This window comes from Solanum verrucosum, unplaced genomic scaffold, assembly GCF_900185275.1.
Source record: "Solanum verrucosum unplaced genomic scaffold, falcon-dt-bn FXZP01000174.1, whole genome shotgun sequence".
Taxonomy (NCBI): domain Eukaryota; kingdom Viridiplantae; phylum Streptophyta; class Magnoliopsida; order Solanales; family Solanaceae; genus Solanum; species Solanum verrucosum.
The window spans coordinates 1,377,777-1,449,865 of NW_026020241.1; the positions used below are offsets into that span (position 1 = coordinate 1,377,777).

The 72,089-nt window shown below is 36.8% G+C and overlaps 2 protein-coding genes across 2 annotated transcripts; both read right to left on the reverse strand.

The window, feature by feature from the left end:
- Positions 1–10,720: 10,720 nt before the first annotated feature.
- LOC125832869 (splicing factor U2af small subunit A-like) lies at positions 10,721–12,921 on the reverse strand. The gene is made up of 4 exons (XM_049512055.1): positions 12,879–12,921; positions 11,517–11,670; positions 11,181–11,208; positions 10,721–11,095 (listed from the first exon to the last, which is right to left on the reverse strand). Exons 1-4 carry the CDS (start codon positions 12,919–12,921, stop codon positions 10,721–10,723), a joined length of 600 nt encoding a protein of 199 aa, XP_049368012.1.
- A 6,210-nt stretch (positions 12,922–19,131) lies between these two features.
- LOC125832870 (zinc-finger homeodomain protein 10-like) lies at positions 19,132–20,250 on the reverse strand. Its single transcript, XM_049512056.1, has one exon. It carries the CDS (start codon positions 20,248–20,250, stop codon positions 19,315–19,317), a length of 936 nt encoding a protein of 311 aa, XP_049368013.1. The 3' UTR covers positions 19,132–19,314.
- Positions 20,251–72,089: the final 51,839 nt, after the last annotated feature.

A 72,089-nucleotide genomic window follows, 5' to 3' on the forward strand; every position in this document is an offset into this window, starting at 1 on the left:
CCACAAAACTTAGAGTTAGCAGACATATTCACCAAATCCTTGACTAGAGTCAAGCACTCTACAATTCTAAGCAAGTTGTCTGTAATTACATTACCTCCAACATGGGGGGGGTGATAAAATTAGTTAAGTCTTAGTTAGAAGTTTGTTAACACCATTGAAATAGTTAGTTATAATTAGTTGCACTTCATCAAGGACTGTTGAAATGTTAGGGATAAGCTTCAACAAAGACCGATTGTACTTCTTCATATTTCAACAAAACTCAGAGTTAGCAAACATATTCACCAAAGCCTTGACTAGAGTCAAGTACTCTACAATTCTAAGCAAGTTGTCTGTAATTACATTACCTCCAACTTGAGGGGGGGGGGGTTGATAAAATTAGTCAAGTCTTACACTACAAGAAAAAGCCTTATTTAAGACCAACATTTAAGGACGAGTGAATTATCACGTCTCTAAAAGTATATCTATTAGGACGAGATTATATTTCGGTCCTTATTTGTACATTTTATTGAGAAGGTATTAAATCTAGTCCTTAAAAATTTAATTCACTAGTCCCAAATTATATTGAGGTCCTTGAGCGGGAAAAAAGTTCGCCAATTTTTATACTAAAATATTTTAAAAATGAAATTTTCAGCTTTAACAAAATTTTAAGCGCTAAAATAAAAGTATCCTGAAGGTAAATGAAAAGACCATCGTCTTTTTCCTCATAATACAACAGCTCGTCCTAATGCCCTAGTTTGAGCTCTAGATCACCATTGCATCTGATCATCAAGGTCATCACTTTGCCCTCTTCACGTTTTTTGCTTAATCTTGACGTTTCTTGATGTTCCTCTGCCCTAATCGCGTCTATTTGCTTGTATAGTTGCTGCTATTCTCAAAACAGAATTCCACCCCAGCTTTGCTCGAAAAAGAATTATAGGTTGGTTTCTCTTCCGATTGAGTTGTTATGTTTCTTCTATATCTTTTGTTGATGTCGTTTTTTCATTGTTATATTCAAGCTACTCTTTTTTTTCTTCCTGCATAATCTTATCTTGATGTTCCTCTGCCCTAATCGCGTCTATTTGCTTGTATAGTTGCTGCTATTCTCAAAACAGAATTCCACCCCAGCTTTTGCTCGAAAAAGAATTTTAGGTTGGTTCCTCTTCCGATCGAGTTGTTGTGTTTCTTCTATATCTTTTGCTGATGTCGTTTTTTCATTGTTATATTCAAGCTGCACTCTTTTTTTCTTCCTGCATAATCTTATCTTGATGTTCCTCTGCCTAATCCCATCTTTTTTCTTGTATTGTTGCTGCTCTGCTCAAGACAGAATTCCACCCCAACTTTGCTCGAAACGAAGTTTCAGGTTGGTTCCTCTTCCATTCGAGTTGTTGTGTTTCTTTGATATGTTTTACTGATGTCATTTTTTCATTGTTGTATTCAATTTGCACTCTTTGTTCTTCCTGCATAATCTTGACGTTCCTCTCCTAACCGCGTCTTTTTGCTTGAATCGTTGCTGCTCTGCTCAAAACAGACTTGCACCCCAGCTTTGCTCGAAACAGAATTCCAGGTTGGTTCCTCTTCCAATCGAGTTGTTGTGTTTCTTCTATATGTTTTATTGAGGTCGCTTTTTTTATTATTGTATTCAAGCTACTCTATTTGTTCTTCCTCTTTTTTAACTCCTGTAATTGAAAAATAGAGTCAATATAATGGACAATCAAGTTCCATAGATAAAACTCCACAACAGTGACTCCTATTTCACCTGTCGTATATGCATATAACATATATATCACGAATAGCCTATCAGGATTCAGTTCGTAGACAGAAATGTATGCCAAATGCAATAATTAAGGGATCCCCATATATGTATAGTCTAACTTAATTTACATCTAAAATATGGTGCTAAATATATTTTGCTGCAGAATAACCAAGTGTGCTACAGATACAAATTGATACAAGTGTGAAGCTTACACTCCACCATAGTCAGTTCAAGCTTTAAATATCACTGAAACAAAACTAATTGAATACATGTGCTTAACCTCGTTTCATAGGTCGCTGAACATAAGATTTATTGGGATCTTCTGTTTTCAACTTTGGAGGCTGAATTTCTCATTTCTTAACCTGCAATATAAGGTAATAACAATCTTACCTTCTTTCGTCCCTTCATGAAATCTCTCCAACTGGACACCTTATAATAAACAGAAGAAAAGTTTCAAAACTCAATATAGTAAGTCTAGATTTTGAACATGTTGGTTGTCTTAACTGTACAATTTCATATTATCATGAAGATTAGGTTCAATACGATTATCATGTTTGTCACTAAGGATTGTGGTAGGATGGGTATAATTCCTAAACCTTTAACCAGAAGCTTTACTTTGAGACTTGAAAATGGAAAACAATCTGGTAGAGAGCGCATCTCTTTTTTAACGAGTCTTACACAACAGTTGTCCGAATTTGTCGGTGCCCCAAAACAGATTCCAAACATGGAGTGGAAAACCAAAAAAAAAGATTATTATGTTCATAAGAACCCAAACACCTGTGTTACTAGTTGTATCATTTGGTATAGAAAAAAAAGACACTAAAGATTCAAAAAACATTCTTCATTGTAAAAGTACAATTACATAATAGGTGACATAAACCACTCAAGTTCATAGGCGATTGTCAACAACTTTATGTTCCTGAAATCATGAGAGTCATTTGCTCGGCTCCTGTAGCATTATGTCTTAGGTTCTTAGCTAAGAGATGAGATATCCATGACCCAGCACAGGGCCAGAACCATTATGTGTAGTTGTATTTCTGATAAATGGAGTATGATAGGATTTTATATTAATCCTTTCATGCTATGCACAACTGCATGACTGATATATATATATATATATATATATATATATATATATATATATATATATGAATTTAAATTTAATTCTCAAACTTAAACAAACATTCACCTCTATTATGATTTAGTGATGGAAAATGTGGTGTCTTGGAGTTTAAACTTATAACCAATGTAGCATATAGTTGGAATTGCAAGTTTGCTTTATTCTTTCTTTATGTATTAGTTTGAGGATGCGATTAAGTAATTCTTAACATTAGGATAAGTTAGTTATGAGCCAAGACTTTTTAATCACAAGCGACTACCAACAAGAATTTTTTAATCACAAACGACTATTTTGTGTAAGTACAAAGCTATAGAAGATTACATGTTTTAAGATAAGTAATCTTTTATGTTTCTTAGTTCAATCTGATTATTTTTTTGTTAAAAAATGCATTTCAATCATTTTTGAAAATCCAAAAAGTCACATGTGAGTTGAGTGAGATGTACAATAAGCTTCTCTATCAAATAATTAGATACTCCATTTTATCTTATCTTGAGATGAGTTAAATGGAACACCATGAATAATTCTTTTAGACAAGTAGTGTACGTTTTAACAAGTTGTGTATCAATCATAACACACATTTCTATTTTGTGCATCTAATTATACAAGTTGTATGTATCTTAGTATTTTTTTTTATCCTTTATCTTTTTTAATCTAACTTTTATGTACTTTTCAAGGTTATGGCTCCTAGTAAGCAATGGATGCAACTAGTTGACCATCGTCTAGATGAAACCTATTTAGTAGGCGAGCAAAAGTTTTTAGATTATGCTTTTCAAAAAACAGGAGAAGAATATGAAATACGATGTCCATGTGTCAAATGTTACAATACAACTTTAGGAACTCGTAAAACAGTTGAGACACATTTACAAGTATATGGAATAATTAAGAATTATACTTTTTCGTATCACCATGGAGAACGTTTGGGTGAGCCATTGTCAGAATCTGAATTTGAATATGAAGATGGTGATGAAGTAAACGAATGTGAGAGTGAGGATGAAGTAGAAGAATTGTTGAGAGATCTATATCCTAATCTTGATGGAGGAACTACACATACTGATGGTGATGATGTACTTGAGGAGGAACCAAATGTTGAAGCAAAAGATTTTATAGCCTATTGAAGAATTTCGAGCAGCCACTATATCAAAATTCCAAAGCTTCAAAGCTTTCCTCTTTGATTAAATTGCTTCACATCAAAAGTATGGGTCGTTGGAGTAATGCGTCATTTACAATGTTATTGAAATGTTGAAAGAGGAGTTGTTGCCGGATGGCGTCGATTTGCCAAACTCATATTATGAGGCAAAAAAGATAATTAAAGAACTCGGCCTTTCTTACAACAATATTGATGCTTGTACTAATGATTGCATGTTATACTGGAAGGAGGATAGCCAACTCGATTCTTGCAAAGTTTGTGGGGCGTCTAGATGGAAGATAGCAACACATAGCGGGGAAACAAGGAATAAAAAAGGAAAAAAAATAGCATCAAAGAGCTTACGCTATTTTCCTTTAAAGCCTAAACTTCAGAGGTTGTTTATGTCTACAAAGACATCTACTTTTATGACATGGCATAAGGATAAAAGAGTTGATGATGGAATAATGAGGCACCCAGCTGATTCTATGGCATGGAAGTCATTTGATGAACTTCATCCTTCATTTGCTGCCGAGCCTCGAAATGTTCGACTTGGACTTGCTAGTGATGGATTTCAGCCATTTCGAAATTCAAAAACCTCACATAGCATTTGGCCTGTGGTACTTATTCTTATAATTTACCACCTTGGTTGTGCATGAAACAAGAAAATTTTATTTTGTCAATGATTATTCTTGGTCCAAATGGCCCAGGAGATGCAATTGATACATATCTTCAGCCTTTAATAGAGGAATTGAAGGAATTGTGGGAAGTTGGCATTGAGACATATGATGCATCAACTAGAAAGAATTTTAAGTTGCACGCTTCTTTGTTGTGGACCATTAATGACTTTCCAGCATATGGAAATTTATCTGGATAGAGTACAAAAGGAAAATTGGCATGTCCATGTTGCAATAAAGACACTTCATCAACTCGACTAGCTAATGGTAAGAAGCAGTGTTATATGGGTCATCGATGTTACCTTCCTCATAATCACAAATGGAGGAATGAGAAGAAGTCATTTGATGGTACAAATGAGAGAAGACCCCTGCCACAAATGCGTTCTGGTATTGAGATACTTAATCAAGTGCAGGATCTTGAAGGGATACAATTATCAAAGGATCCAAAGAACAGGAAGAAGATATCACATGAAAATCGAAAGGATAATTGGAACAAAAAAAGTATCTTTTTTGAACTTCCATATTGGAAGAGTCTGTTGTTGCGACATAATTTGGATGTTATGCATATTGAAAAAAATATATGTGATAATATTATGGGGACAATCATGAATGTCAAAGGAAAGACCAAGGACACAATTAAAACTCGGTTAGATTTGCAAGAAATGGACATTAGGCCAGAATTGTACCCTATCCAAAATGGGGAGAAAATTGAAATTCCAACTGCATGCTACACATTGTCTCCCGAAAAGAAGCACAAGTTATGCCTTTTCCTAAAGAATCTAAAGGTTCCTAATGGATTTTCATCTAATATTTCTCAATGTGTGAACCTGAAAGATCACAAGATATCTGGGTTGAAAAGTCATGATTGTCATGTTCTTCTTCAACATCTACTCTCTCTTGCACTTCGTGGTATGTTGTCCAAAGAAGTGTGTGAACCTCTTATTGAGTTATTTTATTTTTTAGTGTTCTTGGATCAAAGGAGTTAAGAATTGATAACTTGGAACATATTGAAGCTCAAATTCCCATTACACTTTGCAAGTTAGAAAAGGTCTTCCCTCCTTCATTTTTTGATGTCATGGTTCACTTACCTATTCATTTAGCTACTGAAGCTAAGATTGCTGGACCGATTCATTATCGATGGATGTATCCTGTGGAACGATGGTTATATTTTCTAAAATATTTCATTGGTAATAGGGCATGTCCTGAAGGTTGTATTGCAGAGGGCTACATTGCAAATGAATGTATGACCTTATGCTCAAGGTATCTATGTAGAATTGACACAAAATTTAATCGGCCCGAAAGAAATTATGATGGGGGTTTAAAGCAATCTAATGGAGGTTTATCACTATTTTGTCAACCTGGAAAAACTCTGGGAGCTAAAACTCCATTTGAGCTTGAAGCAGATGAATTAGAGCAAGCACACATATACATACCGAAGAATTGTGATGAAGTCTTACCATATCTCGAGTATGGAGAGTTCTTTCATATCTTCTCATTATTATTTCCATACGATTATTTCTTTTTATATGATATTTATGGTTCACTTCAATTTTGTAGAGAGTTTGCACAAACTCATGAGAATGACATGATTTCTTTTATTCTTACATTGTCGTAAATGTCTTCTTATTATTTATTTATTTTTGGCTCTTTTTTGCAGGTTCAAGATGAAACCATTGAAAACTGAAAATGAGGGTGACTCATCTATGAAGAGTACTATCAGATATACATTTGTTGCGCCTGGTGCTATTGGAAAGGGCCGAGGACGAGGGCTTAAATCTTTGGTTGAGAGAAGAAATTTGCCAACTAAGAGTTATGTTTCTCAATCTAGTGATCTGGTTTATCACTACATCCAAGAAATTGAAACAAGTAAGAGTTTTGTTTCTCAATCCAGTGATCTGGTTTTTTTTTTTTTTAATATAATGCTTTGTTTTTTTCTGTCCTGAAAATTTAATCTTCTCTTTGACCCGCTGTTATTTCTTACATCTTCTCGCTCTCAAAAAGAATATTCTAACGTATTGATAATATGATTTGTTTTTTCCATGTTGTGTAGGGAAGGGCCGAGGACAAGGACTTACAAACTCTACTTTGTTTACTAGTCAAGGAACGACAACGATACCTAAGAACTCCATTGATCTTGAGAAAGAGAACAAACAAACTAACCCCTTAGCTCATGCATCGACTAATCTAGGTAGGAAAAACACCCAAGAGGTGTAGACAAGTAAGATTTTTGAGAATCTGCAATGTTTTCAAATAAAAGTTCAAGTTTGTCTATAAGTCGTTTGAACTATTTTCAGTTCCTTACTTTCTAGATGTAGCACATAGTAGCTCACCAAAGAGCAACCACCATTTCCGTCTTAAACTTCTTATAGTTAAATAAGAGGATGAAACATGCTTGGTATGCTGAAACATGTATTCATATTTTTACACCTCCAGCTTATGTGCACAATAAAATTAGTAGTAACACTATCTTACTTTTATAACTCTCAAAGATTATTTCCTATTTCATGGCTGAATCCATTTTTTCCCTCTTCTTTGTATTACTTTTTCAATTTCTCTATTACACTATGTTTTTTTTCTGTTTAACAATCTAATCTTCTCTGCAAGTACTTGTCAAAAAAATTTCAGCTTCTTCCTCTGAAACACTATTCTAAATTATTGGTAAATCTCTTCTTTTTCTCAAATTTGTTATTCAATATTGAAATGACTAGGTGCCACCGTTGTATAAACCTAAGTGCTAAAGTAGGTTGTTACGATATTGTGTTTTGTTGCTTAAAATGAGAAGCGAAATGAATCATACTTTTATCACTTTTCTACCCTCAAGTGAGTCGATAGTGAAAACATAGCCCTTGTTATTTTTTTTGTATAATGCTCTATTTTTTCTGTCTCAAAATCTTATCTTCTCTTTGAGCCGTTGTTATTTCTTACAGTTTCTCACTCTCAAAAAGAATACTCTAAAATATTGATAATATGATTTGTTTTCTCCATGTTGTGTAGGGAAGGGCCGAGGACAAGGACTTACAAACTCTACTTTGTTTACTAGTCAAGGAATGACAACATTACCTAAGAACTCCATTGATCTTGAGAAGAGAACAAGCAAACTAACCCCTCAGCTCATGCATCGACTAATCTAGGTAAGCTATATATATACCCAAGAAGTCTAGACAAGATTTTTGGAAATCTGCTATGTTTTCAAACAAAAGTTCAAGTTTATATGTAATACCTTTGAACTATTTTCAGTTTCGTACTTTCCAGATGTAGCACATCGTAGCTCCCCAAAGAGCAACCATTTTTTCTCTTCTTTGTATTACTTTTTCAATTTCTGTATTACACTATGTTTTTTCTGTTTAACAATCTAATCTTCTCTGCAAGTACTTGTTAATTTTTTTCAGCTTCTTCCTCTCTGAAGCACTAGGCTAAAGTATTGCTAATATGATTTGATTTCTCCAGGTTTGATAGGGAAGGGGCGAGAACAAGGATTTAAAAGCTCTAATTTTTCTACTAGTCAAGGAATGGGAATGAAACATAACAACTACATGACTTCTGAATCTGAGGTGGAAAATATTAACAAGAGTGCTCTTTATGCTAATCAACATATCAAAACTCCTTCTAAAAGCACAAGAGCAAATTTGACCATGTCGTCTAGTCAAGAAATGCAAAGAATGGATTAAATGATTCTTGAGAAAGAGGATATGCAAACTAATATTTCATTGCCTCCATCTATTGATCAAGTTAAGGAACACTCTCAAACAACTTAAAAAGGTACGTTATTTTCAATCCATATCTTATTAATTTCTAAAGTTGAATTTGATTTCTATAGTTTTTATTAAATTATGCATCGTAGGTTCATCTTATCCTACAAAGGTAAGAAGAGTTCGAGGGAGCAACATCTGCAAAGAAGTTGCTTCACTAGAAAATAGAGAAAAGCTTAAAATAACATTTTACAATAATCGAACTGTTGGAACAAATAGCAAATTGTTTTCAAGGCATTTGGGAAAAATTGTTCGTGATCGTAATATATGTCCATTGGGAGTAACCTCGTGGAGTGATATTAAGCAAGAAAAGTTAAGTCACATGTGGGCAGCTGTTGAGGTAACAAATTTAAACTCCATTCAAATATTTCATTAACATAAATGTGGTCCAACAAATGTGTTCTTGTTCTACTGCAACAAGGATCTGTTGTAATGATTCTCTCTTTGTTGACGTTGATTTGTAGAACATGATCCAGAACTACAGATGGTACAATGTTATTAAAAGCGAGCGCTTCGTTGCTTAAAGCGAGAAAAATTTGTATCACTTTTTTTGTAGTGAAGCGAAGCTATGGTAAAAAAGTGAGCTCTTCAGTCCTAGAAGTGAGAAGCAAGACTTCAGTAAGAGCGAGAAAAAGCTCTGTTTTGCAATTTCCCCTATTTTGTGTTTTTCTATTTTGCAATATATTCTTCTTTGGTTTTTTTTTCAGTTTTGCCATTTCTTTCTATGGTTTGTATTGTTTTCTCTGTTATGCTCTGCTTTGTCCTTCTTGATTCTTCTCCCTTGGTAATAACTCAACTCATGTCCCAATTTTTGTAGCACAAATTTGAGGCTGTTGACATGAATGATCATCGTGATCATATCTTGGGATGGATGAATGAGTTATGGAACAAATGGAGAGGATACTTACATGCAAAATATGTGAAGGATAAGCCCATTCAACAATCTCTTAAGAATATCCCAAGGGAAGTAGACAAAAAAGAATGGGAATGGTTAGTAAAAGAACATTTTACTTCTGAAAGTTTTCAGGTATGTATACTGCTTAAGTTTATTACTAGGAAACACCCTTGAAGCTTGTTCAGGCATGAGATGCCTTATGTTTTAACAATTTTGTTATAATTATTCTAATTAAGTTTAACGTTTTACAAATATAGGAAAGAAGCATCAGGAATGCAAAAAACCGATCTAAGTTGAAGATGCTCCATCATATTGGTAGCAAACCTATTCGAGAGATTATTTATCAAAAGGTATTGTTAAAAAACTATTTTCCCTGATGGAGTATTTACGAGGTTTGTGTTATTTGACGTGTTTGAATTTGATGTAAAGGGTGGGAAAGATGGCAATCCACCAGATTTGGCGACTATTTTCTTTGAGACTCGTAAGAAAGATAACAAGCTTGTTGAACCTGAAGCAATTGAAAAACATGTACGTTTGGTAAATTGAATAAGTTAATAGCCAAAAATTGTTGTGTTTTGATAGAAAATGTCCTTTTATATATTTTGTAGGCTCAACTTGAGGAAATAGTTCAAGAAGATCCATTCCTATCTAGTATAGAGATTGTTGAAAAATGTTGTGGACCACAAACTCGTAGCCATGTATTTGGATTTGGGGGTGGAGTAAAGGCGAAAGATTTGAAAGGTGGGACTTCTTCAAAGGCTGAAATATTGTCCGCGCTACGTTCAACTTAAGATGATAACAAATTCTTGAATGAAGAAAACAAATCCTTGAATGAGGAAAACAAATCCTTGAATGAGGAAAACAAATCCTTGAATGATCGGTTGTCTACCTTAGAAAGATGCAATGAAAGAAATATTGAAAATGAAAGAACTCTTTGCTGCTCAACAATCAGATGTCCCACCTACAATATCACCTCTTCCAACTGAATGATTATTGTTTTTCTACTGACTAAGTAAGTAACAATATACCCGACTTTATTTTATTATATGAAGAATTTTAATTCTTGAGATGATAGATCTGCCTCAATAGTCTCTGCGATGTCCTCATCCTTTGCTATCTCTTGGTTAAATGTTCTTTTTCTAGACTGTACAACCAATTTGCCCATCCCTCTAGTTTACATTGCCATTCTTATCGGACTAGCTTCTTCTTCATTGGTCTCTGTAGTGGTGGCTGTAGATATTTACCATCAGATAGGTTATGTAGATAATTACCATCAGATTAAGACATTCATCAGTATGACTCTGACTTTGGCTCCACAACCAGCACGATATTTTCATGTATTATCCATATGCACTTCATTGTCATTGCTAGTTATAATACTCATCTTTGTTTGGAGCAAATTCATTTTCATTGCTTTCATTTTTTTAATTAATGTCTGCATTATCCATGTTATCAAGTTCTTCCTGTTCATTTTCCCGATTCCATTGCTCTATTCTTGCACGGCTCTCTTCACTGTCATCCCTAACTGGAATTCGGTCTCTCCTGCCACCGGGACTCCTATTTCTACCCCTCCTGTGGTCAGGGATTGTACTTCTGTTCATCCTGCTACGAATCTCATAATAATGATCCCTTTCATCATACTTTCTACTATGACTCTTGTGAGAGCAGTCTTTATAGCTGCGATGCCTCAAAGGGCTTTGGCTCATGCTTCTGCTATGCCTTCTCCTAAACCTTCCAAAGAACTTATGTCGCAATTCCCTGCTGATCTTTTTAAGGTGCATAAAGTTGGAATATCCACGCTAAAATTCCTTGTGGTTTCTTATCAACAACCACTATAGCCGAGCTTGTTTGAGATTCAAACATCTTTTTTGCTGCGTCTAAAACAGTATCGTTTGGCTCAACTGTTACAGTTCTGGAAACACCATAAAAAATTGTTGGTGACTTGCAGAAAATCTATTTTCTGTTATATTCTTTAGGAGATTAAAAGTGAAGATATTACCTACTTTGGATTTTCAGAAATGATTGTAGAGAAAAAAGGTTAACAAATGTCACTTGCAATGACCATCAATGAGTCACATGAACTGGGAAAAGTCATCAGTAACACTAGACAAAATGTTCGAATGCCAACCAGAAACAAATGCTCTGCGGCCAGCTTTTTTCAACTCCCTCAACGGCGCGCAACTACAAATGCCTTTCCTTTCTCTGCTGCCCTTTCAAGGCGAATCAGGTCTTTGATACATATTTAAGAGGACAATAGTAGGACTAATAGTGGGTTTCATGTGGAGCCTCGAACATCGATCGCCATGATATATATTTGTGAATGTTTCGTCAGTTAGTTCCAGATGATATTTATTCCACACAAGAGATTTCTGCCCTATTTTTTGTTCATTGCAGATGTTATATATTTAGTTGTAAATCTTTAAAATAGATATTAGATTCTCAGTTAAAGCATCTCAAAGTTTTTCTAATGGATTTTTTTCTTATTTTCTTGCAGCTTTTGTTGATGTTTCTAGATAACACTCGATGAAGATTGGAATTTTTATTTCTTTGCCTAGTTTTAGTTCATTGTTATGTGCAAGATACAAGTTTAGAAGAAGATGAATGAGATCAATATTAGTTTGCTACAAATTTAATGCAAAACTTGATGTTAGTCTAACTTGAAAGTTAGCTATGTTTTTTTGTTAAACAAATATTGAAACCAATGATCATGGATGTCAACTAGTTTATTGTAATGAATTGCTTTCTTTACATATGTCGTATTGTCTCTGTCTCTTCTCTATATATATCATCTTTTTGTAGAGAAATTTTTAGTAGCCATTAGATTTGTTGATGAAATGTATTAGTGCTCAATCTAGGACAATAATTATTTCTGGTCTCTAAAGGCCAATCTTTGTCCACGCTTGCTGCTTGTTTCTAATGCTATTCTAGGACGGGGTTGTTGATAGTCGCCAAAGGTATTCTAGGACGAGGTTGGTGAGTCGCTATATGTATTTCTATGACCAGATAGTTCTCGTCTTTAAAGCAATTCTAAGGACAGGTCTTTAATGGTCGCTAGGGATTACTAGGACCAGATCTATATCGTCTCTAAATATTATTACGACTAGTTTTTGGTGGTCGTTATAGTTTTTTACCGACCTGAAAAACTTATTTCCCAAGATATTTTTGGTCTATTTGAGACCAGAATTAACGTCCCTAAAGGTATTTCGTGACCAGATAAGATCCCCGTCCCAAAAACATTTAACGACTGGTTTCTTTGTCCCGTCCTTGTTGAGCGATAGCGAAGGAAGCTTTTAGGACGGGTGGCGATCAAATTTTTCAGGTCTCAAATGCTCGTTTGGGACTAGATTTCGACTTTCAGGGACCAGATTTCCCTTACTTAGAGACTGTTTTTCTTGTTGTGTTAGTTAGAAATTTGTTAACATTGTTGAAATAGTTAGTTATAATTAGTTGGTTATTTTCATGTTTTATCCACGCATATATATATATATATATATACATAACTGCTCTATTCATTATTCATTCAATGAGAAAAAAATAATACACACTCTTCACATGATCCTCCATTCTAGAAGGATCCATTACGTTTTCTATTCTTCTTTCTTCTCTCACTGAGCTTAGCCTCCATTAATGGAGGGAGTTCACTTGTTTCAACACCTGATTAAAAAAAAAAAAGTATTCTAAAAATAGAGAAAGGTTAGGGGGTAAGCTCTTGCTTGCTGTAACTTACACTTTCAACAACTTCTTTAACAATTCACGTCTCCCAGTTCTTTTAAAGTAAATGTTTTGATACTTGCCTAGTAAGTTATTAATATGATATAATTGAGATATTCTTTATAATCAAAAGTAATAATTTTTTAATATATATATATATATATATATATATTGTGTGTGTGAAAATTTCATATATGAAATTTATTAGACTAATATTTTCAAGTTATAGCAGTAGAATAAAACTTTCAAGTTGTAACAATAAAAAATTTCAAGTTGTAACATTTTATTAAATAAATAAAGATTTTTTAATTAATTGTAAAAATCTGTTTTGAAAAAAATAAAAAGGATAAAAAATCAATTTTGAAAAAAATTAAAAAGATAAAAAAGGAAATAAATCGATTTTGAAAAACAAAGAAGATAAAAATGGAAATAGGTGTATTAATAAAATTTGAATTGATTGATGATAATTATTAATTAGCATAAATTTAGGAGATTCAAACTAATTAGGAATATCTAGTTTCCTTAATTCACTCTAATCTGTTAAAATTAATTAAAAAGTCTGATATTATCCATTTTCTTCTACGTTACTCTCTCTTCATTTTTTTCCAAAATTGTTGTCATTGAAGAGTAAATCAAGTTTTTTTTTGTTTGAAAAATCTTGATTTTGTTGTGATGGACGACTGCTTATCTCTATTAATTAAACATGGTGGTAGATGAAATCCTTCAGGTTGAATAAATGTTGGTATGAATAATTGGATGTCAACTATATACAGTTTGGATACCAATTATATGGTGTTCATTTTGATCTCCAATTAAATATCAAAACTAAATTGTTTATGTATCCAATTGTTATGTAGTTTGTATATAACTGATATCCAGAAATTTATATCCAATTGATATGCAATTTGTATATAACTAGTATCCTGAAATTATGAGAGTTAATCTGTAATTCATATGTAGTTGATAACTGACTTGAAGAAAACAATGCATATTATATATCATTCAATACTTAAAATTGTATAAAAAAACAAATATATATCGTTCAAAAGTTAAAAGAGATGAAATACTAAAGAGTCTAAGCTGCAATCAACTATCTCAAATTTGATCTTTGTAGTCTTGGTGTAGGATAATTGCTGGTATCTGGAGCATGTTCTTTTGCTATGGGGGATCCATCAAATTTGCTAGCAACAGTCCCAATTACTTCACTCTCACTGATCGCGCCATCATCGTTCTTTGTTTTTCCGCATTGCCATCAACCTAGTTGGAGAAATTGAAAAAGAAACCTTCTTATTATAAAAAATAGGTATTATAAGAAAATACCAATTTCATACCAACATTAGTCATAATTTATACAAAAACAAATGGGTGATTTAACAAACTACAATCAATTCACATAATTGGACCACTGATATCATACATTTTTTGATAAAAATAATACACAACTTAAGTCAGCTTTCATGCCAATTATAAATCAATTTCATACCAATGTTAAAACACATTTCATACCATATTTATAAATCGTATATTAAGTTAGCTTTCATCCTAATATTATTCATGTTTCATGCCAGATTAGTAGACATAATGAGAATAATTTGAAAAAAAATTAGATTTCCTCTAAACTGTGTACCAACTTCATACCAGATTTAAACAAGTTTCACACCAAATATAAGTAATACATCATATCATTTTTATACCAAATTTTATACCAATTCATTCCAAAATTAGACAAAATTCATACCATATTCATAAATCGTATATTAAGTCAGCTTTCATACCAATAATATGCATAATATAACAATTTTAACAAAAAAAATCTACTAAATTAATTTAACCATATCCCATGTAGTAAAAAACTCAATTAACTTTTGGAGGACTAATACAAGAAACAAATCATGTAAATCTTTTCCTTTTGAAAAATGTACAAACAAAATCATGTAAATCATATATAAACAAGAATTTGTACAAACACCATACATCACATGCATATATATATATATATATATATATATATATATATATATATATGTTATAAAATACAAATTGAAAGATCAAGATCATACCTTTTTGGTCTAATCCAGATCAGTTACACCTGTGATCACAAACGACATATAATTCCTTTCTGTCAACTATTAACTCCTCATAAAAAAATGTTCCTTTTTTTAAAAATAAAAAATAAAAAATTAGATTTGAATAAAACTGATAAAATCCATCAGCCTCTCCCTTTTAACATCCTTTTCCAACTTCATATCTTTAACAATTTTGGGGCAAAAATAGATAAACCCTAAACCCTTTCACCTTCACCTTCACAAATTAAATTTCTGATAAAATCGTCAGTCCTAAGAAAACCCTAGAAATTCTACAACCAAATTAGAAAAACAGAACCTTTTCACATGAAAAGCCTCAAAGCACTCAACTCCAAAACAAGTCTTCCTGTAAACACAACAAAAACACAAAAAACCCTTTAAACCCCATTGAAAGTGTATGTCTCACAAGTTGAGATCTGCCCTTTTGTTTTGATTGTATGGAGAATATATTTTTCCTAATCAGTTTTTAGATGTTGAAAAATTGGCTTCAATGGAGTACGGCTGAAAGAGATGAAAGATGAATTTTTGTTTTTTTTAACGTGGAATTGTCGTGGGGTGAGGGATTTAGGTGGGGTGTGGAGGTGTGCCTTGTAACTGTAAAAAAGGAACAGTAATCAATATAAATCCCTATAATTGTGTAAGAGATAATTATGGAGTATTCTTTATTTAAATAATTTAATAATAATATAAAATTATAAAAAATTACTTATTTAATAAAGTAAAATTTAATTAATTTATAAATAATTAATGATATGTTATAACCCGTAATTAAACTGTTATAAGTAAGAATTTTTTAAAAGTAGATTTAAAACCTGTAATATTGACTCTTAAATGTGTATATGAGGTGATTTTTCATATATATATATATATATATATATATATATATATATAAATTGAAATCGAAAAAATCATAATTATAAATTTATTATATATTAGTATAAAGTATCGATTATATCAAATTAATTTAATATGATAATAATTTAATAATTCTTAAAACTACAATTATCGAGTCAAAATATTCAATATGTTCATCCCTGCTTTCTTTCTTGTAGGGAAAAAAGAAGAAGAAAAGATATATATATATATATATATATATATATTTATCCTAACCATATCAAGAATATGATCCACTTGGCATGGTGGGAAAAAAGTGAAAATAGACCTTCAAAATGGGCGAAAAAGGATTGGCACAATACTTTCTCCGTTCATATTAGTTGATATTTTTTCTTTTTATTAGTATATTAATAAATCTTAAATAAGAAGATAATTTTATTAATTTATTTTTAAAAAAATTATTCGAAAATTTTATAAACAAATGTGAACATTTAAAAAAAGATTTGATTGCAAGAGTAATATAAAAAACTTAATTAATACTTTCTTGAATTAGTAAGATGGACAATTAATATAAGAGGCTAATTATTTCTAAAAAAATGATCAACTAATATAAAACGAAGAGATTAATATTTAAAGAAAGTTAAAATGAACCATTTATTTATAAACATTAGTAAGATTGATTGAGAAAGAATAAAGTAGAGTATTATGTGTAGGTAGTGCATATTGTATCAAAATAGTATGGTAAATAATAGTTGTTCACTATACTATTTTGAGATGTTTAGTCATATTTGTTCATTTTATGAAATTAATAGATAATTTTATATTTAATTTCTAATTTACCATTATCATTAATTATAGTCATTTCTTTATTGTATTTTTAAAGACATCGAATTTATTAGATTTAAAGGATGATATAGTAAAAATACTTTTATATTTATAATTTGTAAAAAAATGTACAAAGTGAATAGTGAATAAGTATTACTTCTTCCATCCTATTTTATGTGAGGTAGTTTGACTCAACACGGAGTTTAAGAAAAAAATGAAGACTTTTAAAACTTGTGGTCTAAAATGAATAATAAAAAATTGTGTGACTATAAATCATTTCATTAAAGATAAAATGAACATTATAAAGTTAAATTGTTACTTTATATAGAAATGTATCATTCTTTTTTAAACTGATTAAGGAAGAAAATAGACCAAACACATATGCAGACCCTTAAACTTGTCCCTAAATTTCATTTTGGCACTCCAACTCAACTTGTTCCATTTTAACCCTTCAACTCCAATTTTTATGTTCCATTTTGGCACTTCTTTCCAAAGAATCAACAAAGTGGGATGTGTGTACTTCACATGCCATTATTGTGTTAAAAAATAATGGATGAACAACATTTTTAAAAAAAATAATATTTTTTTAGAGTTTCTGTACATTATTGTGTGAAAAAATAATCGGTGAAAGTGTGTTGATTTTTTTTAAAAAACAATTAGTTAATTGAAATAACATCACATATATTTTTTTTCATATCTAGTCTACTTAGACTAACTCAAATATCAACTTTCTAATTTTTCATTCAACTAAATACGAGTAAAAAAAACTCATGTTCATTGCTAATTAATAACACTACAAAAAAATGTTGAAACTCGATATACTTCGTTGGGTTGTGATTGATTTTTTTAAGAAAGAAAATCGACGCACTTTCGTCGGTTATTTTTCACGCAAAAATATAGGAAAACTCTTAAAAAGAAATTGTTACTTTTTTTTATAAAAATAATAATGATAATCCGTCAGTTTTAATTTTTTACAATAATTAACAGATGATCGTCGATTTTAAAAATGCAAAATTGCAGTTGAATAACATATATAGAAATAAAGAAATCATAAAATTAGTATTTTGTGTTAAATGGTACATAAAAGAAATAGAGTTGAAGGGTAATCTTTTATAATTTTTTAAAAAATACTTTTTTTTTTTGTCTTTTACTCTCTTAGAGAATGTGTGATGCACACTCTCTGCCATATCACTTAGAAGTGCCAAAATGGAACATAAAAAATGGAGTTGAAGGGTTAAAATGGAACAAGGTTGAATTGGAGTGTCAAAATGAAATTTAGGGACAAGTTTAAGGGTCTGCATATGTGTTTGGCTAAGAAAATAAGTCATATAAATTGAACAATGACAATATTGTCCTTTTTTGATAAGAAGTACCGTCTCTGTCCCTATTTACTTGTCAACTTTTTCTTTTTTAGTTGTCCCTAATTACTTATTTATTTTGACAAAATCAAGAAAAACAATTTTTTTTACTTAATATACCCTTAATTAATTACTTTCAAAAAGATAGAATTTCTTGAAAATCTTAATTTTTAATTCATCAACTTCATAATTAATAGGGGTAAAAATGATAAACTCACTATATTAATCAATAATTATTTTCTTAAAAGGTGCACTAATTTAAAAATGAACAAGTAATTAGGAAAAAAGAAAACATATATGCAAGAGCACCCAATGCATGTTACGCCACTTTATGCTGCTTCATCTCAGACAGAATTAAAGCTTCCTTCTCTTTTACTCTGACCGTCTGACGTATAGCCACAAAAACAAGATATTGAATATTGCCTACATGCAAAATTAAGGTATAATTCTACATTTATGATTTAACAGTTGCAAATCGACGAATTAACGGAATATTACCAATATTGAGTGATTGTTTGGTAACACAATAAAAAATAAATTATAGGATATTATATAAATTTTTCATATGCAAAATTAAGGTATAATTCTACATTTATGATTTAACAGTTGCAAATTGAGCAATTAACGGAATATCACAAATATTGAGTGATTGTTTGGTAACACAATAAAAAATAAATTATAGGATATTATATAAGTTATTTATATGTAAAATTAATATGATATTTGATTGACAATTTAAACACTTATCTAAGTAATATATGTACTCCACAAATATTAAGAAAATTTATATATTATTATATACAAAATAAAAAGTGTAATACGTAACTAACATCTCGGGTAAAATAATGTGTATTCACCCATAACTAATTCAAACATTATTAGTTATATATGCATAACTTTGATCACGACCCCTAAATTGTCAAAATACCATTGACCAAACACCCAATATTAACCAAAACTTGTGAAGTAACCAACCCAAAGAAGAAAAGAGAAAAAAAATGAAAGGAATATAAGAAAGTGAACAAAAGTAATTGCCTAATTAATTAAGAACAATCAGTCCATATAGTTATTCTCATCAAACGAAAGAAAGAGGCGACAAATTGATTCAACCTCAATCAGAGATTTGACAAATTAATTAATACTGCTGCATTTAGAAAAAGATAATACTACTTACCAACCTCTAACATTTTTTTTCGAAGTTCAAGTTCAAGAAGAAGACCCATCAGTAGCAACAACACTAACAATATTGTTGTGATTTACGCCATGGCTGTGAGTCTCTTCTTTGTTATTGTCATTTGTACTACTAATACCAAAATTGATACCATTTATGTCGTTGTTGGAGACAGATTGATCTTTTCTTCCAAAACTGTTCTTGTTATTGTGCATCCATACTTTTAAAACCCCTTTCTCTACACTAATTTCATGGCAGAGTTTGTTGATAATCTCTTCGTCTTGCTTCTGCATTCTCCATCCAACTCTTTCAGAAAATTCAAGCATTTTTTCCTTCTGATTTTGTGTGAATTTCGTTCTGAATCGCTTTCTCCCATTTGGGTTTGACACAGGAGTACTCGAATTGGTATTTATTGGCAGGTGGTTGTTGTTGTTTTCAACGGGTCGACCCGACAAACCGGAACTCAGTGCAAGAAGCATGTGAGGTGCAGATGGGTAGTAAGCGGATGAGATCGGTGGTGGAGATGGGGAATTAGGGCAGCTGTGGTCCCCACTTCCACGATTCGGCAGCGGAGGCGGAGGGTGGTGTCGGTGATGAGATTGGTACTCCAGAGCTGCGGCGGTGTTGGGAGGTGGAAATAGCTCCTCTGGCTCACGGCGGTGAAAATTCCGGTGACAGCCACATGCGGCGCATTTTAGGGAGGTGGGGTTAGTAGCAGTGGCGGTAGGGGATGGCATAAATTCTCCGCAGCCATCTACGGCGTGGGCGCCCATAGTGGCAGCATGATTTTTTAGACATTCTTTGTAAACTACAACGACAGGCAGAGGCAGAGGCAGAGGCAGAGGATGATGATTCTGGCGTTTGAGTATACCATTAGTTATGGAGAAAGGTTTATTGTGTTGGATAATTCGAGCTGTTTCAGCTTCTGGGGTTTTCTTGTAAATAGTACTGTTGTTATTGCTCAACTCCATACTTGACAAACATATACTTTGTTTAAGATTTGATTATTAGATTTAGGCTCATTTTTTGACAAAATAAGAAGCAGAGAAAAAGAAAGAGATGGTTTGTTTGTAATTTGGGTTGAGGATGATGATGGACTGTAGATAAGAAATACTATGGTGGTTTCTTTCTTTGTTAACTTATTAACTTTCTTCTAATCTATGGTTAACCTGCAGCTGCTGCTGACCCCACACCCACTTGCTGGTGAACAAGTTTCTTAACAGCTCTTTAATATCACAAAAATAATAATAATAATAAAATATCTCTATTTTCTTAAACTTCATAATTGTTGTGGTAATTCATTTGTCTCCTTTGCAATTTATCTGAAATTAATTAAGCAAAGAATTGTCTTTTCTTAATGGAAATCCTTCTCCTTTATTACTAATTAATAAGTTGAGAATGTAGGGTGCATTTTGTAATATGAGCCATTTACTTGAATCAATTAATATAATCATTCTACTGAAGTAGACTTATTTGAAGCAAACTCAAGTACTCACATTCTGTTGGTGAAGGAAGACTCGAGAGTCGGCAGGAAACGACATAAGACATAATTGAATGTGTATAATTTTCTTCAAAATCAATGCTTTCAGCAAACATGTCGATGTTATTATCATAACCTGACCCATTGAAAGGTAGTACTTCATTTCAACACTTGATTTTATTACCACATCTTCAATTTACTCATAAACAAATTTAGCAGATCAAACCAACCCACTGAAGTCGCATTATCAATAATCCGCCACTTGTCTAATTACTGTAATAAAACATAAACAATATACTACAAATAATATAGACAAAAAGATAACAAGAGTATAATATTGTGAACATCTTATTCAAAAGTTACTATGCTAAATGTCCAAATTAATAGATATATTCTTATCCACAATAATTCATAGAAGCTAGGGATATGTATACATGAATGTAAGTAGTTCATGTATTAACTAAATGGACAATTCACTCATTCAATGAATTTATAACACTCCCCATTGGGTGTCCATAGATAATGTGTCTCGTTAAAACCTTATTAGAAAAAATCCAATGAAAAAAACCTAGTTATGGAAAAAAAGTACACATATCTCATAATACGCCTTGAATGTTGTCTCATTAAAACCTTACCAGCAAAACTCAATTGGAACAAAATCATGTTAAGAAAAAGTGCACAACAAGTATTTCACTCCCCCGAATGAAAACTTCACTTCATATCTTGAACACAACGCATTCATATTTTACATCTCAACTTTTCAAATATTGATGTTGGCAATGCCTTAATGAATAACTCTGCCAGATTATCACTTGAACATATCTTTTGAACGTCTATCTCACCTTTTATTGAAAATCATGCGTAAATTATTTTTTTTGGTGACATATGCTTTGTCCAATCTCCTTTGATTGTATCCTCTTTTCTGTTGAGCTATACCTGCATCATTATTTCGTACACGATGGCTGGAATATCCCTTTGCAAGAAAAATTACATATTTCTTCATATGATGGGTCATTAATCCCAAGCACACACACTCTTAACTTGCTTAATGGATGAATACTATTTCTGCATGATTTGAAAAAAAATGTCTACTAGTGTTTTATTCATTGAATGTCAAGATATTTTTGGGCCTCCACATGTACACAAATAGCTCATTTCAGATCGAGCTTCATGTGGATCGAATAAATATGGGACTTTCAATTTTGTTGAAACTCGTCTCTTCTTATCAAAGAAAATCACACATCTTCAATGTGTTGAGTCAATATTTTTTATTAACTTTTTGGCATAACTTGAATGATAATTCCCTCACATAACTTTCGTTATATAGATCAAATAATTTTCTAGCATTTGCATAACCAACAATCTGTAAGTGCATCAACTGCACTAATACATGATGTTTTCTAATAATTTTCATGAGATTGAAATTGACCTTTCTTTGCAATTTCACAATCATTGGAGTACTCAATGGAATAACTTTAAGACCTCTTAAATTCTTTAAGGATTTCATATAACCTTCATCATCTAGATAGACATGACAATCATTCATTACACATATTCAAGTATTTCATCTATTGTCAGACTGAAACAAACCTCATAATCCACCACAGGAGAATATATCTCTATTTAATAATGTCAGGACTTTTGTAAAAGTTCTTTATGCCGTGAGGCACAAACCGTACTCTATAACTTGTGATTATAATATCGCACAATAATTTATTTGTACTCCACTGACATTATATTTTGATCTATGGACTGTAAATTTAAAAACATCACTTTTCTAAGTGAAACATAATATATTTGAATTAGGCATTTTATTTGGCCCATCATTTATCTGTGCACACTACATGCCAGATTTAAATTCAAGATCCTCGTCACCATCTATAACATTGAGCGCTACTTCATATCAAAGATACCGTCGACGTTCATTTGGCTTAATTTCAATACGTCATAACTTATCAAGATCAATTCATTTTTCATCATTTTAGGCACCTGAACCTTTGTCAAGATTTTATGAAGCATTATGTCATCGTTTTCCTTTAGATCACTTGCCTCATTATCACGTCTATCTTGATAATTTGCTCCTCTTTGATAAGTGGTAGATATGCATTCACTTGAGGTCTATTTAGCTCAATATTCCGATGAAATGTTGATAATTTGAAGCTATGAAGGTAAATGGACAAGGAAATGATTGATGTTTGAAAGAATGAGAAAAAATGCAAAAAGAAATGCAAACCATACATTGTTGATCGCTCAACAAGAAAGGCGAATCGTCTAATAATCCTGAACTCACCCAAAGTGATAGTGCATAACATTTGTGTCTATCGAATCAGGTCGGTGAGCTTTAACAGATAAGACAATGCGCGGAATGAGAAGAGCGACCTTGATGATCATCACCGAAAGTGAAAATGCAAGGAGAAAAATTGAATGCTTGAACGACGAATAAAGGTGGTACTCGGTGATGCAACAAATGTGAAAGATTGACTCACACGAGTTCGCCGACTGAGGTTCAAATATTTGAAGCCTAAAGCATGAAAAGATGACCTGAAGCACAAAAGGTGATACATTGAACGAGCTCGACAAGCATGACAATGTCGCTGAATGAGATGCACATTGGGTTTTTGGGTAAAATTTTGAGAAACTATAAATAGCCCAAAGGAGAGAGAAAGAATGAGAGTTACAGATCTAACAATTCTAGAGTTGAGAGTTCTGAATTATAGAGAGAGAAAACACTTGAACTTCGTGAATAACACTTTCTAATCTTGCTTCTATCTATTGTTGCTAATGAGAAGCCTACCCCCACTCCTATCACCTGTCTCCCTTGACCCATGCCATGATATATTATATAGGCAGCCTTCTCGGGCGGTGGATGTTAGAGCCACACAGGTTAAGACGGATATGCCTGTGATCATTGATAGGGTTATTGAGAGAGCCTTGGATCCATTGAGAGATAGGGTGAGTAGGTGTGAGAGGCTGGTCTAGGGCCATGGTGTGAGGTTGGACAACCTTACTGCGAGACTTGATCCCCAAGAGAAGGCCAATGGTAGTTCTGATGAACTAGACACCATGAGAGAGAAGCTTGCTACCTTGCAAATGGAGGTGACCCAGTTGTAGTCCACATATATATAAATATATATATATATATATATATATATATATATATATATATTGGGGTGAGGTTCCCCTACCAGATGCACCTACCTCCATGCCACCCTAGATGCCCAGTAGTGATCCCTTTCCCAGTGTGCAACCTAAGATAGTTGCAAGTGTTGACATTTATGTTGTTGATGATGTTGAGAGGGTCGAGGATGATTTAACAGACGAGGAGGAGTTGAGGAGCGAGAAGCATAGTATTGTGCAGACTCTGACTGAGATGCAGAGAACGAATAGGTCATTTTTCAGACTGCCCTGGAGAGATCCCTTTGTGAGACTTCAAAGGTTGGTCCTAGTGGAGCCTCTTCAGAATCCACCATCCCTCCGAGTGTTGAGATGGGCACTAATGCTCCAGATGAGTCTTCACTACTGCCTTCGATAATTCTATTGCCGGGCATTGCTACCCCGAATGATGTTTCCCTTTTGGAGATTCCGAATGAGAGTGCTCCACAGACAAATCCTGTCAAGGGAACCTTTCTATCTCAGCCTCCCGTACTTTTATTATCATTGAATTGAGGGCACTACTTATTTTTTTGGTGGGGTGAGGGTCTTTGAGCCAATATTCCCCCTTTTGATTGTATATTGTTACTTTTAGTTTTGGATGATTGTATTACTTTACTTTTTGTCACGACCCAAATTCATAAGTCATGATGGCACCTATGTTCCCCACCGACAAGTAAGCCAACCCAATAATTTTACCAATTTAACTAAGTATTGATGTAAAAAGGTAAAAAATGAGTAAAATATCTCCAACACTAAGTCCTTCATAAATACGAAATGCGGAAAGCTAAAATACCACCCAAGAATTTGTTTCATAAGTATAAGAGCTTCTAAATATGGTGCAAGTATGAAACTAAAATGACAAATTTAAACATAAGGGATATCTTGTCTCAATACTAAAACAACATAATAAATAAAGATAGAGGGAGGTGTGGGCCACGAAACAACCAAGCAGCTCACCACAACTCCAAGATACTCCAAGCTTGGACTCAAAAAGATCCACGAGATGTGCTCATACTCGGAATCGAATTTGTACCACAAAGAGTACAACAAGTGTAGTATGAGTACAAAACCATGTGTACCCAGTATATCTCAAAGACCGACAACAAAAAATTAGTGACAAAAGTTTATATAAGAAAATCAATCCTTTACTTATACAAGTTTATGTTATACTTACTAGTCAAGTTTCATCAAATAGAGGTAATCAAATATCACGTACTGTCCAACCACCAATAAAACACATGATCAACAAGAATGAAGGATGTAATGAGATGCAATACATTGTGACACCATGAAATGATATGCCTCAGATACCAAATACTCTTTCAACGGTATGTACATAATACTCCTCGGGATTACATCGAGAGTTCATGACCCATGGGGGACTCGCGAGATCCATATACCGATATGGAGAATCTCCACGTGTTTGTACGGACTATCTCAATGCACTATCATAAAAATCAAATAATTTCTACACGGATGATCTCCACGTTCCCAACTTATAATCTTAATATCTCACCATCCCCAACACGGATGATCTCCACGTGCCCAACTTATACTCAATCTCATGCCAATGCATGTGCACAATGTGATTTTAATAAAAGGGGATGATGATTGATTTCTGGAATTTCGACTCATTTAGGGTTTGATAATCATAGTTTTACTGTCCTTATTGCCTATCTTATGCTCTAAACTGATGCTTATGTGTTTATTTGTAGCTAGGAAAACAAAAGAGCAAGGCAAAGACATTACCAGGCAAAAAAGAGTAGAAAAATTGAACCAGTTGAAGAAAAGCAAGGCTGAGGATCGCCAAGGCCACTCAGCGACTCGCCCAGTAGTCCTTCAGCTCGCCTAAAGTTATAGCATGCCAATCCTTGGACAAAGGCAACTCGGCAATGGAATGTACTTTTCGATCACACACTGATTGGATTGACGAAGGAGTCTCAGTCCGCCTAACTTTACAGAACAATTAGTAAAGATGTAAGCAAAAACGGCAATGAGAAAGGACAATTGGTGCATCGCCAATCAAGTCGGCGAGCCCGACCTTGATCACCTAAAATCACAGCAAGAAAAGGTGAAGTTGGGTGTTGATTCAGAAAAGAGAAATCGTGATTTTGACATTGTTAGACTCTTGGTTTTGACCCAAACACTGTTTTTCTAAGTTTTTGAGTAGAATTTGAAGTTGGGTGTTGATTCCAAGTTGATTTCAAGCATTGTAAAGACGAGAATTTTGCTACTCATCTTATGAAGTATATAGTTGGTAATATTTTTCTAGTTTTTACAATGCGTGGCTGAAACCCCTATTTTTGAGGCTGTGATTATGTGATTAATTATCTCAATTAGCTTATGGGTGTTAGTAATTACTGATTTAATTGCTATTTTGATGTGGGTTCGATTGATAATTGAGTCTTAACTCATGAATTGTAGCTACAAATGTAGTTCTAGCCTAGTATTCTATGCTTGCTTGTGAAAGAGATTTTAGAATTAAGGTTATCAATTAACGATTATAGTGATTGGGTTATTTTGGATTCAGCTCGAGAGAGTGAGTGTTAATTCGATCCTACCTATTGATGAGTCTAAGATTTTGACTTATTTAGGGCTTTATTTATATAGATTTAGTGTCCTCAAATTCTTATTTTCTGCCAATAATTGATGTATAACCCTTGACTTCTAGGTATATGGATTGAGGAACAAAGCAAGGACTAATTTGCAAACGGAACAAAATAGGCTGAAAGAATGAAGAAAGGCAAGCCTGGTGATCGCCAAGTTCACTTGGTGAGTCGCCGAATGGCTACTTGATCGCCATTTCCAGTGTGTCAAGCCCTGAAGGAAAGAACCAAGTTGGCGAGAGAAAGGAGTAGTCGACGGATCGCCGAGTGGTTCCGCGATGTAGGGTTAGATCACCCAAAGTTACAGACCTTGAGGATGTTGAATGCCAAGGAAGAATGGTGATGAAAGTGACCAAAGGGCGGCTCGTCGAGTGGTTCAACGATCCCAACTCACTTCACCGAGTGACTCTTCACAGCACATTTTTGGCGACTATAAATACATTTTTGAAAATTTAGTTTAGTATCTTAGCTCATATATTTTTTGTATCTTATTAAGTTTTGAGCTTTGGAGACAATTTTCTCTAGTTTTTCCGAAGATTTGAAGAATTGAAGTTTTTCACTTTTGAGAAATTGGAAGTGGCTCTATGAGATTCTTCAAATTGGAGCATTGTAAGGACGAATCTACAATTACCCAGTTGATGGACAATCAATTTGGTAACTGTTTTTTACCTTTATACGATGTCTAGCTAAAACCCCAATTCTTGGGGTGTGATTATGTGATTATGAGCTGATTTAGTTTGTTGGTATTGCTAATTTTTAGTTTAAATGCTATTTAGAAGTGAGTTCAATCATTAATTGTGGTTTAATTTAAGAACTGTAGTTGCAAATGTAGTTCTACCCTTGTGTTTTTGGCTTGCTCGAAAGAGAGGTTTTAAAACTAAACTTATTGATTAATTTTCTGTGGGTATTGGGTTGACCTGGTTTCAGCTCTAAAGAGTGAATCCTAAACCCAATTCCACACATTTAGCTTGAGAGAGTGAATGGACTAAGGTGTGGGCTGTTATTATTTTGCATGCTTGTTGATGTTCGAGAGAAATCAACTTGATTCGGGGTAAATTGCTTGAGAGAAACTTTATCTCCTCTATAGCATAGCTTACTCACTAAAATCTAACTATTTCTAATAGTTGCAATTACCCATTTGTCTATATTAGCCTATAATCGAATCACATCCCAAGAACCCGTCTCATTATTGTTATTTTATTTTGTTTGCCACGGTTTGTAGTTGATAATTCCAAAGCAAAACCCCCCATTTGATATTCGTGTCACCCTCTGATTTGAATGATGTCTTTATTCGATAATTTTTATTCCTATGACTGATTTGATCATATTCATACTTCCCTATTGAATCTTAAGTACGTACCACTCCATCTGGGATTCGACCCCAACTCACTAAGTTGCGTTTTATACTGACTAGCAATCGTTGACACTTAGAATTGGAGGAAGTGTCCTTGAAATGTTAATCAAAATAGCGCTGTTGCCGGGGACTGGTGTTGTTTGAGATTCTTTTGGTGAAGTTTAATTTTGTTCTTTTTAGTCATAGTTGAATCTACTTTCTTTTAGTTTTGGTTTTTGTGTGTTAGATGAGATGAGCATAGATGGTAGCAACGGCAACCAAGTGGACCACCCTCCTTAAAAAATGATGATTCTTAGGGATAACATCCTAAATTTCAAGCAATTGGAGGGTGGTACAATCCATGAGTTGTGGATGAGATTTAAGGCACAATTGCTGCAGTGCCCAACTCATGGAATCCCAGATAAAATACTACTGGACTGCTTCTATAGAGGTCTTGGTCCTGAGAACAGAGGAGTGGATGACCAACTTACTCCGGGTGGTCTAATACGACAACCCTATGCATAGCCCAACTCCTTGATCACATGACTAAGACCAACAAAGAGACAGAGAAGGACCAAAATTTGGCCACACTGTTGACTCAACTGGATCTCTTGGCCAGAAAGATAATGGAATTGGAAGTATCGTACAAAAAGAAAGATAGGTACATTTACCCTTATAAGCGTAGAAAACCCAAGGAGTACGATGGTGAGCAAATAGAAAAGGTACTATTACTCATTCTTCACAAAGTCGAAGAGCACGACAGAGTGTTGAAAGAGATAAAAGATAATGTCTTGATGCTGAATCAGATGACTGCTTTTCATTCCATATCTATTCAGCTATTGGAGACCCAAATGGGTCATATCTTGTCTCGTCTCTACCCCAGAAAAAGGGGGAGTGCCTAGAGACACTATGGCAAACCCTAGAAATGAAGTTTGATTAGGTACTTACGTCATGCCACGACGTTAACTAAGGCGTTGCTGGGGAGGCAACCCAAGTTTTAATTTGCTTTCTTTCTGTTTTTGGAATAACATGTGTTGATTGTGCATGTTAAAGTGTAGAATGTGTTTGAAAAGTGCAGGTTGGCGAGTAAAATGTCCAGTCGGCAACTCATCAAAGAGATTGGCGAGCTCGACTTGGACTGCCGTTGGGCTTAGGAAAATATCAGGTTGAAGTCTATAAAACTCGGTGGTCCCATGGACAAGTCGGCAAATCACTGAACAGGTTGGCAAGCCTGACTTTGTCCGCCGTTTGGACCCCCACAATAACTGGAGGTCCTGTAAAACTAGGCGAGGTAAGTAACCACTCGGTGTGTCACCGAGTGGTTCAGCGAGGAAAAATAATATTGCCGAAAAGGTGCAAACTGAACGGTTTTAAAAGGCCAAAGGTTTAAACTTTCAAACTCTTTCATATTCCCTCACTTTTTAACTTTATACAATCACACCCGTACTCTATATTTTCTATATTTTTGCATTTTCTTGCATTTTGGTCGTTGATCTTGTATTCGGAGTTGGCAATCTTTGCTGCCTAGCTTTACAAATTCATCTTTCGGCATAAAGGTTGGTTTTTCGAACCTCAAACTCATAAATAACGGTTGAACTCAAATTCTTTGTTATAGATTGTGTTGATGTGTGCTCGGCCTTTCTGAAATCATAAATGTGCGCTTGTGTGCCTATTTTAGTTTTGTTATCGTGCCTATATTACCTGAATTGTTAATTTCCCCAATTGCATGCTCTAAAATTGATCATAAATTGTGGGGTTGTGCTATTTTGTTGTTGGGTCTAGTTGGGTGAAGTTTGAGTAACCTAAATTGTGCTAAATGACGTGCTTTGCTCAATTATGAAGTGTTTGACGTCATTCTTAAGGGCTAAAGTCGTCAAATGACAAATTTTGGCCAAATCGAGGGAAGTCTGAGTACCTCGGTATACACTTTCTGCGCCCTAACCCCTAAAATACACTGTAACTTTTGACGGGCTAGTCTATGCTCGCCGAATGATGTCGGTGATTAGTCGAAAGGCCCTTCCCATGTCGGTATGCCATTTTTCTGGGAAAATTTTGCGCCAGTCCTTTCGGCGAGCCCGATCTGGCTCGCCAAAGTGATTCGGGGAGTTTTTTTGTAGTTTATTTTCTACATTTTTCTTTAATCGTTCTAACTTATTTTAGTGTGTTTTGCAGATATGGTTAGACCAAAAGTGGCAGGTACAAACTTGCCACCCCGCAAGAGGGCAAATGGAATTATCATAAATGATGATGCAGTTGCATCCAAAGGAAAGGCCACAAAGATGCCTACCACCGGTGGGAAAGACAAAGGGAAAGGCAAGGCACCTGCTCCTGCATCACCGAAGGTTAGCTCCGATAGTAAGGGGATATATGCCATTCACCTCACCAGTTCTGAGAGTGAGGGTGAGCACCATGACCCTCAGGCTGCAATTTCTGAGCCTGAGGATGATGAGTTACTGATGGCCCGGAGTGCTAAACTGCGCTCCAAGAGGATGCGTGATCTGTTTAGGATTAGGGTGCCTGAGAATCATACTTCTCCCATTCCAGACCAGGTTATGGTACCAACACCACCTGCACAGGGTCCTCTTCCCCAGTGTATGAACAAACTGAACTGAGGGATTGAGGACCATCATCGAGGAGAAGAGGTTGTCTACTGATGGAGTAATAGACACGTACCCAGAGATCTAGAGTTGGTTAAAGTCCCTCAAGTTCCAGATATTCACTAGACCCCATGGCCCTTACATTCCAAATTGAGTTCAGGAATTCTACACTACTTTTGAAGCCTTAGTGCCGCAAGGAAAGAAGAAGGCAACTACCTTCAAACCTGTGGACTATGTAGTTGTCAGGGGAAAGAAGGTGATGTGTGACAGTACTAACATAAATGTTGTATCGTAATTAACTGACAACATTACAGATGATTACCAGTACACAATCAAGAGTAAGTCCTTGGAGAATATAAAAAGCTGGTTAACTCCTCTCCTATCTGATGGTACTCCTAGGTGGATCAAACCTGGAGTGCAAATTGAGAAGAAAGACCTCAACATGGTAGCAATGTACTGGTTTGGCTTCATCAGTAGCACCATTATGCTATCACAAAACGAGTCCATCCTCTGCCACACAAAGGCGACTTGTCTTGGATCGATCATTGCAGGAAATCGCATAAATTTGGGCATGATCATTACACAAGAGATGGCCATGAGGGGCAAGCAGCACCAAACCTCTTTTCCTTTTTTGATGTTGATTACCGAGTTGTGCAGACGAGCTCGGGTGCCTCGAGATGAGAAGAAGGATGTGGAAGTGATTCCAACATCTTCTACCGATATCTGGCGTATTGAGGCAGAGTACTTGAAGGATGTCGCGGAGAAGAAGAAGGCAACCCCGGTGGATTCCTCTCTGGTTGTTGCTACTGAAACACTACCTACATAGGCAATATTGCCTACTCTGGCCCCTGAGCCTTCAGGTATATCTAGTGCTGTCCCTTCTATGACTCCTAGTTCCTCTACAACTCCCCTGCCTCCTAGGTCTACTGCTACTGTTGCTACTTCCCAACCTTCACTCACCCCGGCAACGATACTACGGATGGGGCATCTAGCCCATTCTGCTGATAGGCGTGCCTCCAGGCTTGAGGCCATAATTCCAGGGATGATTGAGAGGTCCCTCAATGCTACTGTGACACCTTTTAGTCTGTCTATTGATGCCCTTGCGGCAAGGATAACGGTGTGTGAGTGAGGCCAAGGGGCCACTGATGAGGTGACGACTCTAAAGGCCACAGTTGCTGAGCTGAGGAATGATGTGGACCAGCTAAAGTCCACATATATGTCCATTAGTTTTGGGACTGTGGAGATTCCCGACATGCCAGCTGATATAGATGTGCCTTTGACTACCACCGGAGATGAGGTTCGAGTTGAGGAGGTAGTTGCTGGTGAGTCCGAGGCTGACACTGATGAGGAGAAGCTTAGTGTCGATGAGGAATCTATTTATGAGGGCCTTATAGAGGTTGAGGAGGCTATGATAGATTCAACCGTCCAGATTTCATTGGTATACAACACCATGGTTGGGTGTAGTATTGCTGCTACCTCGGGCACTGATGCCCAAGATCAGAGTGTTACACTGGGAATTGATGCCCCGACAGATGGAGCGACTGTGTAGGCAGGACCCTTCTTTACCTCCCTCTCTGTCGTTTTTATTGACTTTTTACTATTTGTTGCATTTGAGGACAACTGCCTTTTTATTTGTGGTAGGGTAAGGTATTTCCATACTTACCTCTTGTGACCATATTTTGTATATATTATTGGATTTTTGTGTTTTAATTGTGTTTTGATATTGTGTTGTGGATGTTTCAGCTTATGGCTCCTTGTTTTGAATACAAATGGTTTTTGACCCTTTCTAAAAATTTTGCCACCTTTTGTGTGTGATTGTGGCTCTTTTTGTGCAAATTTGAGTATCGGTAATGATCAATACCAATGACTTGAATAGTGCTCTTAATCGAACAATAATAAATGCGCGGCTACAATGAGGCCAAATGAAGTTGCATAGACAATGTGTGAACTATGTGCATCTCGTTGTAACTAGCTGATTATCGAATGAGTCTCTTGTGATGAATATTGCACACTAGTGAGAGTGTGGAGTCTTGTTTGATATTGTTGCCAATGCCTTGTGTGATGAGCTTACCGTGAACCTTGTGTGATGACACCTAGAATTTGCCCCGTTGGTTCGGTTGACTAAGTGATGCAAGATCTTGAAATGATCTTAGGCAACAATTTTGAAGAGTGAAACAATTTGACAATATATACCTCTTTTGTGGCCAACCTTGTCAGTGTGTGAACTTTGTTGAACCCGTTTGAGTCTTATCCTTTTCTTGGAAGAAACTTCATGCAGTTGTAACCCCTCTTTATCCATTCACCCATAATCCTCATGAAGTGTGGTGTGTTTGAATAGCCAACTTAGGCCAAAAGCCTAAGTTGGGGGTGTAGTGAAAAGCGAAGGAAAATCAAGAAGAAGAAGCCCCCCTTGATCCATGGGCTTGAAAAATATGGAACCCCTCCATACAAAAAAGAAAAGAAATAAAAAAAGAAAGAAAAAGAATGAAAAAGTTGTGAAATAAAGTTGCAAAAGAAATGGGATGTCCGATATTCCATGAGAAATGAATAATGGGGTGAATTTTAAGCATGAGTGAAAATGTTGAAGATAAGGGAAGAAAGTGATGTTCATACCACATTTCATGAGGATAGTAGCCACTGAGCCTAAATTACCATACCTTTACACTCAGCCCCGTTACAAGCCTTGAAAAGACCTTTTTGATATTGAGTGAGCTGAAGCGAATGTTGATTGTAAAATAAGGGCAAACCTAAGGGGGAAGTCATGCATGTGTTCATCTTTGTGAGTGTGAGAGTTGTATGTGATTTCAGAGCTATAAAGTGTTGAACAATTGTGTGTGAATATGGAATCATCTTTGTTGTAAGGGCATTTGAGTACCTTTGTTGAGCTTGAACTTTCCTTTTAAGCAAGTATTGTGAACTTGAGAATCTTTGATAATGGTGAGTCACAACTTGTGCATTCATGTTTGAGTCTTTTGTAGCACTGTTTGAGATATACTTTTTGAACTGCTGAACTTGAGGACAAGCAAAAGTTTAAGTTGGGGGTGTTGATGAGTCTGAGATTTGGACTCATTTAGGGCTTTATTTATATAGATTTAGTGTCCTCAAATGCTTATTTTGTGCCAATAACTGATGTAAAACCCTTGATTTCCAGGTATATGAATTGAGAAAAAAAGCAAGGACACTAATTTGCAAATTAAAAGGAACAAAACAGGCTGAAAGAATCAGGAAAGGCAAGCCTGGTGATCGGCAAGTGCACTTGGCGAGTCGTCGAATGACTACTTGACCGCCTAAAGTTCCAGTCTGCCAAGCCCTGAAGGAAAGAACCAAGTTGGCGAGAGAAAGTAGCAGTCGGTGGATTGCCGAGTGGTTCCACGATGCAGGGTTAGATCACCCAAAGTTACAGACCTTGAGGATGCTGAATTCCATGGCAGTAGGGCGATGGAAGTGACCAAAGGGAGGCTCACCGAGTGGTTCGGCGAGCCTGACTTACTTTGCCGAGTGACTCTTAGCAGCACATTTTTGGCAACTATAAATACATTTTTGAACATTTAGTTTAGTATCTTAGCTCATATATTTTTAGTCTTTTATTAGGTTTTGAGCTCTGGAGACAATTTTCTCTAGTTTTTCCGAAGCTTTGAAAAATTGAAGTTTAATTTTCACTTTTGAGAAATTGGAAGTGGGACTTTGAGATTCTTAGAATTCGAGCATTGTAAGGATGAATCTACACTTACCCAGTTGATGGATAATCAATTTGGTAACTGTTTTTACCTTTTTATGATGTCTAGCTAAAACCCTAATTCTTGGGGTGTGATTATGGGCTAATTTAGTTTATGAGGATTGCTAACTGTTAGTTTAAATGCTATTTAGAAGGAGTTCAATCATTAATTGTGGTTAAAATTTAAGAATTGTAGTTGCAAATGCAGTTCGACCCTTGTGTTTTTGGCTTACTCGAGAGAGAGGTTTTAAAACTAAACTTATTGATTAATGGTCTGTGGGTATTGGGTAGACCTGAGTTCAGATCGAGAGAGTGAATCCTAAACCCAATTCCATACATTCAGCTCGAGAGAATGAATGGACTAAGGTGCGGGATGTTCTTATTTTGCATGCTTGTTGCTGTTCGAGAGAAATCAAGTTGATTCGGGGTAAATTGTTCGAGAGAAAGTTTAGCTCCTCTATTGCCTAGCTTACTCACTAATATCTAGCTATTTTCTAATAGTTGCAAATTACCCATTTGTCTATATTAGCATATAATCAAATCACATCCCAAGAACCCGTCTCATTATTGTTATTTCGTATTGTTTGCCACTGTTTGTAGTTGATAATTCCAAACCAAAATGCCCCATTTGACATTCGTGTCACCCACTAATTTGAATGATGTATTCATTTGATAATTTTTATTCCTATGACTGATTTGATCAAGTTCATACTTCTCTATTGAATTTTTAACACGTACCGCTCCCCATTGGATTCGACCCCAACTCCCTAAGTTGGGTTTTATACTGACTAGCTATCATTGACAATTAGAATTGGATGAAGTTTCCTTGAAACATTAATCACCTATCTTGCTCGAGAGTAGATAAATTGAGGTTTTGGGCAGTTTATAATTATGATACTTGTCGACGTTCGAGAGAACTCACTTGATTTGTGATAGTTGATCGAGAGATGGCTATTACATCTAAAGCCTAGCCTATCCTCTACAATTCAACGACTTTTGATAATTATTAATCACCCGTATAGAGAAATTGGCAATTAATTGATCACATCCCCAAGGATCCATTTCTACTTGATTACTCCCCTGTTTTAGTAGTTGTTAAATGACAAATTCAATCCCCCAATTTGACACTAGTTGTCAACCCCTATATATTACTTTAATGGTTTCAATAATTTCTATTCCTACAACTGATTAGAAAATGGCTTTCACTTTGTAATTGAATTCTCTACTGCATCACTCCCTGTGGGATCGAGCCCAACTCTTCGTTGGGTTTATATTATATAGCAATCGCCTACACTTATGATTGGCTGAAGTGTAGTTGAATGTTATAAAAAATGGTGTCGCTGTCGGGGAGTGGTGTTTAGAATTCTTTTATTGAAGTTGTGATCTAATCTTGTTTGTAGTTGAATCGACTTACTTTGTTTTGTGTTTGTTGTTGGCTTTTCTGGAATAGCTGACGAAATTGTGAACGGAAGCAACACCGACCAACTTGGACATCAATAATTTAAATGACGTCATCAAAGCTCAATTGGATGGTGTAGGTGCGATTCGTTTTCCTCTAGTCATGGGAAATATTGTATTCCATGTGACAAAATTGATATTACAACTATTGCTTATGAAGGGTTTGTTTGAAGGTTTAGCTCATGAGGATTCCTATGAGCATATCAGAAACTTCGTGGACTTGTGTGGCCCATTTGTCTTCGAGAATATCACACAAGAGTCGGTTAGACTTAAGTTGTTTCCATTCTCTCTAATGGGGGAGGCAACAAGGTAGTTGGTTGAGTTACCAAGAGAAACAATCACTTCGTGGGAGGAACTCACCAAACTATTCTATGTAACTTTTTCCCTCCCTCAAGGATGATGAAGCTGAGAGATCATATTCAAAACTTTAAGCGAATAGATGGGGAACCGATTCATGAAACATGGGTGAGGTTCCAGAAGCTACTGCTCAAGTGCCCAACTCATGGACTCTCGAGCAATGTGTTGCTACAATACTTTTATTGGAGTCTCGATTCAATAAACAAAGAGGTGTCTGACCATATGTTTGAGAAGGAATCATGCATCAACCATTTACTATAGCATCCACTCTCCTTTGAATTTTGGGCTGACAATAGAGCAGGTAGAAAAAAACCAAGAACGGGATGACAAGGTAGCAAAGATGATGTCCCAAATGGTGTTGCTAAATGAACAAGTGATGGGAGTTATTTCTAAAAATAATGAAGTGAAAAAGGTGTCATAAGTAGACGAGGATTCTTACCCAGGTCCTTTGAAGTCGGGTGGGAATCAAGGTTGGAACACATTTATTGAAGATGAACGGAGAGGTTACAATCGAGATTGGGCTGACCAAAATGAATTTTGGAGGAGAGAAGATAATCATAAGGTGTATCACATACAAACAAGTGACAGCCCAAAATCTAGGGGAAGTTGAGGGAGCCTTCGAGTGGATGAATTGTTATCACATATTCTAGATAAGGTTTAAGGGTCTGATGACATGGTTAAGGAAATGAGGGATGATTTCTCATCCTTGAATAATAAAGCAAACTCTCACGCAGATTCTATCAAGCAACTTGAATGTCAAATGAGCCAATTTTCAGCCTAATTAGAACCCAAGCTATTGGAAAGGTGTGCAAATGATGATATAGCAAATTCAAAGGCTGATCATGACAAATGTTTGGCGGTTTTGACATGAAGTGGGAAAATAACAGGTGGTGATGTGAAGGTGAATGATGAGGCAAACACTAGTGGAGAAAAGAAAGACACCATTGATGTAGAGAGGTCCGACCAAACACCGGATAATAACATGCCAAAGAGGAGGAAGAATGTACAAGGCTAAGGGCTACGTCTTCTTCAAAGTTGGTAGAAAAATCAATCCCCATTTTCCTCAAAGGCTCAAAAAGTAGAATGAAGATGAAAAGTTAAAGAAATTTCTATCCGTGTTCATGACACTTTCCATAAACCTTCCTTTAGTGGAAGCATTATTGGAGATGCCGGGATATGTGAAATTCGTGAAGGAGTTGGTCACTAAGAAAATAAGTATGGATTTTGAAATGATTGAAGCCTCTCACAATTGTAGTGTAGTTATGACCATCGATGTGATCACAAAAAAAGAGGATCCGGGAGAATTTACTATCCCATGTACCATTGGGATGCTTCAGTTTGCCAAGGCTTTGTGCGACTTAGGGGCGAGTATTAACTTGATGTCGTACACCATCTTCAAGCAACTTGGGCTGGGTGAACCTAAATCCACAACAATGCGACTTCTCATTGCTTACCGGTCCATTAAACATGGAATTCTTTATGATATATTTGTGAAGGTGGATAGATTTATCTTTCTGATTGACTTTGTTATTTTGGATTGTGAGATTGATGCGGAGGTGCCTATTATCTAAATAGACCATTTTTGGCAACCGAAAGAGCTCTAGTGGACGTTGAAAGTGGTGAGTTAAAGTTCCGGGTAAATGATGAGGAGTTTACATTCAATGCGTGCAAATCGATGAAGCAACCTAGTGACATTCATGTGGTTTCAACAATTGATGTGATTGATGGAGCAGTGGCTAGTGTGAGTGAAATGATGTGTATGGGTGAACCCCTTGCTATTGTTCTTTCAAATTATGATGGGGATGAAGTTCAAGGGTATGATGAAGTTGTGGCTGCTCTATCGGGACTAGGTGCTCATTCAAGAAACCAATTGAAGCTAGATATTGATCTAAAATATCGAGAGAGTCCCCCCGCCAAACCATCCAAAGAAGAATCTCTAAAACTTGAGTTGAAGTGCTCCCATCTCATCTCCAATATGTATTTTTGGGAGCAAACAATACCTTACCCGTCATCATTGCAATAGACTTGCTTTAATGGAAAGTGAAGTTGCTTGTTGTGGTATTAAAGCGGTACTTCAAGGCCATAGGATGGACAATTGATGGTATTGTAGGTATTCCTCTCGGATTTACACTCATAAAAGCCAATTGGATAGTGAATGTAAACCCAGTGTTGAGCACCAAAGGAGGTTAAATCCTCCTATGCAAGAAGTGGTGAAGAAAGAAATTATCAAGTGGTTAGATATAGGTGTGGTGTAGCCTTTTACGGATAGCAAATGGGTAGGTCCCGTGCAATGTGTACCAAGGAAATGAGGTATTGCGGTGGTTCCAAACGAAAAAGGTGAACTTGTACCTATGAGGCTGGTCACTGGTTGGCGTGTATGCATGGACTACCAAAAATTAAATACATGGACTGAGAAAGATCATTTCCCAATGCCGTTTATAGACCAAATGCTTGATATGCTTGTGGGGTGTGGATGGTATTTCTTTTTAGATGGTTATTCCGGATACAACCAGATTTCCATTGCATCGTAAGATCATTAGATAACTACTTTCACATGTCCCTATGGGACCTTTGATTTCAAGAGGATGCCTTTTGGGTTATGTAATGTCCGGCTACATTTCAACAATGTATGCTTTCTATTTTTGGAGATATGGTGGAAGACTCAATGGAAGTGTTCATGGATGATTTCTTAGTCGTTGGTGATTCGTTTGAAGCTTTTCTTGAACATCTTGGGCAAGTGCTACAAAGGTGCGTGGAAACCAACTTTGTTATAAACTGGGAGAAATGTCACATCATGGTAAAAGAGGGCATTGTTTTGAGGCACAAAATTTCAGGAGAAGGAATGCAAGTGGATCAAGCTAAAGTCAAAGTCATTGCCAAGATGCCCCTCCTATCTCGGTAAAAGGTGTTCGGAGTTTTCTAGGCCATGCGGGCTTCTACAGGCGTTTTATGAAGGACTTCTCCAAAGTAGGACACCCACTTTGCAAATTGCTAGAAAAGGAATCCACCTTCAATTTTGATGATGCTTGCCTAAAAGCATTTTTGTGCTTGAAAGAAAAACTAGTGTCAAACCCAATCATTATTGCCCCCGATTGGAGTATTCCGTTTGAACTCATGTGTGATGCTAGTGGTATTGCTTTAGGAGCTGTTCTTGGTTGACGAAAAGGGAAATTATTTCACCCAATTTATTATGCAAGTAAGACATTGAATTTGGCACAAAAGAATTATACTGTCGCGGAGCAAGAATTGTTAGTGGTAGTGTATGCATTTGAAAAATTCAAAGCATATCTTTCGGGAACCAAAGTGGTGGTGCACACAGATCATGCGACCATTAGATAATTGATGGCTAACAAGGATGCAAAACCAAGGTTGATTCGGTGGGTATTGTTGTTTCAAGAGTTTGATTTCGAAGTAAAAGATTGGAAGAGGTGTGAAAACCAAGTGGAAGATCATTTATCTCGGTTAGAAACCAATATGGTTGATTCCAAAGAAAGGGACGTTGTGGCTGAATTTTCGGATAAAAGGGTAATGAGGGTAACCCAAGGCAACCAACCTTGGTATGCTAACTTTGCTAACTATGTAGTGTGTGGAAAAAATAACCGTGGGTGTGAACTTCTACCCACTGGTTAACAACGGCTCAGAATCGTCTTTTGTGGCGATATGAAAACCTAGCAAGGTCTTGATCCAATTGTTGTTGACTTGAAGGAAGCGGTGCTTAAAACTTCCGTAGAGGCTTTCTCCAAGGGGAAGATGGTGTACTTAGATATCAAGGTCCTTTGTGTGTTCCTAATGTTGATAACTTGAGGGAACAAATCTTGTTAGATGCCCATAGTTCTCAATATTCCATTCACTCGGGAGCCACCACGATGCACCGTGATTTATGGGATATCTGTTTGTGGAATGGGATGAAGAAGGATATTACGGGATTTGTGGCTAAGTGTCTTAATTATCAACAAGTGAATGTTGAGCATCAAAAATCGGGAGGTTTGTCTCAAGACATTAGCAATCTTACTTGGAAGTGTGAAGATGTAAATATGGACTTCATTGTTGGTTTGCCTCCCACCCGGTGACAACATGACTCGATTTGGGTTGTAGTAGATCGAATGATGAAATATGTTCATTTTATTCCCATCAAGGTTTCTTATTCTGCGGACGACTATGCTAAGTTGTAGTTGAGAGAAATGGTAAAGTTTCATGGAGTGCCTTTATCCATTATCTCTGATCGACGTACTCAATTGACTTCTCAGTTTTTGGAAATCTTTTCAAAAGGGTCTTGGTACTCGTGTTAAGTTTAGCACGACCTTTCATCCACAAATCGATGGGAAGCCCAACGTACTATCCAAACTTTGGAAGATACACTGAGAGCTTATATGATTGATTTCAAGGGTAATTTGGATGATCACTTGATTTCCTATAGGATGGTTTGAGGTGGGTAAAGTTGCCCTAATAGCTCCCGATTTGGCACATGAGACCATGGAAAAAGTTTGACATATTAGAGAAAGGTTGAAAAGAGCACAAAGTCGGCAAAAGTCATGCCGATGTAAGAAGAAGAGATCTCGAGTTAGATGTTCATGATTGGGTTACTTGAAATTATCACCCATGAAGGGTGTGATGAGGTTTGGTAATAAAGGGAAGCTGAGTTCCTTACATGTAGGCCCATATCTAATTTTGAGGCGTCTTGGTAAGGTTGCTTATGCATTTGAATTGCCTAACGAATTGGCATCGGTGCATCCATGCTTCCATGTCTCTATGTTGAAGAAATGTGTTGGTGATCCGACATCTATAGTTCCCTTAGAAGGTTTGGGAGTTAAGAAGAATCTTTTCTATGATGAAGTCCCAGTTGATATTATATACCGGCAAGTCAAGAGGTTGAGAAATAAAGAAGTTTCTTTCGTGAAACTGTTGTGGAGGAATCAGTTAGTTTAGGGTGCTACTTGGGAGGCCGAGGCCGATATGATGTCCCAATATCCTCATCTCTTTCCTTCTACCCCTACTCTAGCTCCAAGTAATGAGTACCTCATGGTTTACTCTTGTGGTGTCATATGTCTTAGATGTTCCCATGATTTCCTAATTTATTCATTTTCATGAAAAAACTTATGTTTTGAGAAAATGAGTCAAGTTGATTGATTTCTGCATGTTTATGTGCATTTGAGTATTAGTTGCATATAAACTTCATGATATGATATTTTAAATATGCTCTAGCTTGGAGTTGATATTTCCTCCTTAGATATGTGCATTGCATGCATAATGGGTTGTTAGATTTAGTTTCCAGCCCTCTTATGATGTCTTGAATCTCATTCGAGGATAAATGATCTCAAGGGGGAGATATTTTAACAACTTAGATTCGAGAAAGGGCAAAATTGCAATTTTCAGATGTTTTTGGTGCCATCCAATGGAGGCTAGCCACGGCTCGTGGACTGAGCCACGAATCGTAGGTCTGGTCCATGGATTGGCTGACCAAATAGGCTCAAAGGACTACAAACTGCGGCCTGGACCAACCGACCGTCATTGGGTCCATGGTCTGTGGATTGAGGTCTGTGGATCATGGCCTCAGAGTCTAGTCTCTGATGAAGATGACGGACGTGCACGACAGACCGTCGGTCAAACCTCGGTCCATCGGTCAATACATGTGCGTCAAAGGTCGGCAGTTATTCTAGGGGCAGTTGGGTCTTTTCCTAATTTTTTCTATCCTAATACTATGTCGTTTTGCCTACGCCTAAGACCCCTATATAAGTGATTTTAACCCCAAATTAATTCATTCACCTCATCCTCTTGAAATTCACCAATATAAGTTGAGTCTTTCTCTCCTAAAGATATTTCTCGCACTAGAACGTTGAAGAAGAAGATTCAAGGTAGGGTTCAAGATCAAGCCTTCAATTGATCTTTGATAGTAAGGTATGATAGTTTCCCAAATTATCTTATTTTCAAAGTTAGAATTCCCCAATTGAGTTAGGGTTTTCTTCTATGAAATGGGTTCCTTTAAATAATGATTTAGTTAATTGATCTATGATCTTGTATGCATGAATTGAGTTAATCTAATGATTTTATGATGATTCCCATGAACCTGTGTAATTCCCATGTTTTCCAAATTATGATCATATGATGTGGGTGTTGGATTATTGTAACGACCTAGAAATCTAGTAGGTGAAACCAGAGCCATAACGAGTTTGTTTTAGAGTTTGTGGTGGGGTTTGAGGTTGTAAAGTGTTTTCCCGAGCTTAGGTTGAGGGTTTTAGGGGTGAAACGTCAAGGTACGATTCCCCAAGGACCAACTAATGGGTCCTTGAGGAGGACCCTAAAGCCTAACCCCAAGGCTGCCCCAAAAGAGCACATTGTCAAAAATGTTGTGACTTAGGGAAGGGGACCTACGCCCCGTAGGTCCATCCACACCCCGTGGATGGCCTCCGTAGGTCAGGGCCCCAAATGGTGACCCTCAGACCCAAGCCACGAACCAGCAGGACAGGGTGTAACCCCTCCTACGGTACGTAGGTCTAGGGTCGTAGGTCACCACTGCAATGCTGCCAAGTTTCGGCCATTGTGGGGGTGAATTGGTAAATTCCTTTTTAAGTTAGTTTAGTTATGGGATGGTTATTATTGATTTATTAATGTATTTTAAGGGTTTTTAAATTATTAGACTCCTTTTTCAATTCATTTATTCAAAACACAAATTAGAAACCTTCCCTCCCTTCCAAAAGTTCTCTCTCTAGAAATCTCCATTGGAGGTGAAGGATTCAAGCTCTGAAGCTCAAGATATCATCTTTTTCAAGAAATTTTCATGGATTTTCTTCCTTAAAGGTATGGTAGTCTTCATCCTTGACTTAGTTTCTTTCAAGGAGCCAATTTTGAAGATGATATCAAGTCTCCAAAATCCCCCAAAAACCTAGAGTTTTCAATCTATGCATGGGTTCAACTCCAAACGCTTTCAAAAGGCATATATGCTATCAATAATGGTTTAATTGATGATTTAATGGTGAATTAAGATGATTTTACCCTATGAACCCATGTTTACCCCAAAACCCTAAGTTGTGAATTGTGATTGAGAATTGATTGATCATGCAAATATTTTGAATTGTTTATGTTTATATTGATATAGATTATTAAAATTATATTATTACTCATGCCTAATTGTAGTATTTTAAGGTGTGTGGGTGAATGTGATCCATGACCTTGAAAGGCAAGGTATGAAGGTTAATGTATGATTATGATCTGAAGGATCTGCATGTGAATTCAATGATAATATGATGATCATGATTAGAATGTAATTGTGTTGTTTTTGAAAGCATATTCTCAATTAACACTCATGAATGATGATGATAGAATGTGAATGGTTTCTTCTATATGATGCATATCTTAAATCGGTAGGCTTATGCATCCTTTTCTTGTATAAATGAAAGTAATGTGAATGTTGTATCTTGGCTCGATAGGCTAAAGGCACCCTTCCATGCATGTGAATAATGAACCTTGGGATCGGTAAGCTTATGGCACCCTTCCATATATGATGAAAATGAACTTTGGGATCGGTAGGTTTATGACACCCTTCCACGAATGTTAATAATGAACCTTGAACCAGTAGGCAAATGGCACCCTTTCAAGAGGAGTTAATGAGCTTTCTTACCTAATGTACCTTGAATCGGCAGGCTTATAGCACCCTTCATGTGTCAACTAATGTACTTTGGGTTGGTAGGCCAATGGCACCCTCTCATGTGTAATAAAGTTAAAGTAATGAAATACTCTATAGGAATGGAGGCAAAGCACTGAGTGGATTTGGTTAGATGGAAGCTCTCCCAATGTTTAGGCCAAGTTTCAATGATCATATTCCTTATACCATAACTATGTGCCCACATAGGTCTAGGTAGTGGATCCACCTAAGCTATATGTTACTGGTCCTACCTTAGGTAAGTAGACCACCTCTTTATGGTGTGGGGGTTTATGACACCGGATTCCATGGTTAGCTCTCATGGTCTATCTTGGTTAATGTTTATTCCCATCATATGAGATGTGCACTATAGTTACTTGAGAGGTTCTATGAAGTGTGGGTGGTAGTATGGGATGTCATCCATGAATTGCACGAGTAGGCTTTGAGAGCGCTATAGTGAGTTCTCTAACGTCTTATGATTATACGAATGAATGTGATTTGAATGAAGCTAATGAAGAATGTTGACTTATATGCTTAAATGTAATGATGCATGCTTTACTTGGATTGTACTATGGGTTACTTCCTTGTCATGTCTTATGAAATGTTTATGTCTCTTATGTATGGGTATGGTGTAAAAATAGAAAGGATGAATGGTAAGTTCACTTTTGGTGGCCTTGATGTGGTACTTAGTGTGGATGGTGGTATGGGACGCTATTCATACATTGCACAAAGTATAGCTTGGGGTTGCTTGAGGTGAAAGCTTAATGTGATGAAATGTCTTATATGGTTGATTATGTTCTAATGTGAAGAAATGACTTGTATGTTGGTTATGGTTGTATATTATGCCTCTTATGCTTATGTTCATGAAGTTTTCTCAAATTGGTATCATGGCTTTCAAATAAAATGTTCGTTTTAAGCATGGTTTTTGCATGGCTATCATACTTAGTAATTAATTGTGCTAACCCATATTTCTCTTATTTTACTACAAGTTTAGGTTTCGGCAAGTGAGTTTCTATCCGCCTAGTTCAAGTTCTTGGATTGAGTTCTTCCAAGGCTATTGGTATGTCCTCATACATTCGAGGACACATGCTTCATTGATGTTTCTTTCTTTCATGTAATGGACATTTCTAGACTTTCCATTGTAAAGGGTTGTGACCCTACTTTTGTTTCAAGATATTGTTTTAGATGGCCATGTGAGACAATATACTTTCGCTGTTTCAAATGTTTCAGTTTGTATGGATTTAAAGAAGAGTTTTTAATTCCATACTATTTCTATTATCTTATGCAATGAAATGCTATGAAGCTTGTATGAGACATTTAGGAGTGTTGTACACCATGTTACATCTAGGGGCTAGCCTTGGGTCGTGACATACATGAAAGAGAAGTTTATGAAATTAAGCATGTTCTTATGAAATTTATGCAAATGTTTCAAGGATGCTTGAGAGTGAAATGTCAATGATAATGTTGTTGTTGTGTTGTTGAAATTATTTTCTCATATACATATGAAAGCATGATTGTGAAATTTTTTATGACATAGTAAGGATTCTAAGGTTGAATGGTCTTATCACCGAAATGAATCAAAGATAAAGAGCTGTCCTAATAAAACCTAGCTTAGATTGGTTATTCAATGATATCATTCCATGGGTGACTTATGACTTATGACCTAGCTTGGATTGGAAAGATATCGTGCCCTTCCATGGATAATAAACTAGTAAGAAAATTACTATTCTGTGGGATTTATACTTAGAACCGAGAGGATATTGAGATGGAGGCTCTCCCGTGAGCAGAGGTCGGGTTTCTAGAATCAATCTCATTATCCCTTACCTATGTCCCCCCATAGGATGATTGTCTAGATAGACATTAGCTAGTGGATCCACCGAAGCTAGAAGTTTCCTTGTCCTTACCTTGGCAAGTAGGACAACCATTTTCAATGTGGGTGACATTGGGGATCATGTTATAGCTCACATGATTTTTATGTCGATTAAGGCTACTTACCACTATAATAATGAAAGACGGTTACTTTAAGAAGTATCTCACATGTGTTCAAAGGTTTTAAAGATGTTAGCTTGCATTGCCATGTTTTATGACTTATGTCATCTAACCCGTTTTATATGATGTCTGAAATGTCCTATTTTAGCATGATTCAAATGTTTATATGCATGTCTATTATACGTGGTACATATTTTGTACTAATGCATACTCTTGCCTACATTTCCCTAAATGTAGGGTCCAACAATTAGGGTTCTCAGTTTCGTGGCTAGAGGTTTACTTGAGAGATTCAGAGCTTTGGTGAGTCCTCATGCTTCGAGGATGAATTTTCATTGTTTTCAGTCTTTTTTCTTATTTTCAGTTTTGGATATGATGTATGGGCTAGGCCCAATTTCATTCTATTGTACTAGATGTCTAATGAGACAAAGTGTTTAGACTTCCGCTTTAAATTTATAAAAATTTTGGGACTTAAAATGTTATTTTTTATCTCTTTTTTTCTCTGTCTTATGGTATGACTGCTAAGTGGCTTGTAGGGGGCCTCTCAGGGTCCTATACGCCATGTTACTTCTAGGGTGTACCCCTGGGTCATGACAAGAACTATGAGAATGACTAAGACATAAGAATGGACTATGAGGACCTAAATATCTCAAGCTAGAGTGGTGTCAGAGGGAAAGTGATGAGGGTAATGGGACATCATATCGGCCTTAGCCTCCAAAATTGCACCCTCAACTAAGTAATTCCTCCAAAGAACCTTCACAGAAGCAACTTCCTTATTACTTAACTCCTTAATTTGTCGCTCCAAAATCATAACTGGAACTTCTTCATAAGAAAGATTCTCCTTAACTCCCAAACCTTCCAAGGGAAAAATGGATGTCAGGTCACCAACACATTTCTTCAACTAGGAGACATGGAAAACCAATGAAGCTTTATCAATCTTGATTCATGCTTACGGCCCATAAATTCAACACTAAATTGAGGAACCAAATACCCTTAGTGCTAGAACATGTACCAAAGTTATAATATACAACACACAATATCAAAATAGAAAGTAAGAGGGAGCGGGCTTACCTTTCTTGGAGCAGAAGAATCGAGACAAAATGAGCAGGGGCAACTTTCCACGACCACAATGAGGCTCTGATAGGCTTGCGAGAAAGAAACCAAGGAAATCTTACTCCAAATATCAAGACTTTATCAACCTATTTTGAAATTTCTTGTGTATATTGATTGTATTTTATTATCACCTATCTCTAAAACCCGTTTGCTTTTATCAACTATTAGACACTTACCGGGGAAAGGGGTTTATATACAAGGAGATTAGGGTAAAAGAGGGGGCATGGGTGGGAATTTTGAGAGAATTTGAATTCAAAATTCAAACTTTATTCTTACTAGATAAGGTTGGTCAGCTCGATATAGCACAAACTCCTAATGGATTCAAGAGGAGAACTGTTCGATTTCAAGAGAAGGACGAGCGGACAAGGAGATTGTAATGACCCTAATGGTCATTTTTGGAAATTTTTATAAAATGACCGTTTTACCCCTCCCGATAATTGCCCCGAGTCCTAATTGTTGTATTTTCGAAGTTGGTTTGAAGGAAAATTGATGAAAAGTTGAGTTTTTGGAAAGTTAAGTTTTTAAGAGTTACAGTTTGGTTAAAAGTGCTACTTCGAGTCATTTGGAGTTTCGAGACTCGAATCGGATTTCCGTCGATTCCAACAGTTTTAGAATGTCGAAACGGGTCTATGAGAATTTACGGAGTCGAATTTGGAGTTAAAACGAAGATTTTAGGTCCTAAGTTGCTAAAATTGTGAAATTTTGATCAAAAGTTGACTTTGGTCAACAAACGAGGTTCCGGTGCTCGAAATGTAATTTCGAGGGCACCGTTGGATTCAGGGGGTGATTCTAAGTCTAGAATGAGTCTTGGTTGAATTTTTAGAGGCCCCGAGTGCGTTTCGAGTTTTTGAGCCTAAAGTTAGTTTCTTGACGCCTTATCGGATACCGGGTCAAGGAGACCTCGAATTCAAATTCCGACAATTTCATTGAGTCCGAAATGTCATTTTCAAGCTAGTAGCATATTTGGTTTCTGTTCGGGAAGTGCCAAATGAGTTTTGGGTGAGCTTTTAAGCTTCTTGGATGCTTTGACACTATTTCAGTAAATTGTGGCAACTAAAGGGTTCATTATTAGTTTTAAAGGTCAAAAATTATTCCGAAGGTTCTGAAATTTTGAGCATGAATTATAGGACTTATCTGCAAATTTTGGTGCATTTTCGCTAACCCGAGATTAGACTTTTATCGCAAATAAGAAATAATTGTTTACCGAGTAGAAATGATATTTGACTGGGCAAACGAGCATGAAATTGAGCTCTGATTGAACGAGCAGGTCCGTATCATTATTTAAGACATTTAAAAAAAAAGAATTGGGTCATTTCACTATCGTATGAGGAAATTACAGCCTTTTTAGTGAAAGATTAACTGCTGTTTTTCTGGTGCATAACAGCCATGTACTGTTATAAAAATCTCAGACTGTGTTCATTTGGTATTTTGAGCATATCGGGAGTTCTAGAGATCAGAATGGAGTGATTCTTACGGGTTTCTTCTTCAATTAATATGATGGTTATTATTCAATCTTCAATTTGACATTTTCTCATAATTTCTTTATCTGGTTTTTTTTCCCTATCCGTAAATCTCTTGGGAAAAATTGGGGTTTTATCGATTTGGACTCCCTTTTTGATGAAAAAGGTATATTTACGATCCTTATGTTATGGGTAAACTGATTTTAACAAAATATTATTGATTCATCGATTATTTTCATCATATTAACCGCGTACAATTTGGACTTTCCCGGTAAAGTTAAAGTTTGATAAATTGAGAATTTCAAGGTCAATCTTAACTCCGTTTTTGATGAAATTTCATATTTGAACTTATCTAAGCATGGGTAAGATGTTTTTTCAAGAGATATTTCATTTTCGAGTCGGGGTTTCGGATCCGAATATTTTAGGCTTCTTCAAGAAGTGGATTTTCCTTCAAATTGAGTTTGTGAATTGATTTCAACTCCGTTTTCAAATTGGTTTTCACCATTAGCTTCCAAATACTTTAAGGATCATTTTACATAAAAAATTTCCAGATTTGGGTATCGTTTTCCGGTATGAGACTTTTGGACCGTTTTGCACTTTTTCCCTAAATTTCTTGATTTTTGTGTCATTGGACTCGAATTGGGATTGTGATTAATTGTTTGAATATATTATCGTGATCCAGATTATACTCGGAAAGGAAAGGCTCAAGTCAAGTAACTTTTGGAGTTTGTTTTAAGGCAAGTGGCTTCCAAACTTTGTAAAACTCTTAGACTACGCATGACTACTTTCCTAATTGTGTTGGGGAGTAATAGGGATTGAGGATGGGTTTTATTTGTTGATTGAAATTGTTGTAAATGAAAGATGGGGAATAAAACGAGCTAAATGTGTTATATGTGACTTAAATTTGTTGAATAAGTCATGTGATAACTAATATTGAGGGGATAGAAGAGCATGAGTAAGCTATGATTGATACAGACATTATGATTGAGACAGGTGATGTGTAATGCCATGATGTGGTCGTGATATGGTTGTGATTGAGACAGGTGATGTGTAATACTATGATGTGGTCGTGATATGGTTGTGATTGAGACAGATGATGTGTAATACTATGATGTGATCGTGATATGATTGTGATTGATGACATGTGTATATTCATTATTCATCCCATGTGTGAACTATCTGTTGCATGAGTTCTGAGACATTGATATGAGGATGGATGGATATGAGACACAGTTGAGACTAGCTCCGGCTAGAGATATATGAGATGGTCTAGCTCCGGCTAGAGATTTGGATGCCGATGGGATCCAGTTCCGGCGCTGATACATGGTCCATGTGTGGCCCCCATGGGTTCTGATTTGAGTATTCAGCGCAGACTGATTACGTCAATAGATGTGTAACGTAGGACATACATGCATCACGACTACATGACATCATTATTGCATTTTGCATCGCATTTGCCTTATCTTTGTCTGTGATGTGTGGATTGTATCGGTTTACCCTTCTTATGTGGAATTTGATCTACTTGCTCTTATTTGTTGATCTGAGGTTGGTGAGAATATACTGTTGGTTCTGGCTGTTGAATATGATCTGTTTAGTATAGGTTGGTTGGTTTGCTGCTAGATTGAAGTTTCGGTGGTTCGGTTGGGTTTGAAATGAGTTGTTTGTAGCTGCTAGTTTTGCTTAGTTTAGAGTTACTTGCGAGTACCTGTGATTTTCGGTACTCACCCTTGCTTCTTCACAATTGTGTAGGTTGACAGCTCTCTCAGATTCGGCTTAGTATTTTCTTTAGCAGATTGAGCTTCGGGACATACTCGAGAGGTAGCGGTTCATTCCAGACGTGCCCTTGAGTTATCTTTACTTTCAGTTTTGTTCTATTCTAGAACTATACTCTGAGACTAGTATATTTTTATTTGAATTCTGTTTTTAGAGGTTTGTACATGTGACAACCAAATTCTGGGTAGTGTTGAGTCTTAATTAAACTCTTCCGCTTATTTATTGTCTTTTATTCTCGTATTTCTACTTCTCTATCGTTGTGGTTGGGTTAGGCTGACGTGTCCGGTGGGAAATGGACACGTGCCATCACATCCAGATTTGGGGTGTGACAGAGATAGACCCATCTGGCCTATTCTCGAACTGTCTTCGTACGGAAAGGATAATGGAGAAGGTGAGAGTCATAGGCGATGAACAAGAGGTGTTGGGATCGCGTGCTTTCTGGGTTCGGATTTGGGTGTCGTTGTGAGGACAAAGATACGTATGTGTTGGAAGAATTGGGCTTGAAAGTTTTGGGCTGAAGTATGGGCCAATTGTAGTTTTAAAATTGGATGAAAAAATGTTAGGTTTGGGGTAAAAATGGCTAGATTTGTAATTTAAAAGATGACCAAATGAATTATAATTGTAGCCTATTGGAGTTAAAAATTTAGCCAAATATAGTTTACTTGGTGAATCAGCTAAATGAATTAGTATAAATTAATTAACGAGATTCTTAATCTTAACAAAATAAAATAATAAACTTAATCATATACTAATTAACTGAAAGTTATAAACTATTAATTAACATAGATAATTAATAAAATATTTAAGTAAAACCAATTTTTTTGGGACAATTTTTAAATATTCATAAACTGTACTATAGTTATATACATAACTAGTAAAATTATCCACGCTTCATGCGGGAATTTAATATCACAGAATTTATAAATAATACTTAAAAACTACATGTCATTAAAACTAAAATACTATATAATTTTACATACAAGATTACGTAGTAAAAAACATTAATTATGTAAAGGAAAAATAAAAATTATCACATCTTATAATTTATCCTTAATAACATAAACATAAATTTATGATTATAAAAAAATATCAGGATCTGTAACATAAGCAACGGTGTCAGTGAACAACTCAATAGGAGAAAAGTACACGAATATTTAATTGTGCAGAAGAATAAGAAAAGCAATTTTTTGGTGTTTTAAAATGAAAGTAAATTCCCCTATTTATAGACAACAAAGGGTAGTGTGAACAAATGTTTGTTTTACCTTATCAAAAAGGTCACAACTATTTGGAAAAGTTGCAACCCTTCGAAAAGGTCATAAATTTTCATAATAGTCACAACTTTTTCATAAAAGTCACAACTCTTCATTGAAGTCGAAACTTTACATAAAGGTCACAAATTTTCATAAAAGTCACAAATTTTCATGAAAGGGAAGGCTAGTTTTGGAAATAAATAAATTAAAAGGGAATCTTGATTTGTGGTGGCGCCACGTAGGCGGGCCTAGGGTTCTTTTATATATAAATATGATTATATAATAACATACTTATTATTCAAAAATTAAAAAAATGACCAAAGTAATTAAAAATAACTTGAAAAATATTTTAATCTTTATAAAAACTAATTATTTCAAATAGTTTGGAATTTAAAAAGCTCGATGATTAATTAATCCATATAGTGAAGGGACAAAATTGGGTGTCAACAATTGTTCCTCGTTTAACTTGGATTGATGAATGAAATCCAAGTCAAATGAAATTGATGAATCCAATTTTGACTGACCACATTTTCATCCTTTAGGAAAGGGATTATTGTATGGACTTGAGGAATTATGGTCAAACGCCGGTATCGGGTTTCCTACATATATTAGGCTATATGAGAATGCAGGCCACTTGTAGTTTGATACGCTTGATTTAACACACCATTCTGAAAAAATTCAAAAGCTATCCTAATATCGAGTAATACAGAAATCTGAATGCATGAAAATAAGATTTGAGAAAGATTGTTTACAACCAAATTTTAAACACAAATTCCTCTTCCATATCCCTCAACTTGGGGAATCAAGATATTTGTTGTAACACCCTGTATCCGAAACGGACCAAAAATGCAGATTTTGAGAAGTTGCAGGTGCAACTTACGGTCACCATCCACGGACCGAAGGTCAGACCACGGCCCGTGCTGGTGGTCCGTGGTTCACCACTGCAACCCCTCCCCAAACCAGCTCAGAAAATTGGCTAAGTCCCGACTCACGGACAGACTCACGGTCCGTAGATCAGACCACGATCCGTGGTCTATGTCCGTGGATCAAGACTTCCTTTACCAGCCTCTGACAAAAACTACGGTCGACCAGCACGGACCATCATTCGATCCACGGTCCGTAGGTCTGACTGTAGATGAGGTTAGCAGCTAGTTAGATGAAAAATATTGATGGGTCAACTTCAGATGGTCATAACGTTTAGTACAAAATTAATTATGTGTCTAATTACCTATGTTTAAATAGATAATTGAATTATCTTTCCAACTCCACTTAGTTTGCTAAATTCCGACCTACGAGTAAAACGTTATGCCCATTTTAGTGAAGCCCTGTCGGGCAGACTCGACCTACGGACCCAATCGACGGACCGTCGATTGATTGACGGACCGTCAGTCCCGTCCGTCAGTCACTCCGACAGCAGCTAATTCAGGGGTCTTTTGGTCTTTTCCTATTTCGTTTAACCCATTAGATACATCGTTTAAACCCTAAATCATGAGGTTTTAATCAGTTTAAGCATAGAAACATAACTAGAACTTATCCAAGTCAATTCATTAATCAAAATCTTAGAAAATTAGAATCAAGAGAGGAGAAAAAAGGTCAAGAACCCTAGTTCAAGAACGCAGCAAGGTTCCATCAGTTCCAGCCCCGAAATCAAAGGATTTCTCCGTGGAATTCGTCACCAGATATGTGGGATTTCACTAGTGGGTTCCTTTCGCCCATTAGGTCCCTAGAATTCAGTCAGATTCTTGATTCCATGATTATGAAAAGACCTAGGGTTTCTAGAATTATAGCAGATCATCATGAATTAGTTATTTAAATGTTCTAAATCAGATTATCATGTTATTGCTCAGTTAATCGCATGAATTTCAGAACCCTAGCTATGTATTTCATTAGTTCTTGAATTACACATGCTAGGTCAGATATTTCAGTTATTCAGATATACATGCTCCAGTTTTATGCCACATTATCAATATATTTCAGCATTAACCCTATTTTGAGTTATAAATCATGAGAAACTTTTTTTTAAGACGACACTTGAGTTTTAAACTGAGTTTTTGAGAAAGTTAAGATGAGTTTTGAGAAAGAGCTTCTAAAACATGATTAGTATGACAATTGAGTAGGTCATCAATGTATGAATAGTATGGTATCTAGATATACCATCAATGTTTATGCAGTATGACTTCCCAAGTCATCAGTGATCATACTATAATATGATGTTGAATTGTTTTTTTTTTAAAAAAAGGGTTTTCAAGTATGAGTATCTACATGTCAGTATTTTGAGTTATTCAGTATTTCAGTCATAATATATTCAGTTATACATGCCTCAATTTATGAATGCATCATTATCAGATTAATTGTTGCATTCTCAGTTTGCATGTACAGTTTCGACCGATCCAGTATTTACAGAAGCTCAGTCATAATGTGTTAACCACTTAATCTATTGGGAGTAGCATAATACCGAGTTGGACTAAGGTTTCAGCGTACCCATATAGTCCCAGAACTACGAGCCACGTAGGTGTAAGTCCCCTCTGTTGGCAACATCAGTTTAGTGATCACACCAGTCATGCCTCTATACATTTGGCCGGGTATATTAGGTCCTTTCGATGGGGCGTATACATCAGACTCCACATTTAGCTCATGTGGTTTTATGTCGGTTACTAGTAGCTCCCACAGTTCAGTCAGACTCTATTGCATTGACCACATTTACAGTTCATTCATTATTCAGTCAGCATGTTATAAATTGGTCATTGCATTCAGTTAGCTCAGTATTCAGTATCTATATCAGGTTCAGATTATTTCATTGCTTTATTGCTTTGTTCAGTTATATGTTCTTTCAGCTTTACTTTATCTTGCCTGCTCAGTATCCTTCAAGTACTGACGCATACGTGCGCTGCATCTTCTCGTGATGTAGGTTCAGGTTCTCAGCATCCAGATCACGCTTAGATCGATTCCCGATCTTAAGTTCAGCAGCATTAGTGGTGAGTCCTCATTCTTCAAGCACTAGTGACATGTTTATCTTTATCGCTTTTAATCTTTAGTTTCAGTTTTTTTATAGATCTAGTTGGGGCATTTCCCAACATTTCTAGTTAGTTTAGAGGCTTAATTCAGACATAGTTAGATTCAACTTAGTGTTGAGTTAATATCTTCTTTGTATTAAACTCATCAATTTTCATATATCTCAGTTATAGTATATGGGTATTCCCCATCTTTTAGATTTATTTATCATTTAGCTTCCACATAGTTTCTATTATTCAGATTATATTTAGTATGCTCATGATCATGCCAACAGGGTTAGTTTGGGATCACTTGTGGTCCTAGGTCCCGTGTTTGCGTCTCGGGGGTAGCTCGGGGCGTGACAAATTTGGTATCAGAGCATTAGGTTTAAGTGTCCTAGGATGTCTGAAAAGCTGCACTAAGTATAGTCCTTTTCATGGATGTGAAGTGCACCACATCTAATGAGAGGGAGGCTACAAAGTGATTTTAGGAAAACTTCACTTTCTTGTTACTCTTATCGTGCGTAAGGTATGATCTAATTCTATTCTAACTCGACGTTCTACATTTCAGCGATCATGCCTCCCCGTAGAGCTAACACTAGGAATGCGATTGCCATGAATGCTAACACATTTCCTCTAGTCCTAGATCAGGAAGTTTTGAATGCAGAGTTTCAAAACATTATTCAACCTTTCGCTCTAACTATGAATAATCAGAACAATCAGTAGGTTCAGAGAGATAAACTTAGGGAAATTGCTAAGGTAACCAAGAAAGCTAGAACAGGGAACTATAAGTACTCTCAACAGAAATCGGGTGGTGGAAATCACTCACAGTTTTGACAAGATCAGAATAGTAGGGCACCAGGCTCTAAGTCTTAGGGAAGTGTTTCAGGAAATAGGACCTACCCAACTTGTCCAAAGTGTGGAAAGAACCATCTAGGCGAGTGTCTTGCAAGCAAGGAATGATGTTTTGGGTGTGGCCAGTCTGGTCATAGGGTGAAGAATTGCCCTTTTGCTAGGAAGGGGCAAGAAGGTAACAATACTAGGGCTCAGTCTACAGCTCCAACAGTACCGACAGGTCGCCCAACTCAGCAGGGTAACTCTTTTGGTACAGGTGGCGGACAACGCCGAAACAAGCTCTATGCTCTCCAGGCTCACCAGGACCAGGAAGATTCTTTTGATGTAATCACTGGTATGTTTCAAGTCCTTCTTTAGATGTTTTTGTAATGTTATATCCAAGGTCTACTCTTACCTTTGTAACTCTCTTTATAGCAGTAATCTTAGGAGTTAGTCTAGAAACTCCTTTAGAACCCTTTTTATTCTCTACCCCAGTTGGTGAACTAGTTATATCTAGATGGGTATACAGAAATTGCCCTGTCACAGTCTCTCAAAAAGTCACCTCAGCAGATCTTGTAGAGTTAGAAATGGTAGATTTCGATATAATTCTAGGCATGGATTGGTTTCAGTTCTGTCATACCTCAGTCGATGGTAGAATTTGGGTTGTTCAGTTCCAATTTCCAAACGAGCCAGACTTAGAATAGAATGGTAGTAGCTCAGTACCTATATGCTGATTATCTCTTACCTTAAGGCCAGAAAGAGGTGAATCTATAGGGTGGTGTAGCACATATTGAGGAAAAAAAAAGAAGGAAGTAGAAAAAGATGTTCATCGTCTTGCTTTCTTAGGAGTTAATCTTACTAAAAAATCAGATGGTGGTATGATAGTCCAGAATAGATCAGAATCTTCTTTGGTAGTGAAAGTTAAGGAATAGCAAGACAGTGATCCAATATTGCTAGAGCTTAAGGGTGTAGTCCAGAAGCAAACATTGGAGGTATTCTCCCAAGGGGGGAGATGGTGTACTTCGCTATCAAGGTAGATTGTGTGTTCCTGATGTGGGTGAATTGAGACAGCATATTCTCGCAGAAGCCCACAATTCCAGATATTCTATTCATCCAAGTGCCACTAAGATGTACCGTGATCTACGGGAAGTCTATTGGTGGAATGGTATGAAAAGAGATATAGCAGACTTTGTGGCTATGTGCCCCAACTGCCAGCAAGTAAAGGTAGAACATCAGAAACGAGGAGGTATGACTCAAGAGATTGACATTCCTACTTAGAAGTGGAAAGTGATCAACATGGACTTCATCACAGCTTTACCTCGTACTCGCAGACAACATGACTCCATTTGGGTGATTGTTGATAGGGTTACTAAGTCTTCTCGCTTTTTGGTGGTCAAGACTACAGATTCGGTGGAGGATTACGCCAAGCTTTACATTAATGAGATTGTGAGGTTGCATGGAGTTCCTTTGTCTATCATCTCAGATAGAGGTCCTCAGTTTACATCTCATTTCTGGAAGCCATTTCAGAAAGGTCTTGGAACTCAGGTTAATCTTAGCACAACATTTCATCCGTAGATGGATGGTCAGGCAGAGCATACCATTCAGACCTTAGAGGACATGTTGAGAGCTTGTGTGATCGACTTCAAGGGTAGTTGGGATGATCACCTTTCTCTGATTGAGTTCGCCTACAACAATAGTTACCATTCCAGCATTCAGATGGCCCCTTATGAGGCATTATATGGGTGTAGATGTAGATCTGCAGTTGGTTGGTTTGAAGTACGTGAAGCAGCCGTGATAGGACCAGATTCGGTCCTTGATGCTATGGAGAAAGTGCAACTCATTAGAGATAGACTTAAGAGTGCTCAGAGTCGCTAGAAGTCTTATGCAGATGTGAGAAGAAGGGAACTAGAGTTCCAAGTTGATGATTGGGTTTTCCTAAAAGTGTCACCTATGAAAGGGGTGATGAGATTTGGCAAGAAAGGGAAGCTCAGTCCCAGATATGTAGGCCCTTACCGAATCTTGAAAAGTATTGGTAAAGTGGCTTATGAGTTAGAGTTGCTAGCGGACTTAGCAACAGTGCATCCAGTCTTTCAGATTTCTCTTCTGAAGAAGTGTGTGGGTGATCCAGCATCCATAGTGACATTAGAGAGTGTGGCCGTGAAAGATAGTCTTTCTTATGAAGGTGTACCAGTTGAGATTCTCGATCGTCAGGTTAGAAGGTTGAGAAATAAAGAAGTCGCTTGAGTCAAGGTTTTTGTGGAGGAGTCAGTCAGTAGAGGGAGCTACTTGAGAAGCAGAAGCAGCCATGAAGTCCAAGTATCCTCACCTCTTTCCTTCCGATTTCATTCCAGCTTGAGGTAATAGTTCCTCTTCAGTTTTTCAGTCATTCATGCGAAAATTCAGTCTTAGAATCATGTTCCTTCAGTTTGTACTTGCATTTTCAGCGTATTTGCATGTCCTTGGAACTCAGTTCAGTCAGAAATTCAGTTCTCAGTGTTTAGTGGTATGGATTGCAGCCCTCTCCCTCTATTTCAGCTAGTTTTGTCTTCATTCGAGCACGAATGGTCCCAAGGGGGAGATAAAGTAACACCCCGTATCCGAAACGGAGCAAAAATGCAGATTTTGAGAAGTTGCAGGTGCAACTTACGGTCACCATCCACGGACTGTAGGTCATACCACGGGCCGTGCTAGTGGTCCGTGGTTCACCACTACAACCCATCCCCAAACCAGCTCAGAAAATTGGCCAAGTCCCGACTCACGGATAGAGTCACGGTCCGTAGATCAGACCACGATCCGTGGTCTGTGTTCGTGGATCGAGACTTCCCTTACCAGCCTCTGACACAAACTACGGTCGACCAGCACGGACCGTCATTCGATCCACGGTCCGTAGGTCTAACCGTAGAAGAGTTTAGCAGCTAGTTAGATGAAAAATATTGATGGGTCAACTTCAGATGGTCATAAATTTTAGCAAAAAACGAATTATGTGTCCCATGACCTATGGTTAGATAGAAAATTGAATTATCTTTCTAACGCCACTGAGTTTGCTAAATTCTGAACTCCGAGTAAAACGTTATGCCCGTTTTAGTGAAGCCCTGTCGGGCAGACTCGACCTACGGACCGTCAGTCCCGTCCGTCAGTCACTCCGACAGCAGCTAATTCAGGGGTCTTTTGGTCTTTTCCTATTTCGTTTAAGCCCTTAGATACGTCGTTTAAACCCTAAATCATTAGGTTTTAATCAGTTTAAGCCTAGAAACATAACTTGAACTTATCCAAGTCAATTCATTAATCAAAATCTTAGAAAATTAGAATCAAGAGAGGAGAAAAAGATCAAAAACCCTAGTTCAAGAACGCAGCAAGGTTCCATCAGTTCCAGCCTCGAAATCAAAGGATTTCTTCGTGGAATTCGTCACCAGGTATATGGGATTTCACTAGTGGGTTTCTTTCGCCCATTAGGTCCCTAGAATTCAGTCTGATTCTTGATTCCATGATTATGAACAGACCTAGGGTTTCTAGAATTATAGCAGATCATCATGAATTAGTTATTTAAATGTTCCAAATCAGATTATCATGTTATTGCTCAGTTAATCGCATGAATTTCAGAACCCTAGCTATGTATTTCATTAGTTCTTGAATTACACATGCTAGGTCAGATATTTCAGTTATTCAGATATACATGCTCCAGTTTTATGCCACATTATCAATATATTTCAGCATTAACCCTATTTTGAGTTATAAATCATGAGAAACTTTTTTTTAAGACGACACTTGAGTTTTAAACTGAGTTTTTGAGAAAGTTAAGATGAGTTTTGAGAAAGAGCTTCTAAAACATGATTTGTATGACAATTGAGCAGGTCATCAATGTATGAATAGTATGGTATCTAGATATATCATCAATGTTTATGCAGTATGACTTGTCAAGTCATCAATGTTCTACATCTCAACGATCATGCCTCCCCGTAGAGCTAACACTAGGAATGCGAATGCCAGGAATGCTAACACAGTTCCTCTAGTCCCAGATCAGGGAGTTTCGAATGCAGAGTTTCAAAATACTATTCAACCTTTCGCTCTAAGTATGAATAATCAGAACAATCAGCAGGTTGAGGGAGATAAGCATAGGGAAATTGTTAAGGTACCAAGAAAGCTAGAATAGGGAACTATGAGTACTCTCAACAAAAATGGGGTGGTGGAAATCACTTACAGTTTCGACAAGATCAGAATAGTAGGGCACCAGGCTCTAAGTCTCAGGGAAGTGTTTCAGGAAATAGGACCTACCCAACTTGTCCAAAGTGTGGTAAGAACCATCCAGGCGAGTGTCTTGCAGGCAAGGAATGATGTTTTGGGTGTGGCCAGTCTGGTCATAGGGTGAAGAATTGCCCTTTGGCCAGGAAGGGGCAAGAAGGTAACAATACTAGGGCTCAGTCTACAGCTCCAACAGTACCGACAAGTCGCCTAACTCAGCAGGGTAACTCTTCTGGTACAGGTGGCGGACAACGCCGAAACAAGCTCTATTCTCTCCAGGCTCACAAGGACCAAGAAGATTCTCCTGATGTAATCACTGGTATGTTTCAAGTCCTTCTTTAGATGTTTTTGTAATGCTATATCCAAGGGCTACTCTTACCTTTGTAACTCTCATTATAGCAGTAATCTTAGGAGTTAGTCTAGAAACTCCTTTAGAACCCTTCTTAGTCTCTACCCCAGTTGGTGAACTAGTTATATCTAGATGGGTATACAGAAATTGCCCTGTCACAGTCTCTCAGAAAGTCATCTCAGCAGATCTTGTAGAGTTAGAAATGGTAGATTTCGATATAATTCTAGGCATGGATTGGTTTCAGTTCTGTCATACCTCAGTCGATGGTAGAATTTGGGTTGTTCAGTTCCAATTTCCAAACGAGCCAGACTTAGAATAGAAGGGTAGTAGCTCAGTACCTATATGCTGATTATCTCTTACCTTAAGGCCAGAAAGAGGTCAATCTATAGGGTGGTGTAGCACATATTGAGGAAAAAAAAAAAAGGAAGTAGAAAAAGATTTTCATCGTCTTGCTATCTTAAGAGTTAGTCTTACTAACACATCTGATGGTGGTGTGATAGTCCAAAATAGATCAGAATCTTCTTTGGTAGTGAGAGTTAAGGAAAAGCAAGACAGTGATCCAATATTGCTTGAGCTTAAGGGTGCAATCCAGAAGCAGACATTGGAGGTATGCTCCCAAGGGGGGAGATGGTGTACTTCGCTATCAAGGTAGATTGTGTGTTCCTGATGTGGGTGAATTGAGACAGCATACTCTCGCAGAAGCCCAAAATTCCAGATATTCTATTCATCCAAGCGCCACTAAGATGTACCGTGATCTACGGGAAGTCTATTGGTGGAATGGTATGAAAAGAGATATATAGCAGACTTTGTGGCTAAGTGTCGCAACTGCCAGCAAGTAAAGGTAGAACATCAGAAACCAGGAAGTATGACTCAAGAGATTGACATTCTTACTTGGAAGTGGGAAGTGATCAACATGGACTTTATCACAGGTTTACCTCGTAGTCACAGACAACATGACTCCATTTGGGTGATTATTGATAGGGTTACTAAGTCTTCTCGCTTTTTGGCGGTCAAGACTACAGATTCGGCGGAGGATTACGCCAAGCTTTACATTAATGAGATTGTGAGGTTGCATGGAGTTCCTTTGTCTATCATCTCAGATAGAGGTCCTCAGTTTACATCTCATTTCTGGAAGTCATTTCAGAAAGGTCTTGGTTCTCAGGTAAATCTTAGCACAACATTTCATCCGCAGACGGATGGTCAGGCAGAGGGTACCATTCAGACCTTAGAGGACATGTTGAGAGCCTGTGTGATCGGCTTCAAGGGTAGTTGGGATGATCACTTTCCTCTGATTGAGTTCGCCTACAACAATAGTTACCATTCCAGCGTTCAGATGGCCCCTTATGAGGTACTATATGGGTGTAGATGTAGATCTGCAGTTGGTTGGTTTGAAGTAGGTGAAGTAGCCTTGATAGGACCAGATTCGGTCCTTTATGCTATGGATAAAGTGCAACTCATTAGAGATAGACTTAAGACTGCTCAGAGTCACCAGAAGTCTTATGCAGATATGAGAAGAAGGGAACTAGAGTTCCAAGTTGATGATTGGGTTTTCCTAAAAGTGTCACCTATGAATGGGGTGATGAGATTTGGCAAGAAAGGGAAGCTCAGTCCCAGATATGTAGGCCCTTATTGAATCTTGAAAAAGATTGGTAAAGTGGCTTATGAGTTAGAGTTGCCAACGGACTTAGCAGCAGTGCATCCAGTCTTTCACATTTCTCTTCTAAAGAAGTGTGTGGGTGATCCAGCATCCATAGTGCCATTAGAGAGTGTGGCCATGAAAGATAGCCTTTCTTATGAGGATGTACCAGTAGAGATTCTCGATCGTCAGGTTAGAAGGTTGAGAAATAAAGAAGTCGGCTCAGTCAGGGTTTTGTAGAGGAGTCAGTCGGTAGAGGGAGCTACTTAGGAAGCAGAAGCAGCCATGAAGTCCACACCTCTTTCCTTCTGATTCCATTCCAGCTTGAATTAATAGTTCCTCTTCAGTTTTTCAGTCATTCATGCGAAAATTCAGTCTTAGAATCATGTTCCTTCAGTTTGTACTTGCATTTTCAGCGTATTTGCATGTCCTTGGAACTCAGTTCAGTCAGAAATTCAGTTTTTAGTGTTTAGTGGTAGGGACTGCAGCCCTCTCCCTCTATTTCAGCTAGTTTAGTCTTCATTCGAGGACGAATGGTCCCAAGGGGGAGATAATAAAACACCCCGTATTCGAAACGGACCAAAAATGCAAATTTTGAGAAGTTGTAGGTGCAACTTACGGTCACCATCCACGGACCGTAGGTAAGACCACGGCCCGTGCTAGTGGTCCGTGGTTCACCACTACAACCCATCCCCAAACCAGCTCAGAAAATTGGCTAAGTCTCGACTCACGGACAGATTCACGGTCCGTAGTCTGTGTCCGTGGATCGAGACTTCCCTTACCAGCCTCTGACACATACTACGGTCGACCAGCACGGACCGTCATTCGATCCACGGTCCATAGGTCTGACCATAGATGAGGTTAGCAGCTAGTTAGATGAAAAATATTGATGGGTCAACTCGGAAGTGGGAAGTGATCAACATGGACTTCATCACAGGTTTACCTCGTACTCGCAGACAACATGACTCCATTTGGGTGATTGTTGATAGGGTTACTAAGTCTTTTCGCTTTTTGGCGGTCAAGACTACAGATTCGGCGGAGGATTACGCCAAGCTTTACATTAATGAGATTGTGAGGTTGCATGGAGTTCCTTTGTCTATCATCTCAGATAGAGGTCCTCAGTTTACATCTCATTTCTGGAAGTCATTTCAGAAAGGTCTTGGTTCTCAGGTTAATCTTAGCACAGCATTTCATCCGTAGACGGATGGTCAGGCAGAGCATACCATTCAGACCTTAGAGGACATGTTGAGAGCTTGTGTGATTGACTTCAAGGGTAGTTGGGATGATCACCTTCCTCTGATTGAGTTCGCCTACAACAATAGTTACCATTCCAGCATTCAGATGGCCCCTTTTGAGGCATTATATGGGCGTAGATGTAGATCTCCAGTTGGTTGGTTTAAAGTAGGTGAAGCAGCCTTGATAGGACCAGAATCGGTCCTTGATGCTATGGAGAAAGAGCAACTCATTACAGATAGACTTAAGACTGCTCAGAGTCGCCAGAAGTATTATGCAGATGTGAGAAGAAGTTCATAGTCTTCCAAAAGTCTTTTACAAATGTTTTAATTTTGTTTTAAGGCTTGAGTTTGGAGTTGAGTAAAGAGTAAGAGTAAATTTTATTTCCTTCAAAAGATTATACGGAAAATAAGTATTCCCTAGAGTTAAATTGTTTTCACATTTAAACAAGAAAGGAAACACCGATTTCCAAGGAAGCTTTTAAGTTAGTTTTGAGTAATTAGCTCAAATCACAGAAAGAGTTTTTTAAAAACATATGAGTTGAGTATTTTTTGGGAGTAGTATTGAGCACTGATATGGGGACGAGTTCATTATAACTCAAGTCTCCATAAACCATGTAGTCATCATGGGTAGAAAGGGTCACACTTTGTAGATTACACCTTAATGTTATTTAACATAGACTAGTGGATCCACTTAGTTGAGGCTTTCTATATCTCGGCAAGTTATAGGATAGTTCTAGCACCGTGGGTGAGACTTTGCATCATCACATTAGCTCATAGTGATTGTTGTCGGTTAGAGAAACTCCCACAAAAGTATATTACTTTATTATATGAGTAAATTGAGTTGTTATTACGGTTTCAATTATTTATATAACCTTCACCTTTACTGTTGTTTTATTTTGCATTTTAGTTGAGTATCCATGAGTTGAGTAAAGCCAAGGTAAGTGTTCTTTTAAGATTCAATTCAAGCTTATGTCATGCTTAGTTTTCCTCTCGCATGCTCGTACATTAAATGTCAGAATGCCATTTGGCCTACATCATTTTATGATGCAGATACAGATAATCAGAATTAACATCTAGCGCCTCATTGATCCATATGAGCACTCAAAGTCAGTTAGTGAGGCTCCTTGCTTTCCAGATGATCCTTTTAGTTATGTTTTGTTTTATTTCTTTGCTTATTTTGGTTGTTAGGGTGATCGGGGGTCTTTTTCCAACATCCGTTTTAGTATTTAGAGGCATCATTAACAGTTAGTTATTAGTTCTTTAGTCTTGAATTTCAGTTGTTTTCCTAAAAGACTTGAGTTGCCACTTTGACTAAGTTGAATGTTTAATTCTAAACCATTATGAGTTATTTTGAGACAGTTGATTTAAGTGCATTTGATTTCTTTATTAATGCGTAAAGTCTTCCACTGAGAGTCTAGCCAAGCCAAGGGTTCTCTTTGGGCCAGCAATGGTTCTCGAGTGCCAGTCCTTCCCAAGGTGTAGGCTCGGGGCGTGAAAACCTTGGTATCAGAGCACAGAGTTCAAGAGTACTAGGGAGTCTATGAAGTTGTGACTGTAGAGTACTATTTATCAGTGTTAAGTGCCCCACATCTATAATTAAGAGGCTGCAACATTTAGGAAATTCCTTCACTTCTTTCATACACATTTCTTGCGATAGATTTCATATCTATAATGTTTCTTTCTAACTCGTGCTTGTGTGTGTCTTTCAGTTGATCATGCCTCCATAATGAGCTATCTGAGGTCGTCCTTCTAGGAGGAAAGTTGAGGAGAAAGGGGTACCTAATGCACCAGAAGTGCAACCCCAAGGAGAGGTCACCAATTCTGAATTTCGAGAAGCAATCCAAATGTTAAGTCAAGCTGTGACCAACCAAGTTGGGCAACAAAGAGGGGCTCGATAGGAAGAGGTTGATACTCTAAGGATCCGTGAGTTCTTGAGGATGAATCCTCCAAGCTTTCACTGGTTCAAGCATTACTGAGGATCCAGAAAATTTTGTTGAGGAACTGCAGAAGGTGTTTGAGGTTATATACATTGTTGATGTTGAGCGAGTGGAACTAGCTACATATGAACTAAGGAGTGTTTCTAGGACTTGGTTTGACTAGTGGAAGAAGAGTAGAGCTGAGGATGCACCAACTTTGAGTTAAACGATATTTGAGGAGGCTTTCTTGGGGTGTTTCTTTCCCTATGAACTAAGAGAAGCCAAAGTACGAGAATTCATTACCCTTAAGAAGGATTCACTAAGTGTTCATCAATACCATTTGAAGTTCACCCAACTTTCCTGATATGCTCCGGAGATGGTTGCTGATATGAGGAGCAGGATGAGTTTGTTTGTTGTTGGGTTGTCTCATCTGTCAAAAAAAGGGGGAAAGGAATCTATGATGATAGGGGACATGGACATAGAGATACTTATCATTTATGTGCAACAGGTTGAGTAAGAGAAGTTAAGGGATAGAGAAGAATTCAGAAACAAGAAGGATGAGACAAGGAATGAGTCTGGGTAGCAAAGGAGTAATGTGAACCATTCTTCCTTCTAACATAAGCGAAAGGTACATGCTTCATCATCTGCTAGTACACCTGCACCAAGGAACAAAGGTGAGTATAATAGTCACAATTTGCAAAATTTTAGGGCTAGACCTGCTCTCAGGGTAGTGTGGCACAAAGAGGCAATTGGGCTCCTACATATGCTAAGTGTGGTAGGAACCACCCAGGTGCTTCACTCTACAGGATGTTTCTAGTGCGGTCAAGAGGGTCACTTCATGAACGAGTGTCCAAAGAATATTCAGGGAAATGCAAATAGGGGCAATAGAGCCCAATCTTCTTCAGTTGCTCCACCAGACATGGCTCCACCTAGAGGAGCTACTTTAGGTACTGGCGGAGGAGCTAACCGCCAATATGCTATCACTAGTTGCCAAGAGCAAGAGAATTCTCCAGATGTTGTCACTGGTATGATCAAAGTCTTTACTCTTGATGTTTATTCTTTGCTAGACCCAGGGGCGAGTTTATCTTTTGTGACTGTTTATGTTGCAATGAATTTTGATGTTCATCCTGAGAAACTTTGTGAGCCCTTTTGTTTTTCTTCACTTGCTGGGGAGTCTATTCTTTTCGAGCGAGTCTATCATAATTGTACCATTTTCGTCAATCACAAGAGCACCATGCCTGTTATGCCTCCATTGGTTGTAGAACTTGAGTTGTCAAGTTCCATTTTCCTAATGGGACAGTTATAGAATGGAGTAGCAGTTCAGAAGTGCCTAAGGGTCATTTTATTTTGTACCTTAAGGCGAGAAAGTTAGTTTCCAAGGGGTGTGTCTATCACTTAGTCCGAGTTAATGATTCTAGTGTTGAGACGCCTCCTATTGAGTCAGTTCCAGTTGTGAGTGAGTTTCCAGATGTCTTTTCTGATGATCTACTCGGAGTTCCTCCTGAGAGAGAAATAGACTTCGATATATATACTTTTCCTGATACTCGTCCAATATCTATTCTGCCATATAGAACTGCTCCAACAGAGTTGAAAGATCTACTTGATGAGGGTTTTATTTGATCAAGTGTCTCACCTTGGGGAGCTCCGGTCTTATTTGTGAGAAAGAAAGATGGTTCCCTTAGGATGTGTATAGATTACCGTCAATTGAACAAGGTTACCAACAAGAATAGGTATCCTCTTCTGAGAATTGATGATCTTTTCGATCAACTTCAGGGTGTCGTGTGTTTCTCTAAGATAGACCTTAGATATGTCTACCATCAGTTAAGAGTAATGGAATGTAATATACCAAAGATAGCTTTCAGGATCCGTTATGGTCATTATGAGTTTCTAGTCATGTCGTTCGGTTTAACTAATGCGCCTACAACATTCATGGACCTTATGAATAGAGTATTCAAACGCTATTTAGATATGTTTGTTATCGTATTCATTGATGACATTCTAATATATTCGATGAAAGAGGAAGATCATGCTAACCATCTCAGAATAGTCCTCCAAACTCTAAAGGATAGAGAATTGTATGCTAAGTTCTTTAATGTGAGTTTTGTCTTGATTCTGTGGCATTCTTAGGCCACATTATTTTCGGTGATGGAATTGAAGTTGATACCCAGAAAATATAGACAATGCAAAATTGGCCTAGACCCATATCTCCAAGTGATATTAGGAGTTTCTTGGGGTTGGCTGGATATAATAGAAGGTTTGTAGAGGGGTTCTCATCTATTTCATCACCGTTGACTAAGTTAACTCAAAAAATAGTAAAGTTTCAATGGTTTGAAGCTTGTTAGAAAAGGTTTCAGGAATTGAAAAAGAGGTTGACTACTGCCTCAGTATTGACCTTACCAGAAGGTAAGCAAGGCTTTGTTATATATTGTGATGCCTCTGGAGTTGGTTTGGGATGTGTGCTAATGCAGAATGACAAAGTTATAGCTTATCCCTCCAGACAACTTAAGATTCACGAGAAAAATTACCCAACCCAAGATTTAGAGTTGGCTATCGTAGTATTTGCTTTGAACATATGGCGTCATTATCTTTATGGTTTTCATGTGGATGTGTTCAACGATCGCAAGAGTCTTCAGTATGTGTTTAGCCAGAAAGAGCTTAATCTCAGACAGAGGAGGTGGTTACAGTTACTCAAGGATTATGACATAAGTATTCTTTATCAGCCAGGTAAGGCTAATGTTGTTTCTAATACCTAGAGTAGACTGTCTATGGGTAGTACGGTCCGTTTTGAGAAAGATAAGAAAGAGAGTGAAAGATGTGCATAGACTTGCATGATTAGGAGTTCGACTAATGGATTCCACAGAAGGAGAAGGAGTGGTGATGAATGGGGTTGAATAATCATTAGTGCCAGAAGTGAAAGAAAAGTAAGACCAAGATCTTATTTTGCTTGAAATGAAGGCAAATGTTCATAAGCAAAAAGTAATGGCTTTTGAACAAGGAGGAGATGACGTATTTAGGTATCAAGGTAGGTTGTGTGTACCAAGGTTGAGTGAACTCCAAGAGAGGATCATGGTGGAAGCTCATAGCTCTAGATATTCCATTCATCCGGGTTCCACAAAGATGTATCGTGACTTGAGAGAAATATATTGGTGGAATAGTATGAAGAAAGGCATTGCTGAGTTCATTGCTAAATTCCTAAATTGTCAGCAATTTAAAGTATAGCACCAAAGGACTGATTGTATTGCTCAGAATATAGATCTTTTGGAATGGTACTAAGAGAGATGACTAATATGGATTTCATTACTGGTTTGCCACGGTGTCACAGGCAACAAATTTTATTTGGGTGATCGTGGATCGAATGACCAAATCAGCCCATTTTATGCCGGTAAAGACTACCCATTTAGCAAAGGATTATGCCAAGTTATACATTCAAGAGGTAGTCATGCTTTAAGGGGTTCCGGTATCAATTATTTCATATAGAGGTGCACAATTTACTGCACAGTTTTGGAAGTCATTCTAGAAAGGCTTGGATTCAAAGGTGAACTTGAGTGCTGCTTTTCACCAACCTCAAACAGATGGTTAAGAAGAGTTCACTATTCAGACATTAGAAAATATGTTATGGGCCTGTTTGATTGATTTCAAGGGTAATTGGGATGATCACCTATCTCTCATTGAGTTAGCCTACAATAATAGTTACCACTCTAGCATCCAGATGGCTCTTTATCAAAAATTTTATGGCAGAAGATCCAGATCTCCAATTGGGTGGTTTGAGGTTGGTGAAGCTGGGTTGATAAGACTAGACTTAGTTCATAAAGCTATGGAGAAAGTGAAAGTCATTCAAGAGAGGTTGAAATCAACGCAGAGTCGTCAAAAATCCTACATTGATGTTAGGAGAAGGGAGTCAGAGTTTGAAGTAGATGATTGGATTTACTTAGAAGTTTCACCCATGAAGGGCGTTATGAGATTTGGTAAGAAGGGGAAACTTAGTCCCCGGTATATTGGCCCATACAAAGTATCCAAAAGGATTGGTAATGTAGCTTATGAGTTAGAGCTACCCCAGGATTTAGCAGCGGTCCACAAAGTGCACGTGAGATCCTTCACTTATCATACCAACTGAAGATATTGGTATCAAGGATAGCTTGTCTTATGAGGAGATCCTTATTCAGATTCTAGACCGTTAGGTTTGCATGTTGAGGACTAAGAAACTAACATCAGTCAAAGTTCTTTGGAGAAATCAGTTTGTTGAGGAAGCTACTTGGGAAGCTGAGGAAGATATGAAGAAGATATATCCACATCTCTTTGAGCCAGGACAAATTCCATACCAAGGTACTTATTCTCTTCTTAGACCTTTTTAATTGATATGCTTAATGTGTTAGATTTGTTTGTTAGGTGTTTGAACTGAATAATTGACGTTACGCCCTTAGCCTACTAAGAGTAATCTCATTCGAGGATGAATGTTCCCAAGGGGGAGATATCCTAACACCTCGCTATTGGAATGAACTAGAAAGAACTAGAATTTGGAAGAAATTGTTTCTGGAAATAATCAAATTTGGAAAGTTTGACAAAATTATGCTAAGGATGAGTTTTTGGTTAAATTCAAACAACCATAACTCCTAGATCGGGATGATTTGGGTGTGCTGCAAGATACCGTAGGAAATATCTTTGAATAACCTTTCCAACGCCACCAAGTTTGCCAAATTTCAACTTTGTATGAGGGAGATATGCCCATTTGAAGTTGGGATGTCTAGCTAAGGAACATTAAAACTGGATTTTTGAAGGGTATTATGGTCTTTTCACTACCCAATTAATTCAATTTGATTTTGGCAATTAAGTTGGGGTCTCAACTGATTGGATTCAGTATGCGCTTTACAAAATTAAGTTGGGTTTCGAGAGAAGAGAAAAGAAGAGGAGAAACAAGCAAGGATTCGTCGCGTTCTTGAAGTTAAACTCGTCGATTTCGCCAAGGGTTAATCCCTACGAGGTATGTGAGATCACATAGCATTGGGTTAGTTTACCCACGCACCAATCATGATTCAATTCCACAAATTTATGTTCTTGAAGTATAGAAAATTGAGTTCTTGATGGATTTTGTTGAAGTTTCTATTGGGTTCTTTATTGTTGAAGTTGTTGAGAAGTTCTTGAGTTAAATTCATGAAATTTGATGTTGTTTTGAGTATATTCTTGCATATTTTGGTTATGTATTCGAATCTAAGCTTTTGGGGAAGGAACCATTCGAATCTTGGGAGTTTAGAGTTGAAAACGAGAAAGAAAATTCGTTAAAACATGGGAATGGGGGTGGGGTGCCTTGCCACTCAGAGCGCCATGGTTGCCAGGCCTTCCACCTTTTCCCACTTCTTTCCATTTGAGTTCCCTTGCAACGTACCTATGCTGCCTAATTTATTCCTACACTCTAAGGTACGTCTAAGCATCATTAAATCATCCATAAACATGAGATCATGAGCCTTGAATCCATAATTGAATTCAAGGAAAGTTAAGAGTCAAGTCAAGAGAAGTTCATAAAGTCTTCCAAAAGACTTTTACAAATGTTTGAACTTTTTTTTAAGGCTTGACTTTTGAGTTGAGTAAAGAGTAAGAGTAAAGTTCATTTCCTTCAAAAGATTATATGGGAACTAAGTATTCTCAAGAGTTAAAATGTTTTCACATTTAAACAACAAAGGAAACACATATTTCCAAGAGAGTTTTTAAGCTAGTTTTTAGTAATTACCTCAAATCACAGAAAGAGTTTTGTTTTAAAACATACGAGTTGAGTATATTTTGGGAGTAGTATTGAGCACCGATATAGGGACGAATTCATAATAACTCAAGTCTCCATAAACCATGTAGCCATCATGGGTAAAAAGGGTCATACTTTTTTGATGACACTTTAATCTTTTTAGCATAGACTAATGGATCCACTTAGTTGAGGCATTCGATATCTCGGCAAGTAATAGGACAGTTCTGGCAGCGTGGGCGACACGGTGTATTATCACATTAGCTCATAGTGATGGTTGTCGGTTAGAGAAACTCCCACATAATTATACTACTTTATTATATGAGTAAATTGAGTTGTTATTACAGTTTAAATTTTTTTATATAAACTGCACCTTTGTTGTTGTTTTATTTTGCATTTGAGTTGAGTAAAGCCAAGGTAAGTGTTCTTTTCAGATTCAATTCAACTTATGTCATGTTTACTTTTCCCCTCACATGCTCGTACATTCAATGAACTAATGTCATTTGGCCTGCATCATTTTATGATGCAGATACAGGTAATAGAGATCAACATCTAACGTCTCGTTGATCCATTCGAGCACTCAGAGTAAGTTGGTGAGCCTCCTTGCTTTCTAGAGGCTCCCTTTGGTTATGTTTTGTTTTATTGCTTTTCTTATTTTAGTTATTAGGATGATCGTCGGGGGTCTTGTCCGAACATCCCTCTTAGTATTTAAAGGCTTCATAGAAAGATAGTTATTAGTTCTTTAGTCCTGCATTTCAGTTGTTTTGCTGTAAGACTTGAGTTCCCACTTTGGCTAAGTCGAATGTGTAATTCTAAACCATTCTATGTTATTTTGAGATAGTTGATTTAAGTGCATTTGATTTCTTTATTAATGTGTAAAGTCTTCCGCTGAGAGTCCAGCCAACCCAAGGGTTCACTTGGGGCAACCAATGGTTCTCGAGTGCTAGTCCCACCCAGGGTGTAGGTTCGGGGTGTGACAGGTTGAAAATTTTTCTCACCAAATTGAATCAAAGATTAAGAGATATCCTAATGAACCTAGCTTGGATTGGTTTTCAAAAGATACCCTTCCATGGATGATGACTTAGCTTGGATTGGCAAGATAACGTGTCTTTCCATGGATAATAGGAACAAGAAGAAATGACTATTCTGTGGGATTTATGCTTAGCACCGGGAGGGATATTGAGATGGAAGCTCTCCCTGTTAGTAGAGTTCGGATTTCTAGTAGCAATCTTTTTATCCCTTAACTATGTGCCCCCATATGATGATTTTCTAGATAGACATTAGCTAGTGTATCCACTTTCTCTCAGATTATTGTCCTTACCGTGGTAAGTAAGACAACCATTTTTGGTGTGGGAGACACCGAGGGATCATGTTATAGCGCACATGGTTTCTATGTCAGTTAAGGCTAATTACCCACATTAATAATGAAGTAAGGTTACTTTAAGAAGTATCTCATATGTGTTCAAAGTCTGTAAAGATGATTAACTTGCATTGACCATGGTTTTATGACTTATGTTTTCTAACTCTCTTATATCATGTTTTAGCTTGGTCAATTGCATGTCATGAAATGAAATGTCCTTTTTTAGCATGATTTAAATATTTTACGCATAGCTAGCATACTTGGTACATTGTTTTGCACTAACGCATACTCCTACCTACATTTCCCCAAAAGTAGGGTTCCGACAGTTAGGTTTCTCAGTTTTGTGGCTAGTGGTTGATTTTGAGATTTATGAGCTTGGTGATTCCTTATGCTTCGAGGACGGGTGTTCATTGTTTTACTTCCTTTCATGTATTTCACTTTTGGACATGCTGTATGGGATAGTCCTTATTTTATTCACTATAACAAAAACAACTTTAAGCGGCAATAAATATTGACAAATAAAGAGTACTAAAGTCTTTACCATCATTAGTAAAGTGCCATTAGAACCAATGTTGCTAAAGGCTTTAGGCACATATACAAAGAGTG

Coding starts and splice junctions, on each gene's coding strand:
- LOC125832869 (XM_049512055.1), bottom strand. CDS start 12,921: ATGGAGGCTAAGCTCAGTGAGAGAAGAAAGAAGAATAGAAAAC. Junction 11,671..12,878: donor AAGAAAGAAGAATAGAAAAC/GTAATGGATCCT, acceptor AACAAAAAATAG/GGCAGAAATCTCTTGTGTGG. Junction 11,096..11,180: donor CAGTTGAGCCAAACGATACT/GTTTTAGACGCA, acceptor AAGGAATTTTAG/CGTGGATATTCCAACTTTAT.
- LOC125832870 (XM_049512056.1), bottom strand. CDS start 20,250: ATGGAGTTGAGCAATAACAACAGTACTATTTACAAGAAAACCCCAGAA.